This window comes from Lytechinus variegatus, chromosome 12 (assembly GCF_018143015.1).
Source record: "Lytechinus variegatus isolate NC3 chromosome 12, Lvar_3.0, whole genome shotgun sequence".
Taxonomy (NCBI): domain Eukaryota; kingdom Metazoa; phylum Echinodermata; class Echinoidea; order Temnopleuroida; family Toxopneustidae; genus Lytechinus; species Lytechinus variegatus.
Genome location: NC_054751.1, coordinates 14,995,547 through 15,067,635, shown reverse-complemented (window position 1 = coordinate 15,067,635; position 72,089 = coordinate 14,995,547). Strand labels below are relative to the sequence as shown.

At 38.5% G+C, this 72,089-nt stretch overlaps 2 protein-coding genes across 4 annotated transcripts in view; one reads left to right on the top strand and one right to left on the bottom strand.

Moving 5' to 3' along the window:
• LOC121425057 overlaps positions 1-13,828 on the bottom strand; it is a 20,045-nt gene extending 6,217 nt beyond the window's left edge. The window contains exon 1 of the mRNA XM_041621012.1: positions 11,295-13,828. Coding sequence (XP_041476946.1) covers positions 11,295-12,590 — 1,296 coding nt within the window. The 5' untranslated portion in view covers positions 12,591-13,828. The remainder of the gene's footprint in view (positions 1-11,294) is intronic.
• A 7,295-nt stretch (positions 13,829-21,123) lies between these two features.
• On the top strand, positions 21,124-47,659 carry LOC121424936. Of its 3 annotated transcripts, none has more exons than XM_041620830.1 (12): positions 21,124-21,207; positions 30,028-30,780; positions 31,791-32,138; positions 32,887-33,091; positions 34,414-34,546; positions 35,693-35,762; positions 35,929-36,069; positions 38,303-38,373; positions 39,366-39,524; positions 41,384-41,538; positions 42,932-43,044; positions 44,012-47,659. In XM_041620830.1, the coding sequence occupies exons 2-12, from the start codon at positions 30,066-30,068 to the stop codon at positions 46,303-46,305; spliced, it is 4,404 nt and encodes a 1,467-aa protein (XP_041476764.1). In that variant the 5' UTR covers positions 21,124-21,207; positions 30,028-30,065; the 3' UTR covers positions 46,306-47,659. The 3 variants fall into 3 exon arrangements, with proteins under 3 accessions (XP_041476764.1, XP_041476765.1, XP_041476763.1); XM_041620831.1 differs by lacking the exon at positions 21,124-21,207 and adding an exon at positions 21,227-21,343 and having other exon boundaries at positions 32,890-33,091; XM_041620829.1 differs by lacking the exon at positions 21,124-21,207 and adding an exon at positions 21,227-21,343.
• The last annotated feature ends 24,430 nt before the right edge of the window (positions 47,660-72,089 follow it).

Below are 72,089 nucleotides of genomic sequence, written 5' to 3'. Positions count from 1 at the left end.
ACCATACCTCTGACACATTCCTAAAAACTTGGTCACGATCAGAGAAGGAGATGAGGGGGGGGGGGTCATCCGTAGTCTCTTGGTCCACACTCAAGAGTTTGGTTTGTGAAGAAGACAGTTTCACGGCATTTTCCATTTTATCATCGTTTGATGGATGAATGAATTTTCTTAGATTGATGCCAATACGATCCAGAGGTAATGAGATATCATGAGGCAACATTTTTACCCTTTAAATCAAGGAAAATCAATGAAAACAAATATCGCGATTCGTTTGACGATATTTAAAAATTCAATGGGAGTGGAATATCCTTCTGTTTATATTCAGTTCGGGAGGATTATTTTCTGGATCTTTTCTTGATTATTTAAATATCAGTTTTGTTTTGTTTTCTATCAATGTCAAATGAATAACAACATAATTTGAGAGTTTTTTATCAACATTTCACCAACAAGCTGTCAAATGTGACAATTTTTTGGTTGACTGAGACCGAAACACATGCGACTGTCTGTTGGATAAAACAAACTTTGGAGGGTAATACATCTGACAAGTCAATGTATTTGACACTCTTCACGATCCGAAATGCCTTTTACATCCATTGCAAACCAACGGCATCGTGTACAGAGTTAATGCCTTACAATATTTATTAATGCATGTCAAATTACCTTGCATGGGTTTAGCAGTGCATCTGTTTTAGGCATAAATTCATGCCAGGTACCCATTTACCTCACCTGGGTCGAGTGCGGCACGACGTGAATACATTTCTGATGAAGGAAATAGCGACATGACTTGGATTCGAACCCGCGACCTCTGATTTAAAGGTGATAGTCCGAACCGAGACCACGAAGCTTCCAAACACAGTATTTGGCAATCTACAGAACTGGCATATGTGTCATATTCAAGATTATGCAAAAGGCCCGACACCTTTCGTCATCCCATGACCCTGCCATGCTAGGCCGCCCCCAAGCATACGTCTTGGTCAGGACCATGTGGGTTGATGGAGGCCTAGAAAAAAAACTGAAATCAATAACATCGGTCGGAGTCCGGATAAGCTCAAGGAAAAACCAGCTTTCATTATTTGAGCCCCAAGCGGAGCATGAGTAAGAAAACACTTGTCGGTTATCACAAAACACTTCAGAAATTGGGTATGGTATGGTATAGTGGGGAAGCATTGCGGGGCTTGAAGGGCCATTACGACCCCTCTCCCAATTGGAGAGGAGGGAACATCTACATACTCGTACAACTATCACCATGGAGATAGAAATTTATGTTGGTATCTTCATGCTATCACATTGGCCTACTTTACTAAAGTTTAGCCACGCCACAATAGCAAAAATAAATCATATAATGAATAGAAAACGGTCAAAAGATGTAAAAAAAAATAGGTATGAATTTCCTTCCGTACCCTACCCCCTTGACGGTAGTCAGTTGTATTCCAACACAAGGAAGAAATTTCTTGAACCTGCTAACCACAATGCTTAGGTGTGAGCATGAATGGCGGTAATAGGAGCAACTTCTCTGTTGCAAGCAACATTGCTTTAAAAACATATTTAGCCTAAATTGCAAAATATGTATTAGACCATGGAGCTATAAGACCGTTGGACTTTTGCAAAGGCAAAACTTTTAGAAATTAGAGGGCAATTATCTTTGTTAGCATAGTTACTAAAAAATGGCGGGGAATATATATCAACCCCGCCCCCTCCCCCTTTAGTAGAGCAGAGTTTGACATTGGACCTTTGTTGTAGGTCCATGATAAAGGGAAGGGCTGCATCATCAAGACAATTAGAGTAATTAAACACATTAGACAACAACAACCCCGCCCAGACATTATTATGACGTCATATACAAATAATTCACATGGTTAGCATCCATGTTGTATGGATCTGTCAACAGTGACTCCCCTCTGGTTTGCGCGCCAAATACCCTTGCAGACGACATATATGTATTTGTAAATGTCTTGGCTAATGTGCGTTGGCAAAGGAGAGGGGAAACCTAAAGAAAAGTGGTTCCTTCCCCCTCAAGCAGCTGTGCACTACTTGACAGAGCCGGGTTTCCGGCGAGGTTTGTCATGAGCATGCCGCTCACCAGGGTTCATGAGGTCTCTTTGGGCTGGTGTGATTGATTCTTGAGAAGCACAAGTGGGGACTGTCTGCTGAATCCCCCTTGGCCATCCTCAAGAAGGAGAGGTGAGGTAGATAGGGGAGGGAGAGTGGGTGATGAAGAAGAATGATGCATGGATGTGTTTACGAATAGATGATTTTACAATCAACCAAGAACATGAAGAAGGCGATTAGTCACCGATTCTTTTTAACTCTAACCTGACCAATATGATTTCAACATTTTTCTCAAGTCATTTTGTAAACTGGGCTCAACTTGTCACTGCTCACCTACTTCCATTTTACCAGTCCATTATAATTAACCGAGTTTCCGACGGGGTTTGAAAATCCTGATTTGCAATGGCGTGAACAAAAACTGGGGGGCAGAACATGGCGTACGGGGGGGGCTTTAATAAATAGCTGGGAAACAAGCGAGCACAAAATCCCTATTTAAATGAAAATTCATCTTCTTGAAAATGTTTACCATATATCCACGACAATCATTTCATGATTTTCACATTTAACCCTCTTCCTATATATTTTTCCTTTATTTGTGTCTCCTTTTCATTTTTTTTTCTCTGCTTGGACCCTTTCGGGGGCGTCCTCCCCCCCATTCTTTGCCTTGACCAGAAATCGAATCCATGACTTCGACTGCAGCGTGTGGACTGCGGAGAGTAGAACAGAAAATGGAGAATCATAGCAAGGTACTATATAGAGGTAAATATACCAGGCCCTCATATATTCGATAGGTTGTTGAACCCTTGTTCATGTTATGTTGACTACACGCACTTTGTTTAAACTCATTTTAACAAACGATTTCCATGAACATTTCAATTTTCAGTTTGTTTCACTTTGCCACATTCATTGAAATCATGACAACATCATTCCCTTTTCAAACCACATGACATTTTAGGAGGAAAGCTCCGATCATCCCTGGGTCTTGGGGTTTACCGCGAAGATGACGGTCATGATTATCCAGCAAAGAGACCCCCCACACACACACATCCTTCTATTTATCATTTTATCTCATTTTTTGGGTTCCCTTTTCCCCTTCAATGTCGGTATGTTAGCAAGGACAATTGCTCTTCGAGGCATTCCCTTCGTCTTTTCGTCTATATACCTCATCAAGATTACGCCCTTATAGGGGCGGATCCAGGATATTTCAAAAGGGCGCGTTTTTTATATATATATATATTTTTTTTTAGGAAAATGGGTCTTATTTTTTGAATGATGATCATTAACATATGTCAAGAACAATCTATTTGACGGGCAAAAAAGTAGGGTCTCCACTTGCGTATGCACGACATTTTCAATAAAGGGATACTCCAGGCTGAAGATATTTTTATGTAAATAAATAAAGTACAATTCACACTGCAAAATGCTGAAAATGTCAAAAAATCGGATAACAAACAACGAATATACTGTATCATAAAATTTGCATTATTCCGGTGAAACAGTTCCAGCATCGCCTTCATGAATATCAATTTTAATAGGTGGGTAGCTGATGTCATATCTTCACTTGTTCTTTTGTATTTTATGATATGAAATTAGTTTTTTTTTTAATTGTTACACCAAGAATCGAAACTGGACTGACAGCTGATTAAGCGCATTAGTTATTTATTGCTACAACTTATTTAATCATAACGGAGATAATAATTAACACAGGTAAAAAAAAATCATGAAATAATAATAATATAAATAAATGTTACATTTATATAGCGCATACATTAACATTTCAATGCGCTTTACAATAACAAATTAATATACATGTATCTAGTACTTTACAAAAATCTAAGTTTAACATAAAGAAATAACATAAGAAAAAGGAAAGTGGGGATGTGACATCATCAGCCCGCCTGATGAATATTCATGATGACATGCATATTATACTGTTTTCACTAAAATACTGCTAAACTTTAAAATTCAATAAATTTGTAATTTGTTATCCGATGTTTATGAACTTTTCAGCAATTTGCGCTGTGAATTTAACTCCATTAATTTTGTTTAGATATAAATATCTTCAGCCCGGAGCATCCCTTTAAGAAAAAAAATCATGGCTCTCAAAGGTGGGGAGGGGGTACGGGCCGGGTGGGCCCCCACCTGTATTGACCAATGCGCCATTATTATGCAATAGTCATATACCAATTACAAAACTGACACCAAACCAAAGAGAGCACTTACGTTACTTCGGATGGCAAACCATCGTTCGGTTTGGAGTTGGGTTGATATGTGTGACCAGGGAAGTGTTACACATCCCTGGTGTGACTGTATCGTTTCTCAGGCTAATCCTCGATCAGGGAGAGGAGGTCAGTGACATCGCTGGGATAGGATTTCACGATTAACTCAAGGCACTTTTTCGTACCCATCACATCAATCATTATGAGGAATTTCGGAGGAAAAAAAAATCACGAGATGATTTCATTGTCTCAAGAAGAAACATCTTTCTTGAAAACTGAGACAATAACCACCGCCCCCCCCCCCCCCCGATCATGCTATGAGTTGGCTACGGATGTAGAGAAGTCATTACGTAAACAGAAGCATAGTAAATCCCTTCAAATATTTTTTTTTCTTTTATTTTTTTCATTTGTTCTTGTTGATACTGTAAACGTCCTTCTTCAAGAACGAATGGGACTATTACACCCCCCCCCCCAGAAAGACAAAGTTCCGGAAGAAAATTCTGCACGTATTTTACAGGTATAGCCTATATCAACTACCCTCAAACACAACAGCAAGTCAGCCTATTCACAGATTTTTGTAAAACTGTGTTTTTGTTGTTGTTGTTGTGGGAGATGCCGTGCCGGAAGGGCAAAGGCACCTGACTTAAAAGTCCGGGGTTCGATCCTCGGCCACGGTACCTGCTATACCTGTGCCCTTGAGCGATGCATTTTAATCAAAAGTGCACTTTTATTCCACATTCAAATGAAATTAATGAAACTGCTAAACGCAGTATGTGTGCACTTAAAAAATATCTTTCTGATCAACGTTTTTAATCATTAATAATCACAATTTGTTGGTCCTTACACAGAGATACTGAATTTATTTTTACATTGATTCTACCACTGCAGGCCTCCATTATCTTGGGAGGCAGAATCTCCAATAGAAAATCGGGTCCATTTTCATCGATTTCCTCCTCAAATACGAAAATACATAATCTAGGCCTAAACTTACTATTTGAGAAAGTGTGTAGGACTAATTTTATGGATGGAAAAAAATCTCTCTTGTAATTTGGTTAGAGGTTACATAATCACTTACAGTCATTTTCAATATTTTTATATATATATATATATATATATATATATATATATATATATATTAACAACCAAGTTGCACATTGATTCTAACTAGAGAGGTGATATTTTAGCGGGACATCATAATACATGTAGGCCTATATTACCATTTTACATACTGCTCATTTCGTTTATGTACTAAGTATGTGCCCCAGCCTTAAAAGCACGCCATGCATATGTAATGGCGGCAATATTTCTATGTGCTACAACATTTGGTTCGATTATGCGTTTTCATTTAGCGGGGTACGCGAGGCGGCAGCCGCGGATTGGCGATTTGGAGAAAATTGCATTTCGACTCGTAGAACACCTGTGCACGAAAATTGCCTTTGGCCCGCGCAGTTTAAATGTGGGTTTCGCGTTGCAAAGATGGAGAATCGTGTGCACCAAACGTTCTTCCAATGAAACTAGCCCTACAGAATGGGTGTGGTCGTTTCATGTAGGCCACATGAATGGAATCTTGCAGAGACCTGAATAAACTAATCAAAGACAAACAGACATTCTTGCAAAATGTATTGAAAGCTCTTGATATAGTTGTATTATAATCGATTTTGGTCGTTATAATTCATGAAACATAAATCAGTTTTAACATACAAAGGAGTGTCTGATTGGCAACATGATGTCATCACTAGTAAATGAAAGCTTGAAATCTGATCTCCGGTATATGATGGGGATCAATTCATTATACATGGAAATATCATCGTTTCTAAAACACGTCATAATAAACAAAATAATTTGATAAGTATACGCATCGGGCAACTTGTACATCGACTGGCAACTTGCATTTATGGTTGCCAGAGCTTATAGAATGGTTCAAATTCAATGTTTCTGATCATGCTGATGCCAGTGAGTGGTAGGCACCTTCTCGCTTCATCATTAAAATATGATATAAAGGTTTGCATAATTCAAGTCCGGCCATTTCCATCCTGTAGCCCCAAGTCATTACTCTAGCAATTGCATATCGTCTCAATAATCCTAAGGGTAAATTCACTTAATGTTCAATTTAAATAATAAAAAAAATTCTCAATTTTTCCAGCAATGAAGAGAAGAGCAAGACTGAAGAAATATAGCGGACCACATCGCGAGTGAATAGTCTGGAGATCACAGCGTCGGCCTATACAATTTCCTGTTTGCTCTTTTCGTTTCCGATATTTTTTTGAAAGCCATTCAAAGCATCCGAGATACATAGTCTCCAAATTTAGACCATGATAATGGCCGATTTGTTGGACCCCTTCAAAGTCATGATGACATTTTTTAGAAGGCGGCAATCAGTGGCACAATGAACCAAAAATGAGCGGGCATAACTTGCCATATGGAGCAAAAATCCCAAAGAGTTGCAAGCGAGCGTAAACATACCTCTGCAAAAATAAAATGTAATTTTGTGATAGATTTTGACATTCCCCCATTTTCATTTCCTTCCTCTTTTTTCCTTAGACGAGGATGATTCGGGAGGGGGGGGGGGGGTTCCAGTGTCCACACAGCCCCCATCTATCATAGGCCAGTATAGAGGTAACAGTTTAGAAGTTCATTATAAAATTGGTCCTTACACTTTCAATTCAATTCCATTCGCATTTATTTCATTCTCGAGTTAAAAAAAAGTACATGATGCAAAACTTAATAAATTATATTATAGTGGAATTTAAGAAATTATTGTGTTAGAATGCCGACTCGTGGGTCCAGTCCAATGACTTGATTGATCAAATAGCACACGCTGTAACTATGGGGACTGTTCATGAACACACCAACAGCGTGTATTTTTTCAAATAAAATTAATAACTATAATAATTTCGACCCAAAATAAAGAAGATTTTGGTCATGTTGCTAACGCATTTGTGAAAATGTCATATGCTCCTCCAAGGTTATCTTACGCGCCATACGGGGGGGGGGGGGGTACGCCACTGGCCAAACTTTTTTTTACGAGCAAGTATACAGGACCTTTTGCTCTAAGAAAAAAGAAGGTTTTACCAGTCGTATTTTGGAGACAACCTCTCATCATTATCATGCGATATCTCTTTCACTTCAATGGATTTTTTGATGAAAAATGACTCTAGAGATCGATGTATAGTAATGGTGAAATATGCTGTGTTTCTACGCAAATCTTCGGGTTGATCTATTCCCGGGATCTATTAAATCAATGTTGTACACAACAATGTGCTGCTCACTGCGAGGGAGAGTGTATAGCGTGCGGGTTTTGCTGCCTAACAAAATAAATAAGTTTCGAACCCGCAACCTTGGTTATGTAAGTGCAAGGATTATATCCCACTGAGCCAAAATGTACCCTGACGAGATGCTCGAGTCGTTGCAAATTATCTCATACAGAAGCTTTATGCTATGTTTATGAACATTCATGGTGTGGGGGGGGAAGGGGGCAAGCTGACCTCGTCTGTTAACTGTCTCTCACGCAGAGCAGCAGACTGCATACTATTATTCAGAAGCCAGTTGTGCGAGCCAACATGTCAGTAACCGCGCAGATTCATTCAGCTCATTATTTTTCGTAATGTCTTTTTTAACAATTCATGTCCGACCGCAAGTCCAACAGACATACAGGGCCCCGTATGGCAGTGCCTTAAAATCAATCATAAAACGGCAAGGACCAATGGTCACCATTGTTACATTGCACAACGTTAAATAAGGATACTATGGGCCAATCAAAATCGTTGTTTATAAGTTAAAAATTGAATCGCACAAATCTTTGTATCATGAGACCCGTGACAATAAATACATTTCTCGTAACGATGTGCAAACTTATCAAACAGGTCCCGACCCTTTCACGATCTATATTTCTCAGACTCCCCCCCCCCTAAAAAAAAAAGAAATTCCCCTCCCCCTTTCTATCTATTACCTGAGTTCTTCTCCTCCCGATCTCTACCCCCGAGCATCAAGATGCCTCAATTATTGGAACCAATTCGATCCCAGCTGCTCTCAGAAAATTTCGATTGAAATCATGATAATTTGCGCATCGGCAGGAATGACCTTTAGAACAGTAAACGCAATCAATCGAGATTATCATATCATGTACGATAAGACTATAGGGATTGGGGATTATATTACCAAACATATCTGCTACACGGGCGTCGGGCCTACAGATTTGGGCATGGGGCCGTTGCCCCCCCCCCCCTCAAAAAAAGTTCCAAGACCGAGAGAAAATTCAAACGAAATAAAGGAAATAATCACAGGAGGTGATAAAACAACTTCCTTGCATGTATCTTCAGTTCCAATCAGATAAAATAGAATTTCAGTTTGAAAAAAGGGTCAAATTTTGCTCGATCGCTTCGCTTGGATTTATCATTTTCAAAAGATGAAAGTAGATCTTCTAGTGTCACCACGCCTGCACCTTTCATCATTACGTTCAAAGTAAAAAAAAAATAAAGTCTGACATAGACCTTTCATATCTCATACACAACTTGCGCCTTGATCTTTGACTTGACTAGTCTTGAAATAGCTGAAGCAATGTGATGTGACTTTGGTTATTTGGTATATAGTAATCACTAACGAGAAGTTGAATTCGACGACGCCGACACTGACGAGGAGTATTATTGATGGCTCCTGTAATTCTGCAAACATGACCGCCATCATATACAACGAATAAAGGAAAAACTAAGAAAAATCTGAATCAAATGCCATCCCACACCAACATGACTCGTTGAAGTTGGTACCCGACAAATCAAGATAATTCCTCTGATAACCTTCACAGGAATTCTGTCCAATATTCAAACAATGTTCACCTAAGAATTGTGGCTGTATATGCCTACTGTATAGACGGCGTCAAGGGGCTATCTATTATTTTAGAAAGAAGGGGGAGGAGGAGTCTCTTCACGGGACTCGAGAGTTGTCAAGAGCGACGAGAAACTCGACGACGGGATGAGCGGTGACCAAGGCAAACAGCTGTGAAGTGGGCATGGACGGGAGTGAAGAGAAAAGAGCAAACGGAGACAGAGAATGAGCGGGAGGGGATGGAATGAGAGAATGGAGAAAGAAAGAGGAATGGATAGGGGGGTAAGCAAGCGCGTAGAGGATGAGGAAAGGAGATGGAAACGGGAGCGATGAGGAAGATGACAGGAGAGGGGAGGATTGTCTGAAAATCTCTAAATTACCCTTAACACATTTCTATCCCTCAAATCTATACCCTTTATGCCATCAGACAAACGATGGGAAAACAAAGGAAGGGAACACGAGAGTATATAAACATGAATTCCATTCAATACGTACTAACTTTTCCTCCACTGGCATTTACATTGAAAATGAACAGAAAATTGAATTGGTATTAACGGGTCAATATGCATGAATAAAGCAGGAGACTATGGCTTGGTATATCAGGGAGGGGGTAACCAATCTAGGACCAATACCCCCCCCCCTGGATGGTAACCGATTACGAGTACATCAATTATAATGCCAGAGACCTAGAATCTTTCTCATCACTTGTCTATCGTATTTTGAAATAAAGTCTAAATACATGTATCGCGATTGAAGTATGGAAAACAGTGAGAACGGAGATGAGAAATAATAGATATTGGGAAGCAGGCATGAGAGTAGACAGTAATTTTTCAGAAAAACCACAGGAAACCTGAGCTGAATTCATGCATGAAACTAGAATTTGGATGAATAGTCGTTGACTATTAAGGAGGATCTCAAGTGCAGAAGCACATGTGCTAAAATGTGTGTGTGGTTTTAATAATCGAGAAAGAAGAAAAAAGGTGGAGGGACGCATTCATTACGTTCATGTGATTCTCAATTGTGCTATACAGTCACATCAACATAACCGACTCCGGACCGACTGAAGGTATTACATTGAAAGTGATGTAAAACATTTTTGATCGGTCTGGATTCGGTACCTTGGTGTGACGAAACCGACTCCTGACCGATCAAATCTATTTATTTTCGATGTAATACCATCGCTCGGTTCGGTTTCTTTGGTGTGAAAAAACCGACTCCTGACCGATCAAACCTATTACATCATGTTCAATGGCATACCATCGTTCGGTTTGGACTCGGTTTCTTTGGTGTGACGAAACCGACTCCTGACCGATCAAATCTATTACATCATTTTCAATGGCATACCATAGGTCGGTTTGGAGTCGGTTTCATTAGTGTGACTGTCACTATATCAATCCTTACACTTGCTAGTTCGCTTTGCCATACTGCAACCGTTACCCCATTTAGGCGTTTCGTAATAATGGAGCTATATAGCTTTAATGGGTTGGCGATTGCGCTCCTGATATAGCATTTTATAGGTCTACATTTCGATTTTCTAATCTCTTAACTCAAGGACCTTAGTGAAAAAATTGCCACAACAATCTGCCCGCGCTCACAAGACATTTTTCACGAAAATTTCATCCAAATTTCAGACCTAAGAGATTGGCAATGGGCAAAGGTTCTCATCACGCATAGATTGATTAGTGTTCGTTGATATAAAAATGTTTTTCTTTTGTTATATAAACGAAGATGAAGAGTTTGAATGCATCCCATCCATGACGATTTACATTGAGGTTATTATGTTTCCTTTGCAGAGGAGCATGACCGTGGAGTCAAACGTATAATCATATCAAAAGAATGGAATAATCTCACATTCACAACAAACAAAATCTCCCAATGCAATGACTTGACGTTTCAATTGAATTTTAGAGTTAGATAAGAGCTATTAAGTGTGAACTATATTATAGATCGTTTCCAAGTCCCGTAAGAAATTAATTCTATTGCCAATATGAGCTAATTTCAACATTGAAAATAAATGTTCATTGATTTGGCTCAAATGGCAGAAAATTCTCAGCAGGCATGGTCTTACATAGAAAGATAAAAGGTAAAAAAAAAGTCCAAGACAGGGGACGGTAGGGAGATGGGGAGAGAGTGGGGAAGGGGAGGGGATGGGAAAATGGGGAGGAGAAAATTGAGGGGGGTATATTATATTTCCAGTGATCTTACCTTCCGCCTCTTCGATCTTCCCTCCGCTTGTAAGGTTTCGGTGCAGAGATCGACGCAGTCCTCAAAGCTCATCTGCTGTTCATCCTCGGGGCTGTAATCGAGGTCGGCAAGCTTGGCCAGAGCGAGGATGTAGCTGCAAGCGATCCTGAGTATGGCTAACTTCGACAGTTTCTGGTTGTGCGAGTACGAAGGCACTGCCCGACGAAGACCCTCGAAGGCGGCGCTGATCGTGTGGACTCGATTACGCTCTCGGGCGTTGGCGACGATCCTCCGCGAACGACTCAAGTTCTTATACGACCTCCCAGGTTTGTTTGTCGACTTCGACGATTGTGACGTCGACGATGAGGACGACGTGGATGTCGATGGAGATGTTTTTCCGTTTGTTTCTTTGTGGTCACCGCACGCGATGTCCTGAGAATTGCACTCTTGTGAGTCGAGAATAACTTTGTGTTGGTGGGCAATCGCGAATGGCAGAGGCGTGGGGTATTCCTGGTGGGGATTGATAGCATGGGAATGTGATTCGTGGTAATCGTCGTCGAAATCGTGTCTGTACTTCAATCGGTAATCTCTCTCGAGACCGACAAGTCCTTCTGCCTGTAAATCATGAGCAAATGTTCGAAAAACATGAGCGTTATTCTGGGAAATTTGCGAGTGCGTGGATGCGTTTGCAGAATCTGACTCATTTCGTCTTCCTAGGTCACGTTGTGTTCCTTTAGGTTTGGTTGGCCTAACAACCGAAGGTATTGCAAGGACAACACGATTATGATCACGCTTTTTACTGCTCATGCTAAGATCCTGAGGTTGGCAGTCGTCGCCGTTGTCGACTTCTGTCTGTAAAACATCCCTTCGATCTCCGATACGAACGCGTGATTGATCATGCACTAATGATCCTTCCAATCGTTCCGAACTCGTAGGTGTTCCAGGATTGGGCGACAGTGCGTTGGTCCGGACTTTGAGAAAGACATCGTCGTCAAAATTATCTTCCGGATCTTTTTCGTTACTATCACTATCATCCTGATCTATGATCTCAGATTTGATCTCAACAACTTCCATTTTGTCTATCTCACTGCCGACGCGACGGGGATCGCTTTGCTTTCGACGACTTCTCCTGCTCTTCGAAGCAGCCCCACTCGACGACCCCGCCCCTTTGCTGGGTCTCGCTGTCGTCGCACCTGTACTGGTCGCCCCACTGGAAGAGACGGTCCTGTCACATTCTGATTCATCCTTCTCAGAACATTCTTGTTTAGTCGCTTCTTGATCCATGTCGCAGTCATTTTCGCCTTCGCTCTGCGCCATGTCTACCAACCCTCAGCTTCAATCACACGAATACAGCTCGGCGAGTTCCGCATTCTTGAGATTGTGAGCCCACCTGGTCAAACTGCTAATTGCATGTAACAACGTCCGGAGACTCGGGTATTAAACCTACTCGGATTATGCACACAGAATAGTCTTCATTGTGACTTGTGTAGGCAAAAGAAGGGGTCTCGAAGCCAAATCACAGCACATCGCAAGCTGGGCGACTTGCATTGCGTTGTTATCACCTTTACAATGAGTAAACTGATCGTTGTAAGAAAGCTGAACAAATAACACTCGAGCGAAGCTGGCTTTAGATAAAGCTGGACAGTCAACGGGAGAATAAAAGCAAGACGATGTCTCAAACACGCACGCAAATCAACACTCAGAAATAAGGCTAACCCCCTTTGCCTCCCTCTCTTTTATTCCGTCTCTCCCTCTCTCTCTCTCTCTCTCTGCCCAGATGTTCCGTGTCAGTGGCTTGCTTGTTGCATGCAAATCACGCATAATATAGACGAGGGTAATCAATACACCCGATTGTTATCACTCACAGTCGCGGTGGAGCTCAGCTGGGTCCGAAGTCTTCCTGCACCCTTCTCCCGACCCAGTCGGGGTTCTTGGCCGCACCCAGGAGGGTTCTTGCCAGAGGTTCCTCCAAAGAGGCCAGTGGTACCATCACACTAGAATCATCACTCCGCCTTGGCACAGTGAAAGTTCATCCTTGGCGATTTTGAATTCATCACTTAAGATCAACGCCAGCAGTCATCTGCGATGATTAACTCCGTGCCTTTTTCCCCCAAATAAATCTATTCTTTCATGAATCCTCTTTCTCAAAACAATCGCCAAAAATAATTATTTGTTTTTAAATCGTTGTCGAAGTCTCACGGTTCAAGTGGTTCGAAGTCTGATTATTCAGTGATTAAATTCCACTGATATTGGTTTGAAATCTCGATCCGCCCGTCCCTATCAAGAGTCACTGGTATCTTATAGGCCTACATCAAAATCAATTATTCATCCATGGCAGTAAAAGCAATTCAAATTCTTAAGAAATATCGAAAACAATGATGATGAGGAGCCAACCACGTCATCCTAGCCGTCGATGAGCAAGCGAAATGATCACTGATTATGAATACTCGAGTCCCCCGGCTTTTGATGAGAGGTCACCACAGCCATGCAGAGCCTGAGTTGACGCCAGATGTCAACTGATCCAGACCACATACATGTGGGAGACCAGAAAGGAGATGAGAGAACGAGGAGCTGATGCAGGAGTAATTCCTCCGTGGGGAAAGGGAAATTCGTGCATGGTGGAGGAAAACAAGAAAAGAGTGAGAACGAGAGAGAGGGGGGAGGGGAGAGAGGCGGGGGCGTGGAAGCCAAGAGGTGATATTGATTTTTGATAACCAACTGGCTGACTCCCGTATCATATCATCACCCCTAGTTAATCTTGTGCTCTGCAATCGCTGTCCATTACCGGCTTAGTACATTGAGATAACAACGAAATCACTTTATACCCAAGAGTTATCACGAGCTCTTATCAGCAACCTTTACCAGCTGTGCACCGAGCGTGTATACTTCCAACACTGGTAATTGCTTCCCCCGTTATGTGTATGATTATCTCCACTCCCATTCTCAGTTTCTTTTTTAAAATCAGAGGATATACGGCAGATACAACGGTGCGAGTATATGTAATGCTCAATATCATTCTACTTTCAAACCCAAGTCGGATATTTAGCAGGCTTCACTAATCAAGCTGATTAGTTTTAATGACGGTCCTTGAAACCAGGCCCCGCCAGACACCCTTGTTTCCTGATGATATATTTCCCCCTTTAATTTAAAATATAGAATGCGAAAGGGGAAAATAGTTAAATAAATTCGTGATTATAAGGCTAGTAAAGCAAGTTGATTTGAACCATTGTCCGGAAAACTGCTCTTAAATCCATTCTTAGCCATGTATCAATCCCTGATCTGACAGACGAGTCGCCAGATGACGAGGAGGTCGGGGTGATGATGACCTGCGATGCAACGAGTCTGACTGAAGAGACTAGCGCGGATTCTACTTTGGACACCTGTGCATAAGCAATCAACTCGTTCGCTTTGTGACAACAATCAACAATAGACCAGTTCGTGATAAGGACAGTAATAAACACGCTCTGCCTCCCGATCGGGCTTCACTAGAGAGCATGCACAGAGAGAGAGCAAATAATAATCGACCATGCCAGCCGGTCGTTTGGCGAGCGTTGCCCTGGCAACGACTGAGTGTGTGATTTCCCCCTATTTTCTTCGTTCATCAGTTATCTGTCATTACCCTGTTCTAATGATTTAAAATTATATATAAGGTTGTTTTTCACATAATGTAAGAAATTTTTTGATTAACATTTCAATCCTTGCGATCTGAGTTATGATTTAAAAGAAAACCGCGGAACATTAATTGTATTCATATAGCTAAATATATGTCTATATGCTCCGCCACGTATACATGAAGATCTATATAAATATATATACCCCAAACACTTTCCATGACAGAAACAATATTTTTAGTCATCTAATTTTCAATGCATGGATTCAAAGGGGGCTTGTTTTGCAATCTAAAGACGTAAAATTTATCTCGCGCGGTCGCCCCAGCACCAGCGCTCAGTTTATTCTTACAAGAATTTGGTCATGACAAAATTCTTACGTTTAGCATATTGCCATGGGCGGAAATCCCAGGGGGGACGTGTCCCCCTACCAAAAATAGTAGGGGGGATACAATATCAAATGTCCCCCCTACTATTTTGGGTCTTTTATGATGGAAAAAATTGCATCATTCACATTCGAAATAATACATGTATTTTGGACTAAATGACCTTACATTTTGGGTGAAAACCCTTTTTTTTTGCTTGTCAAATTTTCCAGAGTATATAAAATAAGATGAGGGGAAATCAATGGAAAATAAAAAGAATCTTTCATGTCACTTTATAAAATTTTCTAAAAAAAAAGATTCTAAAAAAATTAGCTCGCGCTCGCATTACATAAATAAGGATTATGATATTATTTATTTATGTTGATTTATAAGAATAAAGCTATGAAGTGACCAAGAGGACTACCCCTTCAATGAAAAAAAAAATCATCTCCGAGCGGCCGATCGGGGATTAACATATGGCTGAAAGAAAAATCGCCCCCTATTGGCGAAGGCTGGATCCGCCCCTGTGGTCCCCCCTACCTTTAGGGACAGATTTCCGCCCATGCATATTACAAAGGGTATTATATCCGCTGTATTATGAGAGTATGGTTGCAAGTCCATATTAGGATTGAATGATTTCATTGACTTTAAAATATGATATACTTTGACTTTGATCGTAAACCAATCAAAACATTCTTTAAATACACTGACCGGGGTCCGATATTCTGATCTTTGTGGAAGAGGGGAATAACTTTTGTACAAAATATATTGGCCCCACCGTGTAATTCAAATTAAGTGTAGGATGAGTTACTGTATGACATAGATCAAATAAAACAATACCGTTAATGAAACAATTGGGCATGTTTCCCATATAGATCTTTTCATCTTTATTTATTTTTATATATAGAATACTTTCAACCGCGACAAATTAATGCATATTCCAAATATGAAACTCATGGTTCAAAATCATGAATGTTGCATCATTTTCCAATATAAAACAATTATAAAGATTATTCAAAATCTTTCCTTCCTCCACTATTTCCTTTTCATTTACATCATGACTGTGTTTCAAGTTTATGATCTTGAGTGAAATCAGACATACATCTGGCTTAGACCGAGAGATGGCGCTGTTACTTTCTGAACAAAAATGCATTTAAAATGCACTGTTCGGCTTCAGTGATTAATATTCCAATGAAATAAGACATCACAAAAAGGAAATTAAAACCCATCAGACAAAATAAGAATAAAGAATATTCATTCTGTAGGATTGAGATTTTCATGTGTACTTGTGAATCGTAGGCGTTCGTTTTGTATATTATTCATGGTGGTTCACAAGGGGGGAGGGGCATTTGCTCCCCAGAAATTTGGAAAACCAAAATTTTTTACTTAAAAAATCCACAAAATTCACCCAAAGTGTGCACAAAATCAGGCGCGTATCCAAAAGTTTGCGCCCGGAGGGGAGCACCTTTTTTTGGCGCCCCTGTTAACTTCTCGGAAATACCCCCCACCCCCCCCCCCCCCGCAAGCCAAACATAGGTGCCTGAAATGCATGCATCTGATTTCCTAATCACGTGAGAAAAAAGCGATCGAAGCACTAGCGTACCTACGGGGGCAGGGGGTAGCCTGCCCCCCCCCCTGACGAGCTTAAAATACATTTTTTTAAACAAAAAAATCCTAAATCCGCCACTGGATCGAAGACCACTTTTTTCTAAGTGGGTTTATGAAAAAAAGCCATGAACATGTTGCAATATTACTTTGTGAAAAAATAAATGTGATTAAAAAACAGAATTTTAAGCACTATGGGGTTCAACTTCTAATCAGAGTAGGCCCTACCAGAATTATGTGAGCGAGAGATGTGATTTCTTTACTAGGGGCAGACCCAGCTTTCGTCAATGGAGGGGGGGGGGCGGAAAAATATATTTATCTATATTTATCCCGATCGGGAGTTCAATGCTGAATCAAAAATTTGGGAATTTAATAAATTTTAAGAGCACTTTTGGGTATCGGAGTCAACATTTTATGTGAGCGCGAAGCGCCAGCTGAACATTTTTATATTCCGACCCAAAACTGGACATTCTAAGCACTTTTGTAACCATGACCAGGATGGATGTCTAAACAATTGATGCAAGCGCGAAGCGTGGGCATAAAATGGTTCACACGGGGGGAGTATATTTGCTCCCCAGAAATTTGGAAAACCAACATTTTTTACTAAAAAAATTCACAAAATTCACCCAGAGTGTGCACAAAATCAGGCGCTTATCCAAAAGTTTGCACCCCGGAGGGGAGCACCTTATTTTGGCGCCCCTGTTAACTTTTCGGAAAATGCCACTCCCCCCGCCAGCCAAACATAGGGGCCTGAAATGCATGCATTTGATTTCCTAATCACGTGAGAAAAAAAAGCGATCGAAGACCACTTTTTTCTAAGCCGGTTTATGAAAAAAAATATCCATGAACATGTTGCAATATTACTTCTTGAAAAAAATAAATGTGATTAAAAAACATAAGGTCACTTTGGTTCCCTTTCATTTCAGGTCAATTTTGCGCCGCCCCCCCCCCCCGATGGAATATTAATTTTGCGCCCCCAGAACAAACATCAATTTAGCATCCACATAGGCGGCGAAAGCGGGGGGGACGTGTCCCCTCCTAATTTTTAGGTGGGGGGGGGGACGGTCCCCCCCTAATTTTTTTTTTGATAACCTTTTTTTTTTTTTTTTCTTGTCAACTTTTTATCCTGCGTCCCCCCCCCTAAATTCACGTGGACCCCCCCCCCTGAAACGTGTGTTGTCCCCCCTAAAATTTAGGTTGATAACCTTTTTTGGGGGCGCTTGTCAAATTTTTTTACCTGTGTCCATCCCAAAATTTCAGGTGGACACCCCTAAATTTTCTGGCTTCCGCCGCCAATGAGCATCCACTCCCCTCCCCCACGAGATTGATGTCAATTAGGTGCCCCTTCATTTCACGTCAATTTTGGCACCTCCTAGGTCGAACGTCAATTTGGCGCCTCCAGGTCAAATATCATATTGACGTCCCAAAGTCGAATAGGAATTTACCTCCCCTCTCCTAGGTTGAACGTCATTTTGGCACCCCCCCCCCCCCCGCCTGCATGTGAAACATAAATTTGACGAAGCGCGATGGAAATCTTTTGATATTCCGACCCCCAAACTGCAGTGGCGTAGCTAGGATTTTTTTTTCCTGGGGGGAACTAGGGGTCCTTGCTTTTTCAGAGGGGGGGGGGGCACCAGTTTTACGGTGTGTGTGTGTCACAAGGGCGGATCCAACTTTCGCCAATAGCGGACAGTGCCCGAAATTATCTTCATCTATATTTTGCCCGATCAGTCACTTCTTAGTTTTATTCTTATAAAACAACATAAACATGAAATAATCTCAGTAGCCTTATAAAAAGCGCGAGCGCGAAGCGCAAGTGATTTTTTGTTTACTTTCATGTATTTTGTCCTGAAAATTAATATTCTAAGCAAAGTTATGTGTGATCCTGAACAAGATTCGTATGTAACTAGATGGTTACTGCGAACGCCAAGCGCGAGCAGAAATTTTTATTAACTGTTCTAGCATTATCGAAAACCTATTAAGGACTGCTTACAGTTATACCCACGAAGACGGTATATATTTCAACAATGCGAGCGCGAAGTGCGAGCAAATTTTTTGACATTCTGACCTTAAAAATGTCATTCTAAGCACTTTTTGTATTAATAAATGGGATAGGTATGTAACTAAACAATTGATGCGAGCGCGAAGCGCGAGAGGAAGAACATTGAGATTTTAGACCTAAAAGTGGGACACTCTATTCATATTTTGTAAATCATAAAAAGGACATATTTAATTGGGTATCATTAATGATGCGATCGTGAAGCGTGAGCAGACAATTATTGATATTCTGATGTGAACTGCAGAATTTGAGTACATTTTAAATAAAGAACATGTAGGCTATCGCACATGTTTTAGATTTAGACCTAGAATCTGGGCATTCTGAATACATTTGTTTAATGGAACATTATGGAATACACGTAGACAATATGGACTTGGCAAATCTGACAATGTGACCACCCAGCGTGAGCTTAAAATGCTGATATATAGACCATATTAAAACGGAAATTTTACAGAGCACTTAAATTTGTAAATGAAAAAAAAAATAATGAAAGCTCCTAGCTCGATGTCCGAGCTAAAATATGTTTTGTGTATTGACTTCAAAACTTGCTCCATATCAGCCTGTTGAGCAAGATATGAATCTCATCGAGCAGGCAATTCTGGCGCGAAGCGCAAGCAAAAATTTTATATGGTGACATGAAAGATTTTTTGCAAGTCTTCCCCTCACATTATTTCATTCACTCGTCTTCCTCCTTTTATTTTCCTCTTCTTTTTTTTCTTTTCTTCTTTCTTCCTTTTTCTTTTGCTCTGCCAATATTTTTCAGGGGGCACCTTGGGGGCCACCAAATTTCAGGGGGGGGGGGCACGTGCCCCCCGCCCCCCCGTGGCTACACCACTGCCAAACTTGACATTCTAAGCACTTTGTGGAACCGTACAACAGGATCAAACAATTACTGATGCGAGCCCGAAGCGCGGGTTGAAAATATCCTGATCTAAAGTTTGGACATTCTAAGCACGCCCCCAAGGTCGAACGTTATTTGGCACCCACTCCTGTCCCCCACTTTGGTGTCCTTTCAGTTTGGCGCCGCCTAGGTTGAACATCAATTTGGCTCCCCCAGGTCGAACGCCGATTGGCTCCCCTTGCTATGGGGAAAGATCAAATTGGCTCTCTAACTTGAGGTGGAATATGAATTTTGAGCCCCCCCCCTCCCCGTCGAACATCAATTCGACGTCCCCAGGTCAACATCAAATTGGAGCCCCCACTTTTGGATATTTTCCCTTTTTATCTTTCCCACTTCTCTCTTTGCCCCTTTCTATCCTCCTTTACTTTCTCTTTCTTTTTTCCTCTTTCCCCTTATTTTTCCTTTTATTTCTCCCTCTTCCCCTTTTCTTTATTCCCCTCCTTCTTTCTTTCCCCCTTTTCACTTCTAATCTTTTCCTCTTTTATTTTTCTCTCCCTTCTCTTTTCTTCCCCTTTTTGGCACCCCTTTACGCCTACCCGGGGGCCCGGGCCTACGGGCTCCCCTTAGAATTTAATATATGTGCATAAAAATCCTTCAATTTTACTTCAGAAATTGGAAAAGTTCCCTAGGACAAGCTCATCGGGTTGCTTTGCTCCCACATGTTCGAGTTTCTTTTGAAAAAATTTACTTATCCTGTCTCCCCCCGCCCCCGGAAAAGATTTCTGCATAAATTATGGCGATCATGATTATTCCTACATTTTTATTTTCTACAGGATGAAAATCATGAACTGATGAACGCAGGATCCTGATGTTAGGATATATTTAAACCAAAAATATATAAAGACAATTGGTGTGACTTTACTTAACTTGAAGTCTATAATGGCAAGCCTGTAGCGGGGGGGGGGGGGGGGGTCGATTGATACACCCCCCCAAAAAAAAAATGTTCAAATGCAATTTTAAAAATAGTGAACGAAAACAGTTTTGCAGAGACGATATTTCCAACACTGAGGATTTTTGATATTTTTTTTTTGGCTTGCCATTTTTTTTTCAGAGATTAAAAAGGTTAGACTTATGATTTTTCTCTTTGCTTGTCAAATTTGTCGGCTAAGGAAGAGAATGACACGAACCCCAACCCCTTAATTGAAAACCCTGGCTCACCCTGCCTCCCCCTGGCTGCTTGGCCTTTTTTTCATAATAGTACATGTACATATATTTTGCTCGCACGATTAGTCTATATAGGGTCTATCGATGCATACATGTTATGTGCAAATAAATTCGGGTCTCAATTAGAGACTAATTCAGAGCGTCTAGCTAGCTAGCTCGGCCGCGCCGCCGCGCCGCACAATTGAATGAGTGAATCAGTGATGTTCGTCGTGAAAGAGCGGCAATTTCGCAGGTAATTTCTTCTTTTTCGACGTTTTTGAAGGCGTCTTGACTTGTTATCATGGATCCATAATAGATTGGAATTTCTGCTCAACAAAGTTTCTATTCGATACTGTTGGAAAATAATTGTTTTTTTTTAGTCGCAACAGGTGTGTTGAGATGGAGGAAGATGCTGCCAAAAACGAATCCGCATGCAGTTTGTGTGTAAGGATGCTGTGTGTGAAAAATGAGCCGGTTGAATTCAGTTCAGTCCCACATTGTATTAATTTTGTTTGTAGAAATTTTTCAATCTTTTCAAACTTTCTAACGTTACTATTTAGAAATAGTATTCTGGCGACATTTTTTTTTTCAAATATAACATTTCTAACATTGGCCTGAATCATAGTGAATCAGCATGATCGATCATGATCGATTGATAATTTTTTTGACATTGTCAGTGATCGGTGAATAAGTACCGTAATTAGAAGGCAGTGTATACAGCCACACGCGTGTGTCTTTACCATCCAGCCACACGCGTGTGGTTATATCCAGAACACCTATCTGTGGATACCGCCACACGCCGCCAGTAATAACAGTAAAACACGTACTGGTATGTAGGTCTGACCGTCTATATCACGATCAAAATAACCTCATTTCTTCATTAAATTCTTACATTCTAAACCCCTTTGATATCCTTAGATCGTTTCAATTTCATTCTCACCGTCTTCTCTCCTTGCTTTTCTTGTCTTGTTACAAACGGTCGTCTGTTTAACAGCAAATTCTCTTTTTCTACTTGTGTCGATTCTGGCTTCCTTCGCGGCGGCGGCAGACCCATACAGCGTTAGCGCAGCGCAGTAGTAGACGCTGTATGGGTCTGCCGCCGCCGCGAAGGAAGCCAGAATCGACACAAGTAGAAAAAGAGAATTTGCTGTTAAACAGACGACCGTTTGTAACAAGACAAGAAAAGCAAGGAGAGAAGACGGTGAGAATGAAATTGAAACGATCTAAGGATATCAAATGGGTTTAGAATGTAAGAATTTATTGAAGAAATGAGGTTATTTTGATCGTGATATAGACGGTCAGACCTACATACCAGTACGTGTTTTACTGTTATTACTGGCGGCGTGTGGCGGTATCCACAGATGGGTGTTCTGGATATAACCACACGTGTGTGGCTGGATGGTAAAGACACACGCGTGTGGCTGTATACACTGCCTAATTGGCAAATTAGAAATGTCCAGTTTTTCACCACTGTTCACCACTCTAGGCGACACCGCAATACTTACCCGTGTTAAGAAACTGGGACTCCACTCACGCGCATTTGGGCAGCCCTAGCTTAGAACTAAGCTTTCTTTCCGTAAAAAATCTTTATTCTTATGATTCAATAAATGTTAATGAATATATAATTACTGTTAAATCGGTACTCACCGGTTCTTTTCTTGAATTTTCTGCCAAATTCCCACGCTTCTGGCAACAATTCTGCCTACAATTTTGTCGCCATAGACAGCTGTTCATGCAACTTTATTTATAAATGGAGCGCCCCTTACGAGAGTTGTTAATGCCGCGGAGAAATCGTTAGGCATTTTGGCCTGTGATCAAGGCTTAGCTGTTCTATTTTTTTAAATGTGTGAGATCGAAATCACAGCGAGTAAACACTCTTCCATATGGAAGAGTGTATACTCGCTGTGATATGATCCCGATAGGGAGGCGCAACACCCCCACCCACATGGGCGCAAATCCCAGGGCCGGGGGACATGTACCCCTCACCCAAAATAGTAGGGGGCACATTATGAAATATCCCCCTACTATTTTTGGTCATTAATTCATTCAAAATCGAAATAAAACATTTGGAAGAGACGATCTTACTTTTGGGATGCCCCCCTTTTTTTGCTTGTTTGCTTGTCAAATTTCTTTTGGTTAAGATGACCTTCTTTAGGGGGTGATAAACCTTTTTTTTTGTTTGTTTGTCAAATTTTCCAGCCCCTGGTCCCCCTACCTTTGGGGAGAGATTTCCGCCCTTGCAAGTAGACATACTCTTGATATTGTTTGCGAATCTGCACGGGCGTCGGAGGCTGGGGGATGAGGAAAAGCGGTGAGACGAGAACAAAAATAGAAGGGAAAAGAGGACAGAAAAAAAGTGAAAGAAAGAAAAATTAATGGAAAATAAAAGGGAAGAGAAAATAGGGAGAAATGTGATGGGTAAAAAAAATTGGGGAAAGAAGACAGAAAAAAGTGAACAAAAGAAAAATTAATGGAAAATAAAAGGGAGGTGAAAATAGGGAGAAATGTGATGGGTTACGTCGAGATTTTATGTGCCCGTGCAAAAAGAAATGAGCAGAGGTTGAGATGTTGTCCGTTTGGGCAAATGCCTGTCTGTTTCTCGGACTGGCGCCCGTGTTGCAAAAATTATTACCGTAAGCTGATGGAATCACTGCTTCATACCGATAGTGACAGGATTTAGCGGTTGTAGGTATAAATCGCGCTCTAACACTCTAAAACTGTTCTTTATCAAAAAGCTGTCCTTCATATTCATTTTCGCAAAAGAATATAAAGTTAATTTAAATCATTGTCTGTAGTTATCCTGTTAATGTTTAAAATACTTAGAAATTGGGTTAGGTTAGGGTTACCAAATTATCAGGGCAGAAAATATATTTTTTTTCTGATTTTGCGCGTCGAGCTGGCATTATTTGATCTGTGAGATTATGTTTTTGATGACATTCATTGTGTTCACAGCAATAATTATTAAACATTGCGCACGCGCCGTGCGCCGCATGAATTATGTAGATCAGTGAATAACTTACCGCTACACGCGAGCAGTTGCTCTATATATTCTATGTAAAATAATATACAGAGCAACTGCCCATTTTTAATGGTCCATAATATACCCACTTTTTTCTTTTTTGGAAAGAGTATGAAGTTATCTACTGATATACTGAATGTACAATAAAAGTCATTATCATGTATTTCTTGACATTTCATTTACTTTTTTCCCATCCCATAGCTGCTCGCATAGACCTACGCCATCACAAATAACAAAACAAAATCTCACTTTTTTTTCTTTTTTGGTGGGGGATGGATTTTCCACTGGATACGCAACGGTACAATTTTTCAAATTATTTTTTTCTGCTATCTTCATAATAAACTTTAAATGATTTCGCCTGTGCACTATTATTTTTTTAAAGACAAAATAACAAAATTACATCTAGTCATCATCATCATAGCATCGTCACCAACTTCATTCTCATCTTCATCACCACTACCACCATCATTATCATCATCATCATCATCATCACCGCCACCATCACCACCACTATCATCTTCACCAAGATAATTTTCATCATCATCATCATTGCCATCATCGTCTTTCTTTTTTTCTTATTTTTTCCCCTTCCCTTCTTTTTTTCCTTCCTATTTTCCTCCTTTTTTAGAGGGGCATACCACCACGCCCCCTCACTGGATATCGGCCTCTAAATATGTTTGTTGATGTATATAAGTTGGCGGATGCCTCATGAAATGAAATAAGAGAAAATAAGGAAAGGGAAACTAAGAAGAAAAACAAGAAATGAGGAGAAGAAAAATGAAAGCCAAACAAACAAGAAAAAACAATATCAAAATTTTGTTGTAAAGTCTTCTACGTCAGTTTAATAATTATGTTTTCAGTGAAATGAGAACATAAAAGAATTGAAACAAGTAAGAAGGGCTATACATCGTAGCAAAGAAATAGAGGGAAGCTCCGAGACAATGAAAAGGGTGAGAAAAAGAAGACTTTGAAAACCTCACAACACGTACGAGCATAAAAAAAATGGAATAAGCGAGGACAAGTAGCTGAGGGACCCTCCCCCTCTCTCTATTTATTTATCTATCAAACTCGCATATACAAGAACTTCTTACTAATCAAAATATTGCGAGCAAAAAGCACGAGCTGACATTTTTTTTCAAAATATTCAAAACTGATAGAGAGACGCATTTTAAACATTATTCATGAAACTTATTAATCATTCGATTGCGACAAATGATCTGAGAATTTAGTGTTTTTAGGAATTCATTAAAAGCATAAAGTTGTATCTCAACATTAAAATATTGCAGGCGCAACGCATGAGCTAAAGCTATATACAAAGATAAAAAAAATGACATTTTAAGTATTTTTGGTAATCACGAAAAAGATTGATATTTCATGAAAGAAAGCTCAAATCCCGAGGAGGAATATTTTTATGAATTGACTTTAAAAGCCGGGGGCCACTTCCATTCACAAGTGGATACCATGCGCGATCATGGGGTCTCAAAAAGCACCCTAAATACGTAATTTCCTGATTCAGAAAATGCACCCCTTAACAAGTATTGACATGTACCGTACCCTTGACAAGAATTGAAAACAAAACGATACTCTTTAAATATTCCCTGAAATGACCCCTAAACAAGTACAGGAATGTTTTTTGTTACGGGTCCTTCGGCCGGTCTTCGGCTTTTTTACCTTATTTGGCTTAGTACGACCCCACCTAGCTTCTACACCTTGCGCAAATTGGACTCTAAACACGAAGTGTTGGGGAAAACAAGGACATCCTTTATAAAACATTTTAATCTTGTTTTATCATCCCCTCAAATTCGACCCTAAACACGTAATTTTCCTAGCGAAATAGATATACCCCTTTTTCATTATTTTTGTGTTTTTGACACCCTTATGTTACGTACGTAACGTGCCCTATAGTGAAAAAGATTTTTTTTTTTGGTCGCGCATATGGTATCCACTCGTCAATGTAAGTGGCCCCCGGGCTTAAAAAACTGTGGAAGCCCCATTTAATATTTGATTATGGGATTATAAGTCGAATTTATAAATAAAAGCTGAAAAAATAAAGTATTTTGTGTTCCTCTATCATAATTCTCTTTCTCTTTAACACTAGTTCCCTTTTTTTTTGGGGGGGGGGGGTATTTTGGTTAAAAAAGCTAGGAGAGAAAAAAATAATTTCTGGCTAGCGTTATGAAATATATCATTATCAACGTCTGGTGAATAGAATAACCAACCGATCACCTGACGAGAAAGCGTATCACGTGATCTGCATAACAGCTTCGATCGCGAGTCAGAAGTGAAGAGCAACTGCCAAGAAAATCAGGAAAAAGTCGTCAAAATGTAAGTTTCCCTTAATATCTTTCATTCTATTTTTGTTGCTAACAATGTATTTACGATCCTTAATTATAATATTTAACAAAAAAAGAAAGAGCGCGTACTTGTGAAATAATATCGAAATATCCTGTACTCAAAGATTTCTAACCCCGCAATTCCACTGATGTCGCCTATGAGGTCCATACATGTAATGTTTGGACCTCATTGGTACTAGGAGTGCTGTTCGCTTTCATTTTAGTTTTCATGACTGATGACATGGCTTCAGTTTAGGGTTCAGGCTGGATCTAGTAGGGGGGGGGCTAAGCGCATACATGATTTGTCATGTACCGTACCTATTTTCTTCTTGTTGTGACTTGTGTTCCATAAAGTTCTCAAAATATCCCTTTTCAATTTCAGCCTCAGGTTCATATTGTCAAAACCAATCAGCTAGCACAGCTGCGCACTCGCATTTTGATTGGTAAGGAATGTAGGCCTATACCTCTATTGTATTTCTGTAAGAAGCTACTTAAAATCTCATTTTCCTAATGTTTTTTAAAATAACTTGGCTCACGATTTGAGCTTGCATTAATTGTTAAAAATATATTAACCCATGCACCCTTTGATTCATGATTACAAAAGTGCTTAAAATGTCCAGTTTTCAGGCCTTAAGGCTTAATATCAACAAATCATTTTAGGGTTATTAGATTAAGATAACATTTTCATGAATTCCTAATAATCAAATTGTCCCTTTTTTCAGAAAGGAATACCGACAAGTTTTATCTCGTCATTAGGAAGAAGAATAGGAAGATATTTCGTCATCATTTTCATGCGATGACTGTATGACAATATTCTTGGATTGTCCTGTTCTAGGTCAAAATGATAATTATAAAAACATCAGCTTGCACTGAGTGCTCGCATCATTTATTAAGTGCCGTCCATGTCCACTTCAGATTTTTCCTACACAGTGCTTTAATTGATCCTTTCAGATTGGAATATCAAATATTTTCAGCTCGCGCTTTGCGCTCGCATTACTGATTTTCATGATAAAAAATGTATTTACAGTAGAATGCCCAGACTTCTAGATCTAAATATAAAACACGTGCATGTGTGTTTATTTAGATATGCAGCTGGTTCTTTTAAAGGGGAATCCAACCCAAATAAAAACTTGCTTTTATAAGAAAAAGAAAAATCAGACAAGTCGATAGGTGAAAGTTTGATCAATATTGGACAAACAACAAAAAAGTTATGAATTTTTAAATGTTGTAAATATTGGTCATCACTATACCCATGGAGACTTCAAATTGGCCACATATGGGATGTCATAGTGATGTAAGGCAAGGACTACTCTTCCATGTACTCCAATACATATTATGGCTATAATGTCATTTTTCCAAAAAGTTTTATTTTAAGTTGTAATTTTCGTTCATGAGGACATAAAACAATATACTGCCTGGATTATATTTAGATTACTACCCCAGGGGAATGGGTACTTAGGAGAAAACCACAAATCCCTGATAATAAAGTACATGGCCTATGGGAAAGTTGTCCTTGCCCCTTGTCATAATTTACTTACCCAGTTGCCAATTTGAAATCTGCATTCTATTAGTGATCTTAATTTTAAAGCAGCTATAACTTTCTTATTGCTTGTCCGATTTCTTTCAAACTTTCGCCATTCTATTTAATTTATTTTTCGCCTTCCCACACGACATTTTATGGCCAAGGCTGGATTCCCCTTTAAGACATGCTTAAATTATCCAGTTTCAGATCAGGATATCATTTTTTTTTGCACTACGACCTCTCATTATTAATGTAGGAAGATACCCAGTTGCCAAACCTTTCATGCTTTACAAAACATGAATACAGTCTTGAGAGTGTTCTGTTAAAGTAAATCTCAATTTTTCCGCTCACACTTGCGTTATTTAGTTATATACAGTCTATCCTCTTCATGTTTACAAAAAGTGCATCGAACCTCCATTTTTGGGGTCGATATGTCGAAAATTTTCAGCACGCGCTTTGCGCTCACATTTTTTAATTGATGAAATACGTATCATCTTCATGGCTAACTGCAAACAGTCCATAACAGGTCCCTTTTTGATCAGGCCAGATTCTATGTATTAAAAATTTCTGATAGCACTTGGCACTCCCAGTAATTATAGGCCTCTATGCATTTTGTTAAGGACTACCCCTTCAAAGAAACTAACAAAAATAAACTTTGAGCAGCCGATCGGGGAAAGTATGGTTGAAATTTTTTTCTGGCCCCCCTATTGGTGAAAGTTGGATCCGCCTCTGTTTATATATAGAGGGTGAAGATCTCAGATCTTCCTCCTTTTCTCTAATTCTCATCACTCTTTATTTAAAAATTCGCCTAGTTTCAGTTTCTTCTAGAGACGCAAGAGACTTTTTTTTATTTGAATTCGAGGGGATATAAAAAACTTTGCGCGGTTCGCGCGGGAGGGAAAAACTGCGCCTGAGGTTAACGTTAAGTACATGTCATGTTAGAGTGTTAAGAGTTACGCTTCCGTACTTTTACATTGTAACTCCATTCAACATGGCAGAGTGTTTTACAAACCAGTGAAGTCAATCACCACAACACACACCAAACGCATATACACAGGCATTATCACTCACAGTCACATTCCCAATTTGAACTCAAAATCTCCTTTAAAAAGTAAAAAAAAATTGTATTAAAAATGTAGAATCTGTGCCATGTTTCCAGATGATCAGAGCATGTGGCGGCTTATTGCAGATTTAAGAAATGGGGTCGTCGAAAAATGCTGTAAAAATGAAGAAATCTCTGGTTTTGTTCAGAATTTGTGAAAGTTCTCGCAAATTTAAGATCATAACTTCAATTACCTTAATAAAAAGAAAGCAACTGAGAAACTCTTCCAGGTGAATATGTACAGAAATCAAGTTGACAGCATGCAGGCCTCCATTTGACATGGGGTCCAAGCGTAATGAAGGAGCAAATGGCCACTTCAACTTCCAGGTTGCATGCGGTGTAGCGCAATTTAGCGGCTATCCCATGCATTGACTTTTGAACGTAGGGTGGGAGCTGTGGAATGACGAGCGTAAAACATGCTCCCCTGAATGTGACTGGTCACACTTGTTCCAAGAAAATCACATCTTTTAAGTTTATATAAACCTTTTGACACACTAACAAGCATATGAGGAAACTAATCAACTGAAAATTTAGTGGAATTAAAGAAAAAGATTGTTTAATCTTCAGTTAATTTTCAGCTGCGCAGACATTTGGGCCCCTCTTCATAATTCATCAGTGATTTTACGAACTGGCTCAAACCTTGGCTGGTCTCCAAAATATGATTTCGAGAGAATTGTGTTCAAAGTTTGGAGGTTTTTCGGACGCTCATAACTTCGTGCTTTGAAACAAATCAGATCAATTATTTATACCACTTCAAAGCATACATTCTATTCTTTTATAATATACAAACTTTTGTTCGCCATTCAAATTCAGTTTTTCTATACTTGAAATGATGCGCAGGTATGTATTTCAGAAACTGTTTGTTTTTATGAAAACAGAGGGTTAAGGTCTCTTTGTAAAAGCATGCATACCATGCGCATTGTTTTTTGCGACACAAACCATGTTTTAAGCCAGTTCGTAAAATCATTCAATGCCATGCAGTCATGATATCTCTCCCACTTCATGGAGCATCCTTGAGTACAACTGCTGGGTAGTTTCGTTAAAGTGTGGCACAATCAAATTGATATTCATTCTTTCATTTTCTTATTTTCCTGCAGCACATGTCCCTATAGATTAAGTATCTTTCTTAGACAGAATGAAGAAGTTTTCAGGAGTCGGTCGGGGGCTGTTCATCCAGTCCAATGCTGCTGATAGTGAAGTTGGCCGTGTTTCACCCTCCACTGTTGAAAACCCATTGTCGTCTCAAAGCCCACCGAAACCTGACTTGTACGAAGGAGGTACTATTGGGAAAGATGGAAGCACTTCTGAGCCTTCAGTCTTGCCTCAGGACACGGAAGATTTTACTGAAGATGAAGAAGGCAAGGACATTCCACAGAATTCTGGATGCGACCCTCCGGACCAGGACTCTTCCATGCCAGCTCTTGATGATAATGCGAAGTCCAAGGGACCTGAGGCATCAGCAAAACTGGAAGGTGCCAGAATATCATCTTTGGAAGACCACCCCAAAGTTGACAGTGATACCTGGAAGAGTGAACCTTCCGCTTTATCTCATCAAGACAAATCACCAGAATGTGTCGAGCCAGACACTTCCACTGAAGTGCCTCTCAAGGATACTATAGAATCTGTTACAGATCCTACTCCTAGTGCGGCTGAAGGGAATATACATGTCAAAAGTGAATTTATCAGTGAGACTGAGGAGGTAAAGGACTCAAATGAAATTAGCAAAAGTAGTAACACTCAGGTCGTGGCCAATGAAAATAGTTCAATTGAACCCAAGTTAGGAGAAGATACTAAAGACAATGAGAATGAATCTACCAATGAGAGTGACCCTAGTGTAAAAGACAAATCGAGTAAGTGACATCATGTTTGTAATTCTAACTATTTGATTAAAGATTTGGCCGTTTGTTCATTGTGGACACTTTGTTTAATTTGTATAAAATGAATGATGAAATTTGTATGATTTCCTTTTTTTTTTTTGATTGATTTGGAATGATAATCATTATTGTATAGAATTGTACGATTTCAATAATGAAGATCTTTTGAGAAGTGTTGTTATTTTGCAGGGTACTTTCAGATGAGTAATCCTCACAGAGGTTGCTAAAATTAATTTTCTATTTGAAATGAATTGAATATGTCGAAATTCATATACATGTACATTTTACCCACTGTTAAACTTGAATAGGAGCAATGTTATACATGTGTGTGATACAACATGCATGATTCTGGGGAATTCCCAATGACAGGATATGTCGCAATATCCCTTTAACTGATATTTATGTCGAGCCAAAATGATGTAATAACTAGATTTTGTGCATTTAATATAGTGCAAGTTTATTTATGTACTGTACATTGTACAGTATATATCTGGGTAAGTCCATCAGGTTAAGTAAAAAACTTACAAGATTTCAATTTAACATATGTATCAACTATCTTTTTCTTTTTTTTTGCAAAAAAGATCATAAAGTTATAATTTACTGTGAGGATGTGGTTCAGATTTTATGTGTCACTGGGAAGAAGGTCTCCTACGTGTAGGCTTTCATAGTAGTAATTCATGTTTGATCTTGAAATCTTCTCAGGATTTGTTGTAGTTCAAATCAAGTTTGTTTACTTGTTACATGTTACATGGACATCACATTCACATATTCATTGGCAATAGATTGACAGGTCTGAAGTTGCATCACATCCTGATGTTTGATTAGTAAATCTTTGTGCAGAAGTAATCTAACCAGTCAAAATGAGACACAAGTTTTTGGTTCTGGTATGTCACAAACCCAACCAGATATACTTACTCATCTGAGAAATTTCCTCAATGTTATGAATAACTTTGTTATATTTTCACTTATTTGATGTTTTCTTCTAGAAATCCACATTGCTGCAAACTTGAACTCTTCTGCTCCAACGAGCAAAGGTTCAAAGACCACCCCGGACATCCCCCTTCTTCCCTCTCCAGTGAAGGTACCCGGTGCTGGCATCTTAGGGGCAGCTCCAAACGCCCCTCTTCTGCCGAGGGGGCCTCCTCCCATGTTCCCCAAAGCCCTCCCCATCTCCATCCCACCACCTCCAATGGACCTCCGGCTGCCCCCGCCCAAAAAGGTTCCAAAGACGAAAGAGGAGCTGCTGCAAATTCTGACAGAACAGGTCGGACTCATTCAGCCGTTAGATGAGAAAGGAGCTGCAGATCAAGGACGGGGAAAGACTGCTCCACCAGGTACATGTAGGAAAGGGAAATTGATTGATATTCTGTAAGCCAGTTTGTAGGTTGTCAATTGCACAAAGGTACTGGAGCAATAATTTTCATAACTTTTTTTTAATTGTTTGCATGCCCTTCTTTTACCATTTAATGCTAGGAAACCTCTTGGACCTCTCAGTTACTGCGGTAGGTTTTATTGTATCTAATGATAAATGTACTATAGATCTAGGATGGAGAAATTTGGTCTATCAGGTGGATGGGGGGGGGGGGTCATGGCATATTTACGTGGAAGGTTATTAGCATTATCAATATTACCATATCATCATCATTGCTATTACCCTCATTATGTCCATCATCTCCATCATCGTCCTCTTCATCATCATCATCATTGGCTTCACCAACACCATCATCATCATTTCCATTTTCATCATTATCATCATACTGTCATTATCTTCAATCATCTTTACTGTTGCCATCACCATCATCACCTTAATCATCATCATCATCATTATTAACACCATTATCATCATTATTGCCATTACCATTGTTATCACAATTAATTAATCACAATATCATCATCATTGCATTATTATCTTCACTTTCGCCATCATCATCATCATGTTATTCATCATCATCATCGTCATTATTATCACCATCATTTCCATAACGACCAGCATTCTTTACAATCACCGCCAAAGTCATTGTCCACTCTATGGCCTTCAACTATCAATATCTCTGAACCATCCGACTTTCTCAACTTCCCCAGCAGACGATCAAAAGTCCAAGGCACAACCAAAGAAACAACAGTATCCGCAGAGACAACAGCAGCATCAGCAGCACTTGCCTCACCAGCCAGGACAGCCATGGCAGAATCCTGGCAGAGAGAACAACTGGAGACAGAAGACAGATGGCAAAGGTCAACAGAACAACATGAGGATGCCACAACAAGGCATGACTAACATGCAGAACAGGTAGATAATTCTTTTGAGTTAGGAAAACAATTTATGATTTTGAACTTGATACCAATAGATGTATCTATAAAGATATAACACAGCTACTACACTGGTTTTTTTTAAATATTCTTAATAAATGGTGCAGCTGTATTATAGTTAAAGGGATGGTCCAGGCTGGAGATATTTATATCTCAATAAATAGAGTAAAATTCACTGAGTAAAATGCTGAAAATTTGATCAAAATCTGGTGACAGATAACAAAGTTATTGAATTCTAAAGATTTGCAGTATTTAGGTGAAACAGTTCTAGGCATGTCTTTATGAATATTCATTAGGTAGGCTGATGATGTCATATCCTCACTTGTTCTTTTTTATATGAAATTAGGATTATTCAATTTTTTTCTACCAAGAACTAAAACAATTGGATTGACAACTGATTAAGTGCATTAGTTATTACATCATAATTGAGGCATATCATTTACAGTTGTGTGAAAAAATGAAACACTGATGATTTCATGTAATAACATAGAAAAGGGTAAGTGGGGATGTGACATCATCAGCCCACCTAGTGAATATTCATGACAATGTGCATATAACTGTTTTCACAAAATATTGATAAACTTTGAAATTCAATAACTTTGTTATTTGTTAAAATAAAATGCTGAAAATAAAATTGTCAGCATTTTGCTCTGTGAATTTTACTCGATTCATTTAGATATAAACATTTTCAACCCGAACCACCCCTTTAAGCTACTATAAAGATTCTAAACATTCAAGGAGTAAATCCTACAGTATACCCATTCATCTTACTTTGGTTGAGTGCAGCAAATTAAATTTCAACTTATCAACTTGATTTAATGGGAACCAATATGATTTGGAATGTGATTAAATGCCTAAGATACAGTCACCGGTCATACACAAAGACCCGTATTCTGAACTCGGTTTAACTTAAACTCAGGTTTGAAGTTGTGGTTTAAGTATGGATAGCCAATTGTTACATAAATCACTAACAGTAGAGATATCGTATTTCAGCTCATTTGACTCTCAAATCATTCATAATTGTCTAGGAAGTATAAATAGATGATTGTCTTTACCATCGATGAATCAGGAAAGAGCACATTAAACATAAGAAACATACAATTTATTAAAATGTTGACACTTTTGGCTTCCCATAATTTTAGCACAGAGTTAGACCATGGTCTGAGTTAAACCCGACTTAAGAATATGGGCCAAAGTCATTTGTAACTTACAAACATCTTTATGAAACACAATCCGTGCCTATTATTTACCATTCATTACACTTGCCATCTGTGTGTGTGTGGTTTTTTTTTGTGATTACAGGCAACCAAATGCATCAGGAAAGAAACCCAGCCCCCAAGGTACCATGAAATCGGGTCTGTCCAGTCTCACCAAAGATGAACTGGAGAAAGAGTACCAGTGGCAAAAGTTCAGTGTGGAGCGGAAAATCAAGAAGGTAGGAATTTGGGCGTCTCACTATGAAGGAAATGATGGATACTCAGCGCTGCCAATCAGTAGGATTTTATTCTGTTAAGTAGGGTTTTAAAGGGCAAAGTGGCACAAGATAGGACTTTTCCCATAGAAATATGATTTTTGAAATTTGTAAGAATTATGATTTATGTTTTTTTTTCAAAATTTTCAAGAAAAATAGGATTTTAGATTTGAAAATAGGATAAAAAGAGAGAAAGGATGGGATTTTTTCACAACTAAGGTTGGCAATACTGGCAAAATTATCATAAATTTTATGCTTCTAGTGTAAAAAAAAAACAACCATCATTTCCTCTGTACGGACCATAAGAATGGGCTTCAGGCACGCATGGCTGTTTCCATAATATTCTGCAATTGCATTTGCTGTGTTGGTTCTGGGATTCATCTCGCTGGTTCTCGTTGTCTTTCCTCCTCATCTTTCCTTCATTTTGATAATTTTTACAACTTTGGAAATGAAGTTGAATTTAGTGCTACATGTACATCTACACCTTTGTTTTCTTGCTCAAGTGGTGGGGTTGTCTGCACAAACCCATGAAGCGTGCTTACAGTTGAATTAGTGTCAATTCTTGTGCATGCAGTTTTACTTTGAATGGTCTATTATATAAAAATGAAAGTTTACTCGGAATAGGAGTCTTCGGCTATTTTTTCTGTTTTTGGCCCTTATTTCCCTCATTCAAATAAAATGGCAAAATGGTGGAGTCAAAAGAATCTCTGGTCTCATCTACGAAGAGATACGCAGTGTACTGAAAGTCTTCTTGGAGAAATTATTCTCTCATTTTCAGAAATGAGAGAATAATCATTGTGACCTTTTAATGTATTTTTAGAAAGTGTCTCCTTTAAGACATCAGTACTATAGCATAGGTATTAACAAATGGTTGATTGTGCTTTATATGTGTGCACCATTGAGTCTTGTTATAGCCTAGTGTATAGAACCCTGTACATTATCCTACTTTTGACACTTTTACAGTGCTTCATGTGCGTTTTGACGCAAACGTATTCACTCTGCTTCATGCCCACACAAATATATAATACACACATGATCCATGTCAGTGCACGTGATTGGCTACAGACAGTCATGACCAGTTTTATAATGCTGTTTTTTCCCCCATTCTAGATCCTCAAATCATTGAAGACGAGTACCAATGAGGAGGTTATTAAGGAGCTACTGGCTATTATCAAATTCAGTAAGTGCTTTGGGAATTTTGTAAATATTTAATATTAAAGATAAATACAGTTTGAGGTTATGATCTCCCAAATATTTGTATGTTTAATGAAGAAATATTTGGCAAATAATTCCGGAATAAAATTACTAAGAAGACATTATATTGCCATTCTGCTTTCTTGCTTCAGATCCGTCCAAACTGGCCAACTTTCCATGGCCCAAGGAGCAGTATGTTGTGCTGGAGAAGCTGATAGAACACGCAATCGTCAACACAGACAACGACGATGCACTCCATAAGAGGATTGCTACAATCATCAACTCATTGCAAGGTAAGGTTCATTCAGACGTGACACGAAATTTGCTCCCTGCAAATTTCAGTGAAATGTTACAGTTCTGATAATTTTTGTCTCGCCCACCAGAGGTGAAGGCGAGACTTAGGGATCCAAATGTCGTCCGGCGTCCGTCCGTCACAAACCTGTAATGACACATAACTCCACAACCGTAAGTCGCTTTTCAACCAAACTTGGATGGTAGATGACTTGGGGGACCTGCATGTTATGCTGCAGTCTGAGGTCACATGGTAAGGTCAAAGGTCATTTTGAGGTCAACGTTAAAGTTTACATGCAAGACTCTCTTATGACACCTAACTCCGCAACCGTAACCTACTTTTCAACAAAACTTGGATGGTAGATTAACTTAGGCGACCTGCATGTTATGCTGCAGTCGGAGGTCACATGGTAAGGTCAAAGGTCATTTTCAGGTCAACATTAAAGTGTATGTGCAAGGCTCTTATTATAAATGTTATTCCATCCGAGTCATTTCACGATGAAGTTTCGATATAATTCTCTTGCGTGCTCTCGCAAATCACGATATTTCTGGTTATTTTCATAAGTGGGCGAGACACAAAATTGCTTTTGGCTTGTTTTTGCTAGTGAATGTTACATAACTGGTGTCTCACTGCAATTTTGGTTGAGCACGTTCTTGGTGACTTGTAGGCACATGGTTAAAAGAGCAATGAAAGACGTGCAAGTCGACAAGGGAGGTAGTGTTGAAAGAAACGTTGGTGCAAAAGGTTTGGATGAATAGCGGGTTCATCAGGGGTTGAAGATAGGCAGTGATGTATCAATGCAACTAACTCACAAAAATTTAACAGATGGTATAGCATTTCTCTAAATTGAAGAGAAATACTCTGAAGAAACCTAAACCTTGCAACAAAGTTGGTTCTGTGGATGTACATTAAAACCCCAAACTTGGAAAAAGCAGGTTTTGTACCCTTCACCTTCAATGGACCATAACTCTGCAACCTGTGATAATTGTGACGCAAGCAATGTGTAAAATGAAAGTTGATGAGTTAGCTAGTCATGTAATATAGAATTATAAGAATTTTTCATGTACATGTAGTCTTGATATAGCTGACTTTTGAACTTTGGTTGCCTTTTTTAGGAACAGCCTTGTATAGTTCTAGGGTTGCAATAGGGTTTTTATATTAGGTTCGGGGTTAGATAGGGTTTATTGTTAAATCCAGGGTTGAAGTTTGTTATTTGGTTAGTGTATGGAATCTATTTGGAAGCAATTGTTGCTGTATAATGAAACACATCAAGATGTAGCAAAACAAAGCTTATTTCATTATGTTATGAGAGATGTTAAAAGACATGGTGTTTGTTGATCATGGAGCTGTGGAAGAGGTTTTGTTCCCCTCCTCTTGATTTAATATTCACATTTGGCTTGTTAACTATATTTCAGATCACAGTTTCTCCCAAACCTGTATTTGATACTTTTTCATTTACCTGGCAATTTATGCAATGATACCTACGCAAATCTAATTGATAACTTCTGAGTTCTTCTCAATTGTAATGTTTTGTGCCTTGAAATTATTAAATGCAGGCAGTATAGTTGAAAATTTGGAGGAAAAAAGCTTATTGATAAAGAACGAGAATGATCCTAGACAGTGATGATCCTCAGCATTTGGGGCCCGTTTCATAAAGCACTCATGTTTATAAACAAAATTTATTATTGAAACTACCATGTAAACAGGGCTCAGCAGGCAATCAAATCAAGGTTTCCATAGTAGATATACATGAAATGACAAAGCCGCAATAAATCCAAATCTTTATCAAATGGGCCCTTGTGGCATATATTTTTCAATTAAAGAATTCCAAAGCATATTAAAAGGGGAGCAAACTGATCAACACTTGTGTGATCTCTCGTTGACTCTGTTATAAATAGCTTGTCTTAAAATAGAACTTTTGAGATAACTTTTAGTAATACAGAGAGGTATAATTTTTATTTTGGTGAAAAGAAAAAAGGGTTTTGAGAGGAAAAGTATCCGTTTTGCTACTTGGTAAACATAATAATGATTGCAATGCGACTGTATTGAGTAGTGAATGAGTGCGTTATCAATTTTTTGGCCAATATATACTGCTCGTAATGTTGCATTATGGCCGATGAACCAGGCCAGGTATGATTACTTGGGGACTTAAAGTGGGGCTGTTAAGGTTGCTACTTTGTATAACCTTTGTTAAAATATGATAAAGACAATGCTGTGATATCTCTCTATTGTAGATATGCATCCCCAAGGGTTCAAGGAAGATCTGAAGAATGCCATCATGCATGAACAAGGAGAATATATTCAGGTAAGTAAAGATGTCTTCAGGCCAATTCATACCTCACGACCCTACTGGTCTACGATTTGTCTGTGACTGAGTGAAGGGAAATGTGACATCATAGCTCTTATCAGCTTGAGAGTCGCATACCGGTCAGAGACAAATCGCAAGGAAATTTGTAAGGATTTGACATGTCGAATCCTTACAACTGGATCACAAGCTCAATCCAACTTCCAGCCGATCAGACAGCAGAGTCGCACTTAAATATCGATGCGTACATGATATGCAATGTGCATATGCGGTATTAAGCGTCATTTTCTCAGTTGCTATGGAAAAAAGCAAAAAGCTCATGAGTGAGTTGCAGAATAGCAGGGTAGTCAGATCGCAAGGTGTGAGGTGTCGAGGCTTCTGACTAACTTGCTATTCATTTCCCCTCACTCAGTCGCAGACCAGTCATAGACCGGTCGGGTCGTATGGTGAGCGGTGGCCTTTTTCCTGGCATTGTGACTCATGGTAGAGCACCTGTCATATCAATGGGACGTAATGGGTTCAGTCCCCAGCCAAGTCATTCCTAAGACTTAAAAAATTAGACCCTCTGCCTTCTTGTCATACTCAACATATGAGAATGGAGAAGAATACCGGTAATAACATATTATCTTGTGTAGGGCCCACTCTAACCGCAGTTTTATAACTGAAGTGTCTACCTTGGTTTAATTAATAAGAGTTATTTTCATTGTGTTTCATTCATATTATCATTTTATTAAGGGTCTTTTAGTTCAATATGGCAGAATCAGTACTGTAATTACAATTCTTTCATTTGGAGGTTTACATGAGAATATTGTGAGGATTTTTACGCAAATCTCTTACTGACAATCAGTAGATGACAAGTTCAAATCACGCTTGTTCCCAGATATCTTTACACTTTTTTTTCATATCAAATATGCAATCAAATTTACTTGGTACAAGCCAGAATTGTGTTTACTTCATTAAAATTTGTGTATAATTTTTGAAAAATATTTCAGGGAAGTAGCAGTGATTTCAGGAGAAAGCAAGCAAGGTCTGCCAGTCATTTCTTGGGAGAGCTGTACAACCTTTCTCGGGTTTCAAGTACTGAGTTCAAAACTTCAGTGCAGTCTGTCATCGCTCTCACCCTCAAGGACTGGATCAAGGCACCCAATGTGGTGAGAACTAAAATAGAAATCAAGAGTACCTGTTTATCTAACAATTAGTGGTCAAATAAAAGATTTTTTAACGTCTGGAAAACATAGTGCATGCATGCTTTTTTTGGTTTGATTTTATGTCTGTTGATAAGTATGCACTGCTGCTGCAAATTATCAAAGATAGTGCATTTTTCAATGCTTCATGATATGTTGTACAAGATAATCATGGTAATAAATTATTCATTTTGAAAAGAAGGTATACTACAAAATTGTGCACTTGCTCAGAGAAAGGAAAAGTATCAGAAATGGCAGTGGATATAGTGTAAATGAGGGCATGGAAAGTCACTTTAAGAGTGAAACACATTATAGACCAATTTCACAACGTGAGAGGGCAGCAGACTGGTCGCCATGCTGCGGTGGGTGAATCAACTTTTATAGTACACAAGTACACAAGGGTATTTGGTACATTCGTTCGATTTTTTTTTATTTTGGACCAATTGAGCAGATTTCTTGTAAGATTCACAATGAGCATTAATCGGAGAAGTTCAGGTCGCAGCTGTGCTGTGTTCAATTGCCACAACAATTGGAGAAAGCTTCAGGATTGGAAGCAAAGTGAATGTGAAATTCACTCGCCTTGGACTCATGAAGCCTGTTTGTGTGTGAAGCCGTACTCCCTGCATAGGTTTCCAGGCCGTGATGAAGGAATGCGTCGCCAGTGGCCCTCTCTTCCCCTTCCTCTCTGTTTTATTCTCTTGCCTTGCCCCTCCTTTTGGATACTTATAGGCCTGCATAAAATGTGGTGGTGGTGGGGTTTTTTGTGGGGGGAGGGAGGGGGGATTTATTTGATCATGCTTAGATGGAAATATCAGTCCCTCTCTCTCTCTCTCTCTCCCTCTCCCTCTCTATCTCACACTATCCCTCCCTCTCTCTCCCTCTCACTATCCCCTTCTCTGTATTACACTATCCCTCTCTCTCTCTCTCACACACTCTCTCGCTAGCCCCCCCCCCCTCTCTCTCTCACTACCCCCCCCCTTTCTCACTATTCCTCTCTCCCCTCTCACTATCCTCCTCCCACACTTACTCTCTCCCCCCTCTCCCCTCTCTCATCCTCTCTCCCTCTCACTCTATGTCTCGTTCACTCTCCTGCTACTCAAACACAATTTACTAGCAACAAGAAGTGAGCTCCCTGATGAAAACCAACAGCGACTCTTGGTCATCATCAACTCACTTTTACTGAGAAAACTAAGGGGAAAAAGTAGCCAAAGTGCAAAATTCATCATACCTTCATCGGTCAGATATGGCCATTGTCTTACATCGTCTACCCAGGTGTCAATGCTTTATTTTATTGATTTATGATGAAGTTAATGACACAATATCAGAGCTTATCTGTAATCTTTCATTGAATTTGTACACAGGGCCAATCGCGGTCAGCGCACTTGCCCACCGCAGCAATGGCGTCGCCGATAGAGGGCCAAATACATAAACCGGCCGTGAAATTGGTCTATACTGTGTGATTATGTTACTCTCCAGACGTGTATCAATCAGATATGATTATTCCTGTCTTGGACTGACCTTTCACATCATCACAAAAAGTTGTGATCGATCCGATCAATCACAACTAAGGAAAGCCAGCAACATCTGAAATGCATGTTTGTTCAAAATATTTCCTCTATGCTTCTTTTTGTTTTCTAAGGACATTGTGCAAATTTTCCTTTATAAAAAAATTGTGGTATTAAGGGATTTCCACACAGTTGATCGGATCAATCTTAACTCTTTGTAAGACGGGGCCCAGGGATCGCACCACAAGCCCTCTATTTGTATCTTAACCCATATATGGCCAGTAATTGTTAGACATGTTGTTAATGATATTTGACATACAGACAAGCACCAGTGAAGATAGTAGACTACTTCTTGAGGTGAATTCAGAATGTCTGGAGGAGTTTCTTATCCTTTCCCTGAGGGATAATGATGAGAACATCAAGAAACAGGTCCTAACACTGATGAATGAGGAGGTGCTTAGCACTACAAGGCCAAAGTAAGTCAAAGAATGGGTGAATTTAAGTTTGGTGTTGGTGTTGGAATCCAAATTTATATTACATTCCTTACCTCTGACACCCTGTATGTTCTAACATTGCTCAAGAATGAGTTTCTTAGCACTACAAGGCCAAAGTAAGTCAAGATTGGGTGAATTTAAGTTTGGTGTTGGTGTTGGAATCCCAATTTATATTACATTCCTTACCTCTGACACCCTGTATGTTCTAACATTGCTCAAGGATGAGTTTCTTAGCACTACAAGGCCAAAGTAAGTCAAGATTGGGTGAATTTAAGTTTGGTGTTGGTGTTGGAATCCCAATTTATATTACATTCCTTACCTCTGACACCCTGTATGTTCTAACATTGCTCAAGGATGAGTTTCTTAGCACTACAAGGCCAAAGTAAGTCAAGATTGGGTGAATTTAAGTTTGGTGTTGGTGTTGGAATCCCAATTTATATTACATTCCTTACCTCTGACACCCTGTATGTTCTAACATTGCTCAAGGATGAGTTTCTTAGCACTACAAGGCCAAAGTAAGTCAAGATTGGGTAAATTTAAGTTTGGTGTTGGTGTTGGAATCCCAAGTTATATTACATTCCTTACCCCTGACATGCTTTATGTTCCAACATAGCTGAAGGAGGAGATGCTTACCACTATGAGGCCAAAGTAAGTCAACGATTTAGTGGATTTAAGTTCAGTGTTAGTGCTGGTGTTGGTGTTGGAAGTACAACTCCTATTACCTTGCCTAGCTCCAGCACCTAATCTGAGGTCTGAAAATGATTCAAATCTCATTGTTAATTCATCCTAGGACCAACTTCATTTCATATCTGATGCTATGCACATTCATATGATTTAGTAATGATTTTATGACACCTAAATAGATCCATGCCATTTGATTGTTTGATATCGATCATTCAGCCCATTGTACAATGACGTCATCAACCATACAATTTTGGATCCATACGATTTTGTCCATTGCATGCACTCGCCGAAACAGCAGGTAACCCAAATCTACTTGTGTTTGAAGCCTGCATGTTGTGTGTACGCGATATTAGCAGACCGAGCTCGCACTTCATGACCATATTTTGCATCAAACTTATAAATTTCATATGAAAAAAAATCAATTTTTAGGTGTCATATAAAACACATAATGAATGTTCTCTTCATTTGTGCAATGGACAGAATACTTCATTCGGTGAAAGATGAAATGAATGATTCATTCAACTCGGCTGCGCCTCGTTGAATGGATCATTTCATCTTTCACCTCATGAAGTATTCTATCCAATGCACTCGTTCATTATTTGTATACTGGGAATAGTGACATTCACATTTTAGGAGATTAACCAAAGTTAAACTCAAGCTCTAAAAACTCTTTATTTCGTGACCATTTCAGAGAAGCGAGGACACTTCTGTTGGATACCCTGTTCAAGCTTGCCTGTCAGAGGTGTACTGCAGGGATCCCGACCACTGTACATGTGAATCAAGACAAGAGAGATGCCAAGACAGGTTGGTATTAACCCTCTGACTCCCACAATATTGGGCTGAAAGTTAAATAAAAGTAATTGCTGTAAACACTGATTTTATGAGAAAGTCTGTGAAAATCAAGGTCAGTTTTCCCTATATCATCCTACACCTAGATCTGGGGCCCGTTCCATTATTGTAACTACCATGGTACATATGGCTCAGCAACCAATAGCAATCAGGATTTCCATGGAAGTTGCAATAATGGCAAAGCTACAACAGTTGTAACTCTTAATGAAACTGGCCCCTGGTAACGTTACACAATCTGAATTTTGGGAAATCATGAAATCTAAGCTGAAGAACAATCACACTGAAGACTGCATATAACACAGATAAGCACATGTGGGACAGAGTGTGTACGATTATTACTTCGAGAAAAATACCAGTGAAATGTCATTCTTTATTTGCTTATGTCTCAGCAATTGTACAAGTCTTCCAGAATCCTTCGGCATATATTTTTAATTCATATATACAGCAGAGATGCCAGTCTTCAGGCTTTTGCGTGATTTCAGGCTCTGACAACTTATCATTTCAGGCTTTATATTGTTCAGTACATATGGGCTTTTAACATGTTCTGGCTTCTTTTCAGGCCCAGTGAGTAAAACTGACTGGCATCCCTGATACAGACACTTGGGTGGTCATTTTATTTGGATTCCCTAAAATGCCCCAAGAGAGATGGTGACACTGAAGTTCTTTTTTTATTTCCATGTATGAAATCGGCCCACTGAGAAAATATTAAAAACGTCAAATTTTTGCAAACATTCCGTTCATATCACAAATAGATTTTGTTGTCCTGAACAAATATTAATCAGCATTTGCAACTCTCATCAGCAAAGATAGTGAATCTAAACATGGCTACATTCACAAGCACTTGTTCCACAGTGAGATGCACCCTTTTTTATTTCTCCAGAGTGAATTCTTGAATCAATTTTTGTATTGTATCTTCTTTCAGATTCTGGTTTGTCCGACACCTCTCCTGCAAAAGTGACATCTTCTAGTCCTCAACTGCCGATAAGCCCACAGAAGCCTAATAATCAGCAAGATGGAAAATGGGCTACACAGCAGCAGCAGCAGCAACATAGGCAACAGCAGCAAAACCCACCATTTCCAGGTCCTAGGTTCACATCTCCGCCACCATCAGGGTTGGCTCAAGTTCCAAGGAGGTTACCACCCGGGCAGCACCCAATGAGCTTCCCTCAGGGTCATCAAGTGAACACGAGTGTCCCTCCTCCTAGCATTAATCAGCCAGGACACAATATACCTCGGTTCCCTCCTCCTCAAGGCCCTCCTCCGGTGCCAGTCCCAATGTCGGCTGCCGCTACAAGTTCTGGACTGGTGATGAATCAGTTGCCGCAACAAACACAGCATCACCAGCAACATGGGTATGCCAATCAGAGTACACCAGTATCAATGCAGGTACCCCAAGGATCACATTCTACCCCTCAATCTCAGATTTCTCAAGGAGGGAGCCAAAGACATTCACATGGCCTTGCTGCTACCTTAGCAATGGTTCAACAAGGTGCTATATCAGACCCACAAGCTGTTGCTGCTCAACAAATTATGGGAAACGCAGTTCATCAAGCAGCTAACATCCCTCCGTCACAAGCTTCCAGTATGCCCTCCATGATGTATGCCAACAGCCAGGTAAACCCTCATTCAGTTTCAGGTGTGACTGGTCAGCAAATGATGCAGGATGGGAATATCCAAGCAGGAACCGCTCATGGACACATTGTTCAAAGTTCTCAGTTCCTTCGCAACATCCAAGTGTCATTAGCACAGCAGATGAGTACATCTCTGAATTATCAGCAGCAGGAAGAACTTGTTAATCAATTGGGACACATAGGTCTGTCAGGTTCTAGTCCATGGCAGCATTCAGGGATATGTGTAACCCAGGCTGTGACTACACCTCTTTCCTCAACTGCTCAAGGGATGAACCCTTCCTTGAATAGGCAAGATATGCTGGCTGCTTCACCAGGCATTCCAGGGGTACCATCATCTCAAGGAGGAATGTCAAGTCAGCCTCCTTTTACCCAATCTGCAGGGAGTGGAACATTTGTTGATAATATCTCTGCATTAACACCTAACCAAGATTTTAAACAGAACAGTAATGATGTAAGGCAAGGAATTGGCCAATGGGGTATGCCAGCTCAGGACAGTCCCTGGTCTGAAAAACTTCTAGATTCCAATCAGTTACCCACCTCACCTCCTCCATCATTTACCTCTCCGCTCCAGACACCTAACCAGTGGTCAGGCGATAGTCAAGGTGTGACGTCGCAGGAAGCAGATAATGATACGCCTCAAGAACCCTCTGGATGGGGAGATGGTAGCCCAGGACCTCAAGAATCATCCCAGCAGAGGCTGGGAACAGATGGCTGGGGAACGTCTACTCCTAGTCAAGGTATCGCTAGTTGGGGTGCAAATCCCCTGCCAGGAAACCCAAAGACAACTGATGGCTGGAATGGCCATGTCAAATCCGTTCCTGGGCATCAATCAGGCCAAGCACAGCAGATTTCTGCAGAGCGTCCAGAAGTAGGTTCCAGGGGGTTTCCAAGTAAACCAAGAATGCCAAATCAGGCACCACAGAATGTTTCTCAAACTCCCTCAAAAAACATGTATAACTTCGAAGAGAGTGCAAGTTCTGATGGTTCCGAGTACGTAAGGTCAGGTGCATATACTCTTCCTTCAAGGCACAAAGAAGGGTCTCCAGCAGCAGAGGGTGTGTCCTACAGTGCCATGTCAGAACTGGGAAGCTATGGCATTGGCCCTGGCAACAGCTTTGAAAACACCTCATATGGAGGTGCATACACTCCAATAAGGGATGGAGGCGGCTATGGAGATCATCTTCCCCCTGGAGCTCAGAAAGTGGACGGATATGTCTTGTTACCTGAGAGCAAGCCTATCCAGGAATCCACCTCCCCAGAGCCAGTCGACTTCAAGGCCATCAGAAATTGTGTTGTCGAAGAAGATGATGATTTATCAATTTATGAACGTAATGCTCATGAGAATCAGTTGAGGAATCGGGAACAGTATGGCCAGCCTGACTGGGCAAAGTTTGGAGCACCCAAAGATAAGCATGCCCCTAGTCCTTTCGCTGGAAGGAACCGGAGGGAGAACATCCACAGAGGTCAAGGCAGGGGGAGTCTACGTGTAACCAATCCATGTACCGCCATGCCTCCATTCCCCGCCGCCCATCCACCAGGGAGTAATCTACCACCCTTCAAGCAAAATTTCTCACCAAGAAATTAACTCGGCATATATTTCAAGTAAAATTCTTTCTTCTGTATTTTTTTGTCCTGCAGCTGCTTGATCCTTCATTCCCAGGGGTTTTTTTTTTTTACTTTCTTTTGTGATTTGCAAATGTTGTGCTCTGATTGGAAAGCACTGCAATGTTTATTCTCTTCCCATAATTTTCAGGAAGGAAAACGAAAAGAAGGAGCTGCAAGAACCAAATGTATGTTTTCATATACAATGTTTCTAATTTGAAGGAGAATCGCCAAAAAAATGATGTTTGAAAATAATTGAGTGAATGTAGTATGTAGTTCCATTATTCAAGATGAATAAGATGTTTTTAGTGTTAAGTATTATTCAAACAAATTCCATCGAATATATAATGAACTTATATTCTTATTCCAGTCAAGGTGGCAGAATACACACAATACTTAAATCATTTCTCTATGATTTATTTTTTTTGTTTTATCCTTTAATATTTGTTTGGTGTAGTTTGCTATAGATTGTTGGGATGTATAAGCAGCAGTAGAATCAGTTGCATATTAAAGTTAATCTTGATAATGTAGAAATGGAGATTTATGACATCGAATAATGAAATATGCCAGTGCAAGTTTCTTCAAGCTTACCAATTACTTCAAGCATTAACTGGTGCCCCGCATGTTGCCTTATCAGTCTAACAGGCTATTGAGGTTTAGACTCAAAGACAGCATTGCCACTTTGATATACTATGTTTGGTAACCATTTTAATAGTGTGGTTTCCACACTGATAAATTTTAATAATGAATGTGTCTAGAGTGCCAAAACTGCCAAAGATTACACTCTTAATGCAGACTCTTTGGTTCCATAGCCCACTCTGAGTTGGTCACCTTTCACATTCAAAGAACAGTAGTCCTTTTTATTATTCACCGGCCTTCCACTTGTCAGTTTACCTTCCTATATTTGCAAAAGATGATTGGAGCTTCCATAATAGACAATTTTAACCCTATCTAGGCCGGGGTATTTTGGGAGTTTATATGGCCGTGGGGGGCCTCCCAGGCCCTCCTTGAGATCTTGGCCGTCGACTACCCCATCGTGCCGAAAATGAGCACGCGGGTTGTCTGGGACATAAATTCAACAATATTCTATAGTAATTTATTTCATGTGAATTACTATTATGTGATTATGCCAATTTATGTGTAATTAGTATGCAAAATCATACTTTTTCATCTAACTCCCTAAATAAAGCTCCAAACATTCTATTTTTTGGTATAGAAACTCTTTGTGGTGTTCTTAGCAAGTGCACTTGAACAAAATTGCGCTATCAAATCATTTTTGTCTCACCTGCGAAGCAAAGTGAGACTATAGGCGCTGCTTTTCCGACGGCGGCGGCGGCGTCAACATCAAATCTTAACCTGAGGTTAAGTTTTTGATATGACGTCATAACTTAGAAAGTATATGGACCTAGTTGATAAAACTCGGCCATAAGGTTGATCAAGTATAACTGAACATCCTATCAGAGTTTCATGTCACATGACCAAGGTCAAAGGTCATTTAGGGTCAATGAACTTAGACCATGTTGGAGGATTCAACATCGAAATCTTAACCTGAGGTTAAGTTTTTGAAATGTCATCATAACTTAGAAAATATATGGACCTAGTTCATGAAACTTGGACATAAGGTTAATCAAGTATCACTGAACATCCTGCATGAGTTTCACATCACATGACCCAGGTCAAAGGTCATTTAGGGTCAATGAACTTTGGCCGAATTGGGGATATCTGTTGAATTCCCATCATAACTTTGAAAGTTTATGGATCTGATTCATGAAACTTGGACATGATATTAATCAAGCACCACTGAAAATTTTGTGCAAGTTTCAAGTCTCATGATTAAGGTCAAGGGTCATTTAGGGTCAATGAACTTTGGCCGAAACGGGGATATCTGTTGAATTACCATCATAACTTTGAAAGTTTATTGGTCTAGTTCATTTAACTTGCACATTAGAGTAATCAAGTATCACTGAACATCCTGTGCGCGTTTCAGGTCACATGACCAAGGTCAAAGGTCATGTAAGGTCAATGAACTTTGGCCATGTTGGGGTTTTTTGTTGAATAACCATCATATCTTTGTAAGTTTATTGGTCTAGTTCATAAAAAGTGGACATAAGAGTAACCATGTATCACTGAACATCTTGTGCGAGTTAGAGTAGTATTCAAAGTCAGCACTGCTGCTATATTGAACCGCGTGATGCAGGTGAGACGGCCAGAGGCATTCCACTTGTCTTATGTATTATACTGTTGTTTGCAATCTCTTATGTATTTCATTGGGTTTTTTTACCTTTTGTTTTTTCAATGAAATTTGTTCGCGACTCATCTGAGATAATAAAAAGCATTAAAATAGATACATTTAGACCAGCAAAACTAAAAATGATCATACATTTATGATTTTTGGTTGAAAATACAATTTGCATTGACTTTATACACAAAATCATGTTTTTGAGCAAATTTTGGTCTGACATGCACTTACATAATGTTGCATAATTTTGGAACCACGTACTCGCGTGATGCAAAAATAGTTGCGCAAGAATTGAAAGTAAAAAGTCAGCGAGCGGCGCAGGCAAAAGATTTCGCCAAGATAGGGTTAAGTTTGGTGCTAGTTTAAGTGTTAAAAATACAATCTAGATTGCATTCCTTGACTTCAAAACATGATTTGAGTTTACAAACGTGATCCAAATCATATTACTGACAGGTTAACACCAAGTGAGATTTGTTCAGGGACAGGCTTATTTGAAGTGTGGGGCTATGTTGATGTAAAATTTGACCTTGTACCAACAACAAAAGGTCAACATGGAGTGTCGTCATGGACATTGGTCAAGAGTTATAAAATTGAGTCTGATTTGAGCATTCATATTCTCCAGGACTCTGTGCCCTAAAAGCCTTATTCAAAGGCATATCTGCTTTTTTCTCCTCTGAAACCAGCAATTGTTCAGAAAGGAAAATCCAAGTTGTTTAGAATAGTGAAAGCATTATCTAGTGTTGTCAATGCTTTCATTGTTTCCTATTCAGCCTGCCAAACAGGAGGATAAGCTTGGGAAAAAGTCACATTTTCTTTCATGGTATTGTTCAGGAGCTCTGAGATATGTTGGGAGAGAGGTGGCTTCCATTTTGAGGCATACTTCAAAGTTTCTTGGATTTTCTTTAACTGTCATTCAAATGTGTTACAAGCAGAAAGCTGAGGAGGAGGAGATGTTTCCATCTCAGGTCTGGTTCAGTAGTTGCATTTGATATTAAGAAATACTGACCAAAGAGTTGAATTAGGGGTGATATATTTGTTTTGGTGTCCTCAAAGAAATATCCACCAACGGCTCAAAAGAAAATGTGAATCCTGGTCGGATGTCCTTCAAAAGTTCCTAGGCACCCTTGAATCTACTAAACAAGGTTTGGTGTAGAGGTATCTTTTAGATTTGTCTGATAGATACTGAGAAAAATCGATATTGGTCACAGTTGTTTTAAGGAAGGTAGATATCTTCCATAAGGTTTACTCAAGAGATTATCAGGATTTTCTTGTAACTGTCATCAAGGTTTCAGAAAGAAAAACCTGACTGGAATCTTTTCCAGAGTTTAGTTACGATACAGTACTATGAATGAGTATTGTCCTTTTGTAAACAACATGTAAGCTCTGCTGTTGCCTTGAAAGTTTTTTGAAGTCTTGTCTTTTATCTTCATTTTGATTTGAGTTTTCATCCACAATCAGAGTGCATATTTGCAAAGCTCTAGAAGGTCAGTGCAGGGTTTGGGTAAATTGTTGCAGGGAACGAATTATTAACAGTCTAGCTAAACTGGAAGAAGCAACAATTCTCCAGTAAGCGGATTGTTTGAGGAGAATAAAAGTAAAGGCAATTTGCTCTTGGTGGAAAATGGCATTCTCGTATAGTTTGTGCAGTCTCTAAAGATTTCCCAGAGGTGGGTTCAGAGGTGGTTTGCATTGTTTGTGTATGGCTATGCCCAACTCATCTCATGATTCATTGAATTACCTTGACCCCCTGTCAGCTCCAACAGTGATGAAACTGTGATTCTTGGTGAAAGGTTTCCAGCATAATTATGTCAACAGTTACCTATCCTCCAGATTCCATATGGTGCTTCCACCAAACATCTCCATTCTGACTCAGCAGTGGCCAATCAACATGATGATACACCACATATTGAGCCATACACTTGTAAATCTTTGGTTCCCTGCCAGCTAGCATAATTATGAATGATACTGTGTCTGCATCCATCATAGATAAGGGTCAGATTTGTCATTCACCCCACCCTTGTTATCTTGTGGATTGAAATATCAATTTGAAAGAAGTGGTTGAAGATCATTGAGTGTTGCACTCTTTAAAAATTGCAAAAGCATTTGAGTGGAATGTGTTAATCATGGTGGTAACGCTAAGCCCTTAAAGGGGAATGAAACCTTTGGAACAAATAGGCTTGTGTAGAAACAGAAAAATCAAAGAATAAGAATAAAGAAAGTTTGAGAAAAATCGGACAAATAATGAGAAAGTTATGAGCATTTGAATATTGCAATCACTAATGCTATGGAGATCCTCCCATTGGCAATGCGACAAGGATGTGTGATGTCACTGATGAACAACTTTCCCTTTGGTGGACTATAAAATACCCACAACATGTCTCTTTTTGCTTTTTCTTACGATGATACAAACTCTTTATCCATTATGTATTCTTAAAAAATATGTATTACATGCCCTCATGTAGAAAGAACACATGATCTATGGATAGATGTGATAAAAGAGGCAATTCAAGTGAAATATATACTAAAGTAATGGGGAGAGTTGTTCATAAGTGACATCACACATCTTTGTTGCATTGCCAATTTGCTATCTCCATAGCAATAGTGATCGCAATATTCAAATGCTCATAACTTTCTCATTATTTGTCCGATTTTTCTCAAACTTTTGTTGATCTGTTTCTTTGATTTTTCTGTTTTCACACAAGCTATCTTGTTCCAATGGTTTCATTCTCCTTTAAGTGTTCACTTCAATTCTGAGAATGACAAATAAATGGAAGCATTCAATTATCACAAGACAAATATGTGATAGCATCAGCATGAACATGTCTTGCTTGGTTTTAACTTCTTGAGTACATCATATATATTCCCTCAGTTGTTTTCTTAAAGCAATGAAATTGTGGAATGGACATTGACTTCTTGTGGTTGGTGAAGCATATGTTCTTCCTTGTTCTTGATACTTGAAAAACTATTTTAGGAATTGCCATCTCCAGATGAAAGCCATCCGTGTCTATGATTTTGCCTTCCTTAAATTGTAAGTCTGTAACTTGTGCTGTATTGGTGCAAACCCTAAGATATCATAGGAATGGAAGTTCCCAATCTGGAGGGTAAATTTGATTGTCACTCAGTCAACTTGTCTGTATTGTGTTATCAGAAAGTAGCAACCAGTTTGTCATTTGTGATCTGGATTTTCTTGAAATGCTTGGAGGATGGGTAATTCTCTGATCCTCAACAACTTTGCCTTTGCCTGACAAGGACCTTTTGTCCAAAGTTTAGTCTAGAATCTCCAAAAAGGGGCTCAGATTGACCATTGTCCAAATCAGTGACCTTTTCCTTGGTGTCATTTTATTTCTCCAGTTCAACAATCATTTTAAATTCCATCTCTGCCTCCTTCCTTGTGTTGCAAAAGCAAGGACCTCCTTGTGGGACCAAAGTAATGATTAGCCAATACTCTGCACAGGTTACTGTGTAAATCAAAATCCAAAAATCATTACCCCAATATAACATTCATATTTAGAGTGAACATTTCTGGGGTACCAATATTGACATCTACAAGAGTTTCAAGTAAAAAAAATGGTCCCTGGAATGTTTGGAAGAAGGGTAGTCTTCTGTTCCTGTGTACTTATGCCTGTTCCTGATGAGGAGATTTTGTATCCTTTGCTTGGTTGGTGACCTCTATAATGGTAGAAGGAAATTGATTCAGTACCCATGTATTCCCTGTTGACTAGTACAGGAACGTCAAAGATTGTTGCTGCAGTGTCCATGAATTAATCTCTTAGGCCAAAATGGTAGAGCATTTAAAGGCGAAATATTATCAATGCCGTGACGTCAAGTGTCTTAGCCAGATATGTCAAGTGTTTTATAGTGGGAGATTATCGTTGATGTAACATCAATCCGCCTGCTCTAGAGCCAAAATGGTACAAGTGATGTAGCCTGTGCAGTAAGTGTCTGATAGTGCCATCTTGGAGTATTCTCTCGCAGAAGGTCATGTTGGTGAAGGCACACTGATGGTGGATGTCCCTGAATGGAGACATGAGATAGCAGAAGTCTAATCTGCTCAACCCTGAAGCATTGACTGAAGAGCAATGGCAGTTCTGGTGCAGGCATGGTGGAAGCTTGAATGTTGATTTATTATTAGGCTTTGGTTTGAGTCCTATGTAATTGACGTGGAAGAATGTACAGACTTCCAGGAAAGTTTAATTAGAAAAGTAAAATTTACATAAAACCATCCCTGATTTTTCCAACAGATGTCCAATAGATGAGTGTCTTGAAGCATGTGGCATCATTGTACACAAAGGATAGGGCTGTCTGTCAGAAATGGAGAAAGCGGTTCTAAGTTTGATTTGGAATCTCCAAGTCAGGGCCCGGATTCAGAATTAATTTTCACAAGTCATTGACCTGTTCCCTCGGCCTTATTTTCTTTCACCAGCTGAATGATTTTCTCTTTTCATTTCTGCCTCCTACCTCCTGTTGCACAATCAAAGGTTTTCCTCGGCAAGTCTTTGAACATTTCACACCAGTAATGACCATCATTCTTATGGTTAGCAGGATCAATAAACCATGAAGTAGTAGAAAGAACCTTGCTGGGGACCAATTTTTGTCAATGGCAATAGTTAACATCCCAGTTTTTCCAAAGTGCAAGGGCTCCCTCATGGGTTCAAGCTTATGCAAGAATGATATTTGTCAGTGTGAAGAGGTTTGTTGTATTGTGGGCCCTGGCAAAGGTCTAATCTCTTTATTCCTAGCTTCATATGGTTTTGATTATGACTGACTTCAGGTAGGCACATAGCGATGTTAATTGTGTTGTTGCAATGGATATTGATCCATTCTTATTACAAAGTCCAAGAATGGATGTCAAGGGCAAGTTTTATTGATTTATCCATTGGTATTTGGTTTGGAAAAGGACTAAATTCAAGGAAAGCACATGGGACAATGTCCTTCAATGAATAAAAGCATTCCATACACAGAAAAGAAAATTATTTCAGTGGTATTTAATTCATGACAGCTCTAGAGAGACGTACTAAATACCCTTGGTTTATCTTGAATATTATCAATAGCATATTCTATGTTCCTATTTCAAATAGCAATTTGAGCATTTGGGATTTCTACTTCATGTCCAAAGAGTTACCTGCATGTCTTCTGTAGGTCGTTAACCAACTTGCCCTTGGTGAAAAACATTAACCTTGGTTTAACAGGTTGGTTTCTCAGCGATCACACCGATCTGCAACTTCCACTACAAATTCTTGAGAAGAGGTGAGAGTTTCAAAGAGCAAATTGTCACTGGTTTTCACTGAGAGAAGCTGGAAGCTGGAAACCCTGTTGCATCTGATTGGCTGAGAGATAAACAGTCAGGTTTAGATTATCACTCTGCTGCTTCAAGACACTGACATCATTGGATTATTTTTGTGAACTCTGCAGTGTGTCTAGGGTCATTTTCCACTCGAATAACATTTGTGATCAAGTTTGAGTTTCTGGATTTATTCTTTCAGGAATTCATATGAGATTCTGGTGCAGTCCTCCTTTTGCATGATTCCTTAAGATTTGAACTACTGAGGCACTATTCTGTTGGTAGAGATGCATCCCCATAGCAATCCATTTTATTCTGCCTGATCGATGGTGCAAGGGCACATTTCATATGGCTCTGACTTTCTCCAGGTATTTAGCGTCCCTAACTCATTTTGAATCATTACCTCATCAGACCTAAGGTAGATGGTTGACCAATCGCTTTCGTCTTACGTTTGATGCTTTCTAGCAGAGACTAGAGCATAAAGATGTCTGACGAATCTACATCCATAAAGATATTCTCTGTCTTTGATTATCTTGGTGGTAGACCACATATTCTTCTTAGCTCCATGGTCATGAATAACCCTCATTATTGTCAATAAATGAGTGGCAGATTGGCTTGACGGTTGGATCTTGCTTCATCTGACATCTTGTGAAGGCCAGCCTAGAGGAGATGCTTCATTCTGAGTAGAGTTGTCTCTGAAGCATCGTCAAGAGAGTTACAATCCTCAATGTTGACACCTCTGCTATTGTTTGGTGTGACATTTCAGGTCAGGCTTTGGTTTTGATTACATGTAATTACTACAATTATCTCATTAGGTAAACAAAAAGTTGATCACAAGTGTTGATAACTCCTGGCAAAGGCCTATTGACCAATGAGATATTCATTCCAGAGCATCCTTGGAGACATTCCGTTTTGCTAGACATTCTTGGTGGATGGTCTTAAGACCTTCATCGATGCTTGGTCAAGTGTTACATCCAGGACCGCGGTTGTTATTTGGATGGTTTGTCGACAATCTTGACTGATTTGAGTAGATTTGTTGTTGAGGTGTCCTGAAGAGCATCCTTGGAGACCTTCCCTTGTGCTAGACACTCTCGATGGATGATCTTAAACACCTAACGTCCTTCATCAATGCTTGGTCAAGTATCACAGCCAGGTCCATGGTTGTAATTGGGATGATTTGTCAAGCGTCTTGACAGATTTGAGTAGAGATGTCTTCTTTGATGTGTCTTTGAGAGTATCCTTCTGCGCTAGCCACTCTTGGTGGATGATCTCCAACATCTTCATGATGAAGTGATTCAGTCAGGTTCATGGTTTTGATGACAATTGATGATTTGTTATTCTGTAATAATTTTTTACGACAAGTCGCCTTAACCCTTCTTATCACACTCTTGAGATTATCAACAGTTTTGAGCTATTTAAAATAGCATTGTCTTCCCCTTTCTTACACAACACTCTGGCTTGGGCCCTCACAATTCCTACTCTTAGCCATGTCCATTGTGAAATGACATTGACAAGAACGGTTGCCTGTTTTTTATGGAACTCTTCTTGTAGTTTATCTTTTATAATTATCTAGCCTTTGGTCAATAAATTTAAAAGTATTTCTTCGTTAGGACTTCCTTGAATGATTATTTGATAAAGACTTACAAATGAAAATGAAAGCCAATTCTGAATAACAATGGGTAATTTTATGGGTATGAAGGAGCTGGGGGCTGAACAAATTGGAACTTTTTGCTACATTATGGAAAAAGATAGTAGGAAAGTGGATGTAGCCTACCGTATGGATCTGTGCATTTAGATGATATATACTATACCTTTGAAGTAGGACAGATACCAGTATATAATCACTTATGCTAATGAAAATCAACAAATAATGCATAATTTTCTGTGAGAAATTTGTTATTTATGAGGACGACTATCTGGGTTAGTGCTTGCCACAAACCCACCAAAATTGGTGAATATAGGCTGTGTTAAGTGTCTTACATGTATATCTATACTTAAACATCTAAGTGCAGTGTTCCAATTAGGTACATGTAGGTCTCCTGTGCCCATGAATGCATTGAATAATAGATGCACAGAGCACGATGTGCTTTGACTTGTCTGGCGTATCTGTGTCCACTTTGAATAATTACATTATAATATTGATGGTAATTGATTCATATATCATTTTGTGAGGAGCTTTCGTCATCTATAACCATTATGTGTTGTGAATGTAGTCAGTGAAGGATGAAAAGGACATTAATTCTTTTTTATATTCCCTGCTTTGATGACCCTGCTTCCAACTGATGATTTATCATTATTAATACATTGGTTTAGATATGAAATTATTGTTTTTATTGTTCTTATTAATATCATTATTGTAATCATCATCAACACCATGATTTTCATTATTATTATTACTGATATCATGAACATTCTTTGCCAAAGGACTTGCAGCTGAATTAGTTTTCTATTGGTGAGTTGATATGTCATTCATGTCGTTGTAAGTCAAGAGAAAATTTTACTCTTCATGTAGTTTAATTTGAAACAAGTGGGATGAACAAAACATCTTTTTGATTGAATTAATAATCCTTTGTTAATTTGTGAGTCATACATTGATCTTTCTTGTTAGTGTAACAGGGCTGTGGAACGTTTTCCAAAGTGGTGGGGGGGGGGGGCTGACCATGCAAAAAATCACAATCTCATGGTCATTTTTACATTTTGTACACATTTATTTTAAAACATGGGGGGCTGAAGCCTCCCCAACACTCCCCCCCCCCCAACTTCCTCAGCCCCTGTGTAACATAGTCCTTTTATAGTCTGAACGCAATCAATAACATTAGTGAGCTTGGTTGCACTACATGTGAACAAGCCTTACCTGGGATGCAAGATAGAGCTAAGAATTCCCATAATCGTCACAAGGGGTGTTAAAACCTTGTACCTCAAACTTTTCAAATTTTGAGAGCTGGTCAGAAAAAACCCATGTTTTAGAAATACAGCAGTGGAAGCAACCTCATACTGGCTGAAAACCATCTGATAATTTCAGTAAAGAACCCTTTTTAGGCCAAAAAGAAATGTTCCTACTTTTGAATCTAAAATCTCGGCTCTCGTGAGCTGTCATCAAAATTTGCATATTTTGAGATATGGGGGTATTAAAAGTACACCCCTTGGTCGTTATATATAACTATTTTAGAATTTTGCGGAATAGTTATTCCTTCAGATACACACTAAAAGGACATAGTTTTGAATGCAGAAATGCTACAAAGACCCACTGATTTAAAATTCCCCTTTCTCGATACACCTGTTAACAGCTGCATTTATTTCCCAATAGACACTACATGTACGTCTGTACTTTAAAGGTCGTAACCAACACTTCAAGTTCAAAGGTTACCCATAAAAATGAAATACCTCGGTCAACACAGAGCACTTCGTAATCAATGTTAGTACTGCATCATTCAGTGACCCATAGTCAGAGAGATTATCACCCCCCCCCCCCTTCCTTTCCAAGGCAACTTTTGCTAGTCTGTAACTCTGTACATGTATTGCATCGTCATGCACTAGCATGTTTGCTTCTGTCAAAACTGTCAAAATTTTTAATCTAAATTTGCATTCATACTCACTGAATACAAATTTCGATTCCACCTAAATCTTCAGATTTTGATAAGTTTATGATTTCTTTTATGTATTTTATACCATTGTAGTTCATGTATCTACATGTAGGTAAAGAGACATAATCAGAATGCTGTCTATGAAGTGATGTAAAATATTCTTAAATGATATGAAAGTTATTTACTTCTGTTTATTTGGGGAAAATAAAAGGGTGTCTGAAAATTTATTGACAAATGTTTCCCTCCATCTATTCCACATTTGTAGTGACTAAAACACAAGATGCATATGGTTAATATGAATAAAAATTTGTTAACTGTAGTTGTTTGATATATGTGAGGAAGGTTTGAGGTATGATTGATGTCTTCAAGAATGTTTGTTGTTTTGTTTTTTTATCAGGCTTTTGTTGTTTATTACTGTTTCAAGTTCACCTTGTATGAAGTAAGTGTAGGATGTACCTATCATCATAAAAGAAAAGAAAAAAATTGACAAAGAGATCCTGACAGTCACTATGTGCATGATTGTATTTATCATTCAGTGACACATTCATTTGCATTTGACGTGTTCATATTGTTTGTGTTTTGTGTGCTTTTAAACAGAAAATAATGAATTTGACAAACTATGAATGGGAAAGTCCTCCCATCAGATGTAGGGGAAAATTAAAATATAGAAGTCTGGAAATTGTTATTTTTGTTCTAACCAAGAGTTAAATACATGTATATAAATCAAGTGATTAACTTTTTTTTAAATTAGATGAATTTGTAACAAATGATCTTTCTTTAGTACCTTACACTTTTTTGGGGTACTGGGTAAAATTTTTATTCAAGTATAAATCTTAAAAGTGCATAATTTCAGTAAGCATTCAATGAAATGCCTCAGGAATTGATATTGTTTGCAGAACTGTAATTATATGCTTGTACACTTAATGTATGTTTTCATTGTCAGTCAAGAGCACATCGAGATGTGAACACATTAAGATCTTGCAAAACATTTTTTATAATGCAAGCAATGTGCAAATGGACTTGTCGGATGTTCTATCAGACAATGCTTGTTTTATCTGACAGTTACTATAGCAACAAGTGCGTAACATTTTTACCTCTCAGCCAATCAAAACCAAGGAATGTCTGACAAATGTAGATCAAATGCTATTCAGGATTATGTTGCCAATCATGTTAATCTGGGGAGTGTTTCACGAATTAAAATAGTCGGTGATTTTCAATGATGATTATGATCTGAGCCAATCAGATGCAAGGATTTCAGTATAACAGTAAGTCAGCGAAAAGCTCTGCATATTCATTTCATGAAATGCCCCCCCCCCCTTGTATCAAGTTTCAACAACTGTGTCAACTATGTAGAACTTTCTAAAGTTTGAGTGAAGATGTGAGAGTTAATGAGCAATCGAGGCCTACCCAAGAATCCAAATTGTGAGGGGGCCAAATACTGTTTTGTTCTTTGTAGGCCTATATACTTATTTATAGAAGATGTGTGATATTGGTAAAATGTTTTGTTTGATCTAGTATTTCAACTTTTGCATTGGTGCAACTTTTCCTCTCTGTGAGTTAGTTTGTCTCTGGGTTATGTTTCGTTTTTATTTTTGCATTTATATTTGTATTGAAAATGTATATATTTATGATGTGATTCCTATTTATATTATTCACGAATTTTTTTTTGCATGTTTTTTTCACATTTTTGTTTCCTCTCCATTTTCATTTCTCTTTTCATCTATCACTCATATTCCAATTTTCAAACTATTCCTTTCTTGTTCTCTGCAAGTAGCTCACCTCTCCTTCCTTCTTCACTCCTCTCAGTCTCTCCCTTTCTGTCTGTCTTAAGTGTCTTTCTTCCCCTTTCTCTCACTTTATGTTCCTCTTTCAGTTTGTCTCTCCCTCTCTTTATCCCTCTCTCTCTCTGTCTATCTTTCTCTCTTTTGTCTATCCTCTGTCTCTCTCCCTCTCTTCCTCTTCTGCTTCCTCTTCCTCTCTCTCTCCTGCTGTTAGTTTCTATTTATTGTTTCCTCTGTCCACGTACCTTAATTTCCCCTTAATAGTCCCCCTCTTGAATTATCTTTACAGTAAACCACCACAACAACAACAAAACAGACACACATGACTGACTACTCCTGTCAAAATCTACCAAAAGCTTGACAAAGTGACAAAATCTGTCCAAAGATATTCAAAATGAAAATGACCAGAATTCTAATAAAATTCGTCTTCTGTAGAGTTTTGGTTATTTAAAGTCAATTCAGTTTGTGCCAATGTGTTTATTAAATGCCGGTGCTAATGACACCCAGTAATCTATACTTGGTATGATTATTCTGTTTGTGGAGTGTTTAAATCACACACACACACTCCCCCCCTCTCACTCTCTCTATCTGCCCTTGTCTTTGACTGTCTGTATCTTCCCTTTTCCCCATCTACATGTTTCTGTGTATCTCTCTCATTGTCTCTCCCTTCCCTTCAATATCTGTCAACTTTTTCCATAGTTTTCTATAATTCCATTTTCTATTCGCTGTCCTCTGCCCCCCTTCATTTTCTTCCTATACCCAACATAGCATACGTATGTATCTCACAATTCTTATATTCATGTATATCCTGTTATACATGCATTATCTATACCCTTTTCACATTATCGACATTTGTTGCCTGTATAAGTATGTATTTTATGATGCATCCATTACTGTCAAAGCAAGAGTTCAAGCATCATTCATCACTAATGTTAGAAGATCATGTACTTTTGCTTTTGTAACAACAATTTGTATATTAACTACTTGTATATACATATGAAAAAAAAAATCAGTGATTTATTTGCTTTGCTGTAGTCTACATTTTCACTGCTATGAGGAGCAGTGTGTGTTTTTTCTTGATTTCATACAGTGTATGCATTTTGTATGTGTTTTATTATTAAAAAAAAACATTCAGGAACCAAGTTTGTTCATCTGACTCTGATTATGTTACTGGCTGTTGGCTGTTGGGTGGGAGAGGGGTTGGGTCGTAAAAAAAACTATGCTCAAACCACTGTTCTGTACAGATTAGTGGGACAAACTGAATATGTTAATCTCACAAATTAAGCCAAATCAAGCCAATGAAATGTAATGATAATGATAGTAAATATTATATTTTACCTATAGGGTATATAGCCACTTCTGTTTTGAAAACTGTTCTCCATGTGGGCCCTGCTTATGATATTTCAGGACTACATGCATGGGGTTTTCTGCAAAGCTTCCATTAGTCTTTCCTCCATGAAAAACCTATCTTATTATTTCACTGGCTTCAGCTGGTCGTCCAAGGCATTCAAGGAAATTTCTTTCTACGGGTACCCATTTTACTACACCCGGGTGGATAGTGGCAATAGTAGATAAAGGCCTTACCAAAGGACGAGAGTACTGCGGTGAGGTTCGGACCCTGGATTTTTGTGGTTTATATAGACTTATCCACAACACCAAATATCAAAGGGTTTGAACGGTCTAGAGTTGTGTCTTTGGTATGATTGTACTATTACACTCAGTTGAAATATGATAGCCAAATGTATGTTTTGTCGTGCTATTACTTTATAACGAGAGTGAACTGCCTGTGGACTCGTTAAAGGGATGGTCCGGGCTGAAAGTATTCATAGTCTAATAAGTAGAGTAGAATTCACTGAGCAAAATGCCGAAAATTTCATCAAAAATCGGAAAAGAAGTAACAAAGTTATTGAATTTTAAAGTTTAGCAATATTTTGTGAAAACAGTCGTCATGAATATTCATTAGGTGTGCTGATGATGTCACATCCTCACTTGTTCTTTTATATTTTATTATATGAAATTAGGTTTATTCAAATTTTTTCCTCCGAGAACTAGAAAAATTGGATTGACAACTGATTTAGTGCATTAGATATTTATTGCTGCAACTAATTTCATGATAATGGGGACATATTCACACAACTATGACATAATAAAATTATGATTTTATATAATAATATAAGAAAACGGAAAGTGGGGATCCGGATGTGACATCATCAGCCCACCTAATGAATATTCATGACGACTGTTTTCACAAAATATTGCTAAAATTTAAACTTCAATAACTTCATTATTTGTTATCCGATTTTGATGAAATTTTCGGCATTTTGCTCAGTGGATTCTACTCTATGCATAAGATATAAATATTTTCAGCCCGGACCATTCCTTTAAGGGTATCAAAAACACAATTTTTTAGGAAAAAAGGTGGTTTTTAAAGACTGGTCAATGGTCGATCGTGGGGTCAAACGTATTTAGGGTATTTTTTCCCTCAAAAGCCTTTTTTTTTAAGACTAACCAAAACGCGTTTAGGATTATGTTTTTCCCAAGATTTTTCCCCGAGGTCATATTTTGGCGACAACTTGTTTAGGGGACAAAATGTGTAAATAAAGCCCGCGAAAAACTTGTTTAGGGGATTATTTTGCACACAGAGAAAAACTCGTTTAGAGAGCGTTTTGATCACGCGTGTGTACATCAATATATTTGACTGCCCCCCCCCCACCCCCGGCTGAACTGACCAGCATTAGTGTCGTAGAGGTTTCACTGTACACCTTGTATCTTTCTTGGGCAACTATTAGTCATTTCCGGTTGCCAATGTGCGTACAGGTGGGGGGGGGGGCAAGAAAAAACAGAGAAAAGGAAAGGGATAAGGGTGAAATATTATATTGGGGGGGGGGGAGGCTCGTTACATCACTGCGGGTGTCATTTTCAGGACCATCGTTTGCCCAAGAAAGATACATGGTGTACTGTGAAACCTACTACACTATACTTCTTCGCCATGGAAACCTTCAGAAGTTACATTGACCAACATTTGTTTCTTATTTTTAGATAGGTGTAATACCGATGATAAATAAGCCTGTAATTTTATTTGTATAAAGAAAGCTAGAGAAAGAAAGAAAGATATAGAAAGTGTTTTGAGTGGAAAAATACTTGTTAGGATACTTGGTAAAATGGTAACCGGGAATGATGATTTGGTTTGAATGTATTAAGTAGTGAATTTGTGTGTTGTTCACATAGTAGTCTATATCGGAAGACTACACAGCTTATGATATTGCATTATGGGTAAGGAACATGGCCAAATAGTAGTTGTAAATTGGCTAATATAGAAGACTTGCCATTAAAAATAAATTATTTCGGGAAAAGTTGTTACATTATGCACCTAAATGGACATACCACTTACTAGTAGTCCATGATTATATCAAAATATTAAAGGATATAGAGTTAATAAATAGCTGGGTTTGTATAGCGCTTTTTGCCTGAGGGTACAAAGCGCCGTTATTATTCCCCGGCTTTTTTCTCTCGAGCTACCAGTTTTTCAACGGCAGGGAATTCTAGGAATTAATCCTGCCAGGTACCCGTTCATCTTACCTGGATCGAAGTGCAGTGCGATGTGGATCATGTTGAGGAAAACACGCCATGGCTAGGATTCGAACCCGTGACCGCGAAAGGCGAGCCTAGAACCACTAGATTAAGAACACAGGAATAAGGCTTAAAACAAACAAGGCGTGAGAACATTGACAATAACATTAAATGTTTAATCCATTAGAGTAAAACATGCCATAAAATAATGTATTTCTTATCTATTTATTATTTTTTTTAATTATTATTATTTATTCATTTATTCATAATTTTGTTCGAGTGACCTTTCAGCAATATGCTGGTACCATAATAGGGATCCTACGCATAAAACAAAAGTATAAACAAGTATAAAATAATAACATACAAAAATACGTTTGAATACAATAAGCATGCGTACAATCATCTGAGTATAAGTAGTTTAAAGACAAGCAACATTGAATTATAACATTGGCCAGAAATATTTGAGATCTAAAAAAAATAGATTAAGTTTTTAAGATGAAGCGTTAATTAATAGAAAATGGATAGTGAGGATATACGAAAAATAACATTCCTTGATTTCACGTCATTTCTTTATTGGGGCCCTTTAAAATACGAGAAAAAAATCTCATAGTGAAATACCCGGGGTGAAATACAAAGTGAGTATACTCATCTCAAATAACAGCCAGCAACAAATGGAGGTCACTAACAAATAAATGTGGATTTCGAGATGTATAATACACTTAAGTTAATATTTTATTATGATATTTCTTTTTTTTATGTTGGAGGAGACGGATTAAATTGTAAATGATGGGCGATGACTAGTTGCCTATAATAGAAACCAAGGGGGGCATTTAATGCCTCGCTGCGTGTATGTCACGGCAGAGTAACATTTAAATGGATACAATGAGAGAAAAGAGGAGGCATGCCAACTCTGCAATAAAATCATATACCTGTATGCATTCATTATAGTTAGCTCTTTTAAATTTTATTCTCTGCTAACACTATATACTGATTATGAAAGATTTACAAAATGTATCAGATAAGAGGTCCATCATGAAACCCCTGGGGCAGTCAAATGTATTGCTGTACATAATTATGCGTGACCAAATTATTTCCAAACTCCCCCTAAACGAGTTTTTCTCTTTGTGCAAAATAACCCCTGAAACAAGTTTTTCGCGGGCTTCATTAACACATTTTGGCCCCAAAACAAGTTGTCGCCAGAATATGACCCCTAAACAAGTTTTGTCCACTTGTTACTAACCGTTTCCCGTTTCCCAGGCTCGTTCGTTCCCAGGGTCGTTGCTTACGATCGGGGAGAACCCGAACACTTATCAGAAATGAGGAGGAAAAAGCCACGGCTAAAAAGCTTGGGGAAAAACACATACCCTTAACACCTAAACACGTTCATGACGTTTGGCTAGTCTTAAAAAAAAGTTTTGAAACATACCCTAAATATATGTTTGACCTGCGATTGACCATTGACCAGTCTTTCAATACCATCCCTTTAAAAAAAAATCGGTGTTTTTGACACCCTTAACGAATGCACGCTCGGTCAGCGTCCAAAATGAAGAAAAAAAAACCTTAAACACGTTTTTTTTGTCACGTATGTGTACAGTAATATATTTGACTGCCCCCCCCCCGGAATGAACCTTAACAAAAGTCTGTTTCGCTCCGTCGCTGACCAGGGGTCCCTTTGTATGTTGTAAGGGTTGTGGTAAAATGAAAGAAGCAAGCACAGGGGCTCGTTTAAAAAACAAACTGTTGTAACTTTGCCATTATGGCAATTTCTACTGTGACCGGGCTGAACAGCCAATTAAAATCAAGGTTATCATGGTAGTTGCCATAATGGCAACGTTACAACAGTTGTAACAATATCAAAACATATTAACCATAAAACGATTATTTTGTCCATAAAGTTATCTACTATATAAACCCAAACATACGTTTTAATTCTAGAACAAGGAAAAGGCACATGCAGAAAAACCGAACAGTATACTTATTGCCAAAAAATAAAACGGTTTCTTTACGAGAACGAGAGGGTTGTTCGACTTCCAGAGTAATAAACATTAATCAGTTTTTATATGATAAAATTGAAACGGGAAACTGATTCTAGTCCTATTATGACAATATTGATGTGATGTAAAAATTTTAAGCTTTATATTTATTCAAAATGATATTTTGACATCGGTTTCTGTCAGGGAGGGCGTCATTATACAGGGTGTTTATAAAAAAAAAGGGTAACCGTAGTTCAAAGGTCAGCTATATAGAAAAATACATAATTTATTCTGGTTATTTCTCTTCTACATAACTGAGTAACTCATCAACTTTGATTTGACACCTTTCTTGCGTCACAATAATTGTCATGGGATACAGAGTTATAGTCCATCGAAGTTGAAGGGTACAAAACCCACTTTTTTCACAATGGATGTGCTGAGGGTTGCTGAGCCATAATTGCAGCTAGACACCAGTTAAAAATTTTTGATATTGACAATTATAGACCAATTTCTGTGCTTCCAGTCCTGTCCAAAATACTAGAGAGAGCAGTACATGATCAATTGTATAAGTACTTGAATGTAAATGATCTACTTGCAAATTGTCAGTCTGGCTTCAGACCGTCTTATTCCACTGCCACTTGTCTAACTGAGTTTACAGACTTTTTGTATGATAAAATGGACCGAAAACATGTTACTGGTGGTATTTTCTTGGACCTACGCAAAGCTTTTGATGTTATTCCTCACAATTTTATACTTGCAAAACTTAAGTACTATGGTATTACTGGCAATGAATACAACTGGATGGAATCGTATTTAACAGACAGAAGGCAATTTGTAATGATTAACAATTGTCGCAGTGAATTTTTAAAGATAAAATCAGGTGTTCCACAAGGATCTATATTGGGTCCATTGATATTTTGTATTTTTATTAATGACATGTGTAATTTGAAATTGCATGTATATTAAAAAATGTCTCTTTATGCTGATGATACCGCCATTTTTAATCACGGTGAATCAATTAAGGAGGTACAAAAGTATTTGCAAGATGATTTTGATTCATTTACACCCGCAAATAACAAAAGCCATGGTATTTGGTCAAAAGAAAAAGTTGAGGGGTGCTCATTTGCCAGTGAAATTCAGGAACATACAATTAGAAAATGTAAAAACGATTAAATACTTAGGTGCCATGCTCGATCCGGGCTTGACTTGGTGTGAACATATTACTAATATCGTTTGTAAAATATCTCGAGCAATAGGTTGTATAAGGCGGATTAAGCATTTACAGTCTTTGATATCATGAAGAAGCTGTACTTTTCTATGATTTTACCTTACATTGATTACTGTAGTACATTTTGAGTAAGCAGTGCAAAAATACATTTAGATAAGATACAAAAACTTCAAAATAAATATGCCAGGATGCTTTTGAAAAAAGATTATAATACATCACAAATTTCTTTGTTGCAGTCACTGAAGTGGCAATCAGTAGATCAGCGTATAAAATATCAGTATTGTGTTTTTGTATATAAAAAAATGAACAATTTAGTTTCAAATTATTTAAAACCTTTAGTATGTAAACGGCCCGTGACATACAGGACACGGTTTTCTTTGCGATGCCCCCTTCAGCTTCCCAAAGCTAGAACTGAATATAAAAGAAAATCTTTCGCATATTTCGGACCCAAATTATTTAATGCACTTCCTTCAAATTTACAAGCCTGTACCTCCTTGTTAGTTTTTAAAAATTATGCAAAGCCTTTCATACGAATTGATGAAGAGCGAAATAATATTCCATTGATTTACAATGCTATGTACTATTTGTGATGTTGATTGTTTTTGGATGATATATTTTTCTACTTATCTTAACATGTATTTTAAACTGCAGGGCGCCTTTGTAAAGAAGTTTTAAGAACTGAACAGGCCTACCCTGCAGTATAAGATAAATAAAACAAAATAAATAAATAATAAAAGTGTAACATATCACTGAAATTTGCGGGGGAAATCTCTGACGAAACATAAACCTTACAAGTTATGTTTTGTGGTAAAACATTCAAACCCCAAACTTGGAAAGAGTGGGTTTCCTATCCTTCGCATTCGATGGACCATAACTCTTGTATCCCGTGACAAAATGTGACGCAAGGAAGGTGTTAAATTAAAGTTGATGAGTTGCTCATTTATATAGAATAGAAATTAAAAGAATAAATCATGTATTCTTGATAAAGGTGACCTTTGAACTTCGGTTACTTTTTTTTAGAACACCCTGTATAATTTGATACGTAGCAATGTTGACCTTGTAGTGTAGATATTATGTCTTATTGAATTTTTGAAAAAAAGGTAATAGTGTTACATAACTTGAACCTTTCTTTTCTCCTTTGTTTTCCCTCCACTTTTTTCACTGCTTGAAAAATCACGGGAAGGGGGAGACCCATCCCCCTTGTAGCACTGCCCTTTCTATTTACTTACTTCCTCGACACAGATATTTCTCTATAACAATGATAATCATACAACAACGAAACGGTATTGAACTTATTTAACTTTTGCTGGTAGCATAATTTATATAGTATCTGTTTTGATAAAAACAACCACAGTAGCAATACCCGCACGAGTAACACCGAATTGTAATAATAATAATAAACACAATCATAAAATTACTATTATTATTATCATTAATTCAAATTTGTAAATTTTTTTAACTATGATCATCACTATCAACTTTGTTTTGTCTATTATTATGATTAGCAATCACAAGACGATTTGTGTTTCCTGACTTTTGGTAAGGTTCCTTGTTAAGGCAATTGTTTGTTAAACTAAGTCTGCAGTACAAACCCTTCACTCAAGTGAAGGGTCTGAATACGCAGCCTACAATGACGTGTGGAATGAAGGTCCTCTCGCTCAGAAACTAAAGCGGCAAGTTTTAGATTTGCTAGTCTTAAGACCCACTTTTTAATCAAAGGTTCAGCCAGGGTTTGTACCTGCATAGGCTGCATACTAACATCAAGTTCGATTAAGTTGACTAGTCGTGCTATCATCAACATCGTCGGCATCGTTTCGTCACGAGAGACAATGATGCGGCGTCGTATGTGATGGTGTAGCGGTACTGACTTTCGTCTTGTAGTCAGATAGTTGTGTGTTCGAATCCCACAGTAGCCCAGCGTCCTTTGCCAATGCGTAATATCCGCACGGCACTCTCCAACCAGGTGCTAAATGGGTATCCGGTAGGATGCGAAAGCCTATGTAGTATGCTTATTGAGTGTGAAAACTCTCGTTCGAATGCTCCGCAGGGAGTGAAAATGTGTATACTTCGTGTGTTGATTAGAATCCGATGACCAGGGTAATAACATATATCTGTAAAGGGTCTAAAGACTTTGTTCCCGTACATGAAGCGCTTAAATTACAAAAGCGGATTATGCACTTCTGAGGTGGGCGGGCGTAACAAGGGAGCTATTTTGAAAGTAGTTGTTGACTGAGCTTAAAGTTTTACTGCCAAAAGTCGATGGAAGCTCTGTTGCACAAGCCCCCCCCCCGGTTCCACCGCCCCTCAGCTGATTTTAGCTCTCTGTGGTGACACCCCCACCTTCCTGTCAGCTCGGCAACATCATAATAATTGATTAAAGAAGTGCAATTGCAGGTGGTTGCACTACCTATAACAACGCAATGAAGAAGGATTAGTTCACGTTTTGTTTCTATTAGGGCTCCAGGATTTCATTTTAAAAATCATAAGAAATATCTTCAAATTAAAAATACTCTCCAAAACAGTGCATGATTTTTTATTGCCCCAAAATAAAAGAAAAGGGACAAAAGTTTGTATTTATATATATATATATATATATATTTTAGGGAGAGTGATGGGGGCATGCACAATTCTATTGGGCGAAAGGGGCGGTGCATGTCCTTTTGATCCACGCATGATTTCAATTGATATAGATCTCAAGTTGAATAACCGACATCTTGTTTTATTTCTATCGTAATGACCACCCTTTTTTGATATTGGCTTCTAATGACTGGTTTTACCAGAATGGCATTTTTTTCTATTATCTATTTGTGTTTAAACATTTGGGCATGATCCTTCTTTCAATTCGTTCACTGCCAACCTTTTGTTCGCTCTCGCCGCACCTATAAAATAATTACTGAGAATTTGGTGTTTGGTATTCCTGATTGTCAGAATACAAAAAGGACTTGTGCTTAATAATTATATTCACTTATCATGCCTCGCATGCCATATCCCTCACATATTTTAGTATCTTGCAAGATCATAAAAGAGCGCCAAAGATATGCAAATCATTAATTACAAATGTCTTCAGTTTCGATTAATGTCATTCTTGACTTCTTTATTCTTGTAACTTTAACAATACCCAATTGTTTGAGAGAAGATCTGTGTCATTAGCTCTTGACCATGTCAAGCATGCTGCCTCATTATTCGTCTATTTTACTATCGATTTCCAATTGAATAATTAACCCTTTGTTTAAAAAAAAATGCTTGATTATATAATGTCTGCCCTTTGTAATAACTTCCAATGGCTGGCTTCACCAAATGGCAATCTTCCTTTTATATTATCCATTTGGTGTTTGAACATGTTGACATGACCCCTTCTTTCAATTCGTTAAGTCCTAACTTTTTGTTAGCTCTTGCCACATCTATTAAATAATTACTGAGAATTTGGTGTTCGGTATTCCTGATTGTTTGTCAGAATACAAAAAGGACTTGTGCTTAAACAATTTTGTTCACTTATCATGCCACGCATGCCATTCCTCACATGTTTTAGTATCTTACAACATCATAAAAGAGCGCCAAAGATACGCAAATCATTTACTACAAATGTCTTCAGTTTCGATTAATGCCATGCTTGACTTACTCTTTTATTCTTGTAACATTAACATTACCCAATTTTATGAGTAAAGATCTGTGCTATTAGCTTTGACCATGTCAAGCACGCTGCCTCATTATTCGTCTATGTTACTATCGATTTCCAATTGAATAATCAACACTTTGTTTAAAAAATGCTTGGTAATTGTCTGCCCTTTGTGATAACTTCCAATGGCTGCTTCACCTAATGGCAATCTTCCTTTTATATTATCTATTTGGTATTTGAACATGTCGGACATGACCCCTTCTTTCAATTCGTTAAGTCCTTACTTTTTGTTAGCTCTTGCCATGCACATCTATAAAATAATTACTGAGTATTTGGTGTTTGGTATTCCTGATTGTTTATCAGAATACAAAAAGGACTTGTGCTTAAACAATTATGTTCACTTATCATGCCTCGCATGCCATTCCTCACATGTTTAGTATCTTGCAAGATCATATAAGATCGCCAAAGATAAACAAATCATTTACTACAAATGTCTTCAGTTTCGATTAATGCCATGCTTGACTTACACTTTTATTCTTGTAACATTAACATTACCCAATTTTATGAGTAAAGATCTTTGTTATTTGCTCTTGACCATGTCAAGCATGCTGCCTCATTATTCGTCTATTATACTATCGTTTTCCAATTGAATAATCAACACCTTGTTTAAAAAAATGCTTGATTATGGTAATGTCTGCACTTTGTGATAATTTCCAATGGCTGTTTCACCAATGGCAATATTCCTTTAATATCCATTTGGTGTTTGAACATGCTGGGCATGACCTCTCCTTCAATTGTTATAACTCCATGGTCCCATCCACGGGGGATTTTTCTGTTTTTGCTTAGCATTGTCTCAGCGCCCCCCCCCCCTCCCTCGTAGCAATGGATGATCCTGCGTGGATGGGTCCATGGTGAACTCCTAACTTTTTGTTCACTCTTGCCACATCTTTAAAATAATTACTGTGAATTTGGTATTCCTGATTGTTTCTCAGAATACATAAAGGACCTGTTTGATTACGTTAATTTATCATGCCATGCATGTTATATCCCTCACATGTTTCAGTATCTTGCAAGATCATAAAACAGCGTCTGAGTTATGCAAATCATGAACTACAATGTCTTCAGTCTCGATTAATGCCAATTTTGACTTCCATATTTTTGTAACATTAGCATTACCCAATTATATATAAAAAAATAATCTGTGTTTACTTGCTCTTGATCATGCCAGGCATGCTTGCATCACTTTTTGTTGTCAGTTTTACTATGGATTACAAGTTGAATAATCCACATTTTGTTTACACAATACTTGAAAAGGAAATGTCTGCCTCTTGTTAATAATTACTTTTATTAACATTAAATGACAATCTTCCTTTTCTATTATCCATTTGACATTTCAACATGTTGGGCATGTCCCCTTCTTTCAACTCATTGACTTTGTTTTTGTTCGCTCTTGCCACAACTATGAAATAATTTCTGAGTATTTGGTGATTGGTACTCTTGTTCAATTATTAGAATGCAAAAATTATTAGAAGACTTGTGCTCAAATATGTTCAATTATCATGCCATGTATGTCGTATTCCTTTATTCTTTACTCACTATACGTATTTGAAATTATATCTTGATATTTGAATGTACTATTTTATAGGTGTATCTCACTACATTTTATTTTATTTTGGAGCTTCTCACTTTATCTCCTCCGCCAATGTCTGTTTCGATAATCGTTCCGTTCTCACTGACTTTGCATCGTTCACACTTAGAGGTCTTTGCCCTACGTTCTCGTTTTTGCGTAAGAATCCTTTGTGTTGCGCCTCCTCGTCCTTCTTCATGTACTATATGTGTTTTGTGTTCTTTGCCTTCTCCCCTCACTTTGTTACTTTGCTTTACTGCCTCTTATATGACCTTGACCGACACTTTATTGGACATAACACAACACTTTCGGATATGTACTGACTTCTTAGCATAGACAATACACCTCAGTTTCCATTTACATCATTGGATAATGATGACCTCTTCAGCGAATTGAGACCTCAGGATACTGTACTTAACAACCCAATGAATCCTTCATTTTATGATAATTTTGTTACTAATAATATAAATTTAGCTTCGGAAGAATTAGATCTCGATTTTGAACAGGATCATAACATATTGCAAAATCCTTCTTCTGAGTATATTACGCAACATCAGGTAAATAACCTTACAAAAAATTTTAACGACGATACATTCAGCATAATGCATGCTAATATAAGAAGTTTAAATAAACATTTTGATGAACTTCAGTTACTTTTGAATAACACTTCAAATTCTAAAAAATGCCCCTTTTCTTTAATTGGCCTTACTGAGACATGGATATCGTGTGATTCTAACCATCAATTTTCTCTTAACGGATATGATTTCGTAATGAATAACCGAGAAGACAGACCTGGGGGTGGGGTAGCCTTCTATATTTCACATGACTACGAGTATACGGTTTGTGATTATCTTAACTCCATGAACGC

What these genes read in the sequence shown, in the direction of transcription:
- LOC121424936 (XM_041620830.1), top strand. Translation starts at nt 30,066, where the DNA reads ATGAAGAAGTTTTCAGGAGTCGGTCGGGGGCTGTTCATCCAGTCCAAT. An exon ending in GGGAAAGACTGCTCCACCAG is followed by an intron (nt 32,139 to 32,886) that starts GTACATGTAGGA and finishes CAACTTCCCCAG; the next exon opens with CAGACGATCAAAAGTCCAAG. An exon ending in AATCATCAACTCATTGCAAG is followed by an intron (nt 36,070 to 38,302) that starts GTAAGGTTCATT and finishes TCTCTATTGTAG; the next exon opens with ATATGCATCCCCAAGGGTTC.